The following is a 72,089-nucleotide window of genomic DNA, read 5'->3' as shown; positions in this document are numbered from 1 at the left end:
AAGTTGGAAATGCAACTTAAAGCAGTAAAACGTGATGAGAGCATCAGGTACTCTTATATTATAGTGAAACATGAATGTCTGGTATTCTATAATGCACTAAATGCAGGAAATCATAGAATCTAAGTGTTTGACAACAAAATGCACTTTTGGACTCTGTTGAGGCTGAAACGTCTTTTCGGAGCATAAAAGTTGGAAATGCAACTTAAAGCAGTAAAACGTGATAAGAGCATCAGGTACTTTTACACTATAGTACAACTTGAATGTTTGGTATTCTATGAAGAACTAAATGCAGGAAATCATAGAATCTAAGTGTTTGACAACAAAATGCACTTTTGGACTCTGTTGAGGCTGAAACGTCTTTTCGGAGCATAAAAGTTGGAAATGCAACTTAAAGCAGTAAAACGTGATGAGAGCATCAGGTACTCTTACATTATAGTACAACTTGAATGTCTGGTATTCTAATGATGCACTAAATGCAGGAAATCATAGAATCTAAGTGTTTGACAACAAAATGCACTTTTGGACTCTGTTGAGGCTGAAACGTCTTTTCGGAGCATAAAAGTTGGAAATGCAACTTAAAGCAGTAAAACATGATGAGAGCATCAGGTACTCTTACATTATTATGACACATGAATGTCTGGTATTCTATGTTGCATTAAATGCAGGAAATCATAGAATCTAAGTGTTCATCAACAAAATGCACTTTTGGACTCTGTTGAGGCTGAAACGTCTTTTCGGAGCATAACAGTTGGAAATGCAACTTAAAGCAGTAAAACGTGATGAGAGCATCAGGTACTCTTATATTATAATGAAACATGAATGTCTGGTATTCTATAATGCACTAAATGCAGGAAATCATAGAATCTAAGTGTTTGACAACAAAATGCACTTTTGGACTCTGTTGAGGCTGAAACGTCTTTTCGGAGCATAAAAGTTGGAAATGCAACTTAAAGCAGTAAAACGTGATGAGAGCATCAGCTACTCTTAAACTATAGCACAACTTGAATGTCTGGTTTTCTATGATGCACTAAATGCAGGAAATCATAGAATCTAAGTGTTTGACAACAAAATGCACCTTTGGACTCTGTTGAGGCTGAAACGTCTTTTCGGAGCATACAAGTTGGAAATGCAAATTAAAGCAGTAAAACGTGATGAGAGCATCAGGTATTTTTACACTATAGTACAACTTGAATGTTTGGTATTCTATGATGAACTAAATGCAGGAAATCATAGAATCTAAGTGTTTGACAACTAAATGCACTTTTGGACTCTGTTGAGGCTGAAACGTCTTTTCGGAGCATACAAGTTGGAAATGCAAATTAAAGCAGTAAAACGTGATGAGAGCATCAGGTACTCTTATATTATAATGAAACATGAATGTCTGGTATTCTATAATGCACTAAATGCAGGAAATCATAGAATCTAAGTGTTTGACAACAAAATGCACTTTTGGACTCTGTTGAGGCTGAAACGTCTTTTCGGAGCATAAAAGTTGGAAATGCAACTTAAAGCAGTAAAACGTGATGAGAGCATCAGGAACTCTTATATTATAATGAACCATGAATGTCTGGTATTCTATGATGCACTAAATGCAGGAAATTATGGAATCTAAGTGTTTGACAACAAAATGCACTTTTGGACTCTGTTGAGGCTGAAACGTCTTTTCGGAGCATAAAAGTTGGAAATGCAACTTAAAGCAGTAAAACGTGATGAGAGCATCAGGTACTCTTACACTATAGTACAACTTGAATGTTTGGTATTCTATGATGAACTAAATGCAGGAAATCATAGAATCTAAGTGTTTGACAACAAAATGCACTTTTGGACTCTGTTGAGGCTGAAACGTCTTTTCGGAGCATACAAGTTGGAAATGCAAATTAAAGCAGTAAAACGTGATGAGAGCATCAGGTACTCTTATATTATAGTGAAACATGAATGTCTGGTATTCTATAATGCACTAAATGCAGGAAATCATAGAATCTAAGTGTTTGACAACAAAATGCACTTTTGGACTCTGTTGAGGCTGAAACGTCTTTTCGGAGCATAAAAGTTGGAAATGCAACTTAAAGCAGTAAAACGTGATGAGAGCATCAGGAACTCTTATATTATAATGAACCATGAATGTCTGGTATTCTATGATGCACTAAATGCAGGAAATTATGGAATCTAAGTGTTTGACAACAAAATGCACTTTTGGACTCTGTTGAGGCTGAAACGTCTTTTCGGAGCATAAAAGTTGGAAATGCAACTTAAAGCAGTAAAACGTGATGAGAGCATCAGGTACTCTTACACTATAGTACAACTTGAATGTTTGGTATTCTATGATGAACTAAATGCAGGAAATCATAGAATTTAAGTGTTTGACAACAAAATGCACTTTTGGACTCTGTTGAGGCTGAAACGTCTTTTCGGAGCATAAAAGTTGGAAATGCAACTTAAAGCAGTAAAACGTGATGAGAGCATCAGGTACTGTTATATTATAATGAAACATGAATGTCTGGTATTCTATGATGAACTAAATGCAGGAAATCATAGAATCTAAGTGTTTGACAACAAAATGCACTTTTGGACTCTGTTGAGGCTGAAACGTCTTTTCGGAGCATAAAAGTTGGAAATGCAACTTAAAGCAGTAAAACGTGATGAGAGCATCAGGTACTCTTACACTATAGTACAACTTGAATGTTTGGTATTCTATGATGAACTAAATGCAGGAAATCATAGAATCTAAGTGTTTGACAACAAAATGCACTTTTGGACTCTGTTGAGGCTGAAACGTCTATTCGGAGCATAAAAGTTGGAAATGCAACTTAAAGCAGTAAAACGTGATGAGAGCATCAGGTACTCTTAAACTATAGCACAACTTGAATGTCTGGTATTCTATGATGCACTAAATGCAGGAAATCATAGAATTTAAGTGTTCGACAGCAAAATGCACTTTTGGATTCTGTTGAGGCTGAAACGTCTTTTCGGACCATAAAAGTTGGAAATGCAAATTAAAGCAGTAAAACGTGATGAGAGCATCAGGTACTTTTACACTATAGTACAACTTGAATGTTTGGTATTCTATGATGAACTAAATGCAGGAAATCATAGAATCTAAGTGTTTGACAACAAAATGCACTTTTGGACTCTGTTGAGGCTGAAACGTCTATTCGGAGCATAAAAGTTGGAAATGCAACTTAAAGCAGTAAAACGTGATGAGAGCATCAGGTACTCTTACACTATAGTACAACTTGAATGTTTGGTATTCTATGATGAACTAAATGCAGGAAATCATAGAATCTAAGTGTTTGACAACAAAATCAGGTACTCATCAGGTACTCTTATATTATAATGAAACATGAATGTCTGGTATTCTATGATGCACTAAATGCAGGAAATCATAGAATCTAAGTGTTTGACAACAAAATGCACTTTTGGACTCTGTTGAGGCTGAAACGTCTTTTCGGAGCATAAAAGTTGGAAATGCAACTTAAAGCAGTAAAACGTGATGAGAGCATCAGGTACTCTTACATTATAGTACAACTTGAATGTTTGGTATTCTATGATGAACTAAATGCAGGAAATCATAGAATCTAAGTGTTTGACAACAAAATGCACTTTTGGACTCTGTTGAGGCTGAAACGTCTTTTCGGAGCATACAAGTTGGAAATGCAACTTAAAGCAGTAAAACGTGATGAGAGCATCAGGTACTCTTACACTATAGTACAACTTGAATGTTTGGTATTCTATGATGAACTAAATGCAGGAAATCATAGAATCTAAGTGTTTGACAACAAAATGCACTTTTGGACTCTGTTGAGGCTGAAACGTCTTTTCGGAGCATAAAAGTTGGAAATGCAACTTAAAGCAGTAAAACGTGATGAGAGCATCAGGTACTCTTACATTATAGTACAACTTGAATGTTTGGTATTCTATGATGAACTAAATGCAGGAAATCATAGAATCTAAGTGTTTGACAACAAAATCAGGTACTCATCAGGTACTCTTATATTATAATGAAACATGAATGTCTGGTATTCTATGATGCACTAAATGCAGGAAATCATAGAATCTAAGTGTTTGACAACAAAATGCACTTTTGGACTCTGTTGAGGCTGAAACGTCTTTTCGGAGCATAAAAGTTGGAAATGCAACTTAAAGCAGTAAAACGTGATGAGAGCATCAGGTACTCTTACACTATAGTCCAACTTGAATGTTTGGTATTCTATGATGAACTAAATGCAGGAAATCATAGAATCTAAGTGTTTGACAACAAAATGCACTTTTGGACTCTGTTGAGGCTGAAACGTCTTTTCGGAGCATAAAAGTTGGAAATGCAACTTAAAGCAGTAAAACGTGATGAGAGCATCAGGTACTCTTACACTATAGTACAACTTGAATGTTTGGTATTCTATGATGAACTAAATGCAGGAAATCATAGAATCTAAGTGTTTGACAACAAAATCAGGTACTCATCAGGTACTCTTATATTATAATGAAACATGAATGTCTGGTATTCTATGATGCACTAAATGCAGGAAATCATAGAATCTAAGTGTTTGACAACAAAATGCACTTTTGGACTCTGTTGAGGCTGAAACGTCTTTTCGGAGCATAAAAGTTGGAAATGCAACTTAAAGCAGTAAAACGTGATGAGAGCATCAGGTACTCTTACACTATAGTACAACTTGAATGTTTGGTATTCTATGATGAACTAAATGCAGGAAATCATAGAATCTAAGTGTTTGACAACAAAATGCACTTTTGGACTCTGTTGAGGCTGAAACGTCTTTTCGGAGCATAAAAGTTGGAAATGCAACTTAAAGCAGTAAAACGTGATGAGAGCATCAGGTACTCTTACACTATAGTACAACTTGAATGTTTGGTATTCTATGATGAACTAAATGCAGGAAATCATAGAATCTAAGTGTTTGACAACAAAATGCACTTTTGGACTCTGTTGAGGCTAAAACGTCTTTTCGGAGCATACAAGTTGGAAATGCAACTTAAAGCAGTAAAACGTGATGAGAGCATCAGGTACTCTTACACTATAGTACAACTTGAATGTTTGGTATTCTATGATGAACTAAATGCAGGAAATCATAGAATCTAAGTGTTTGACAACAAAATGCACTTTTGGACTCTGTTGAGGCTAAAACGTCTTTTCGGAGCATACAAGTTGGAAATGCAAATTAAAGCAGTAAAACGTGATGAGAGCATCAGGTACTCTTACACTATAGTACAACTTGAATGTTTGGTATTCTATGATGAACTAAATGCAGGAAATCATAGAATCTAAGTGTTTGACAACAAAATGCACTTTTGGACTCTGTTGAGGCTGAAACGTCTTTTCGGAGCATAAAAGTTGGAAATGCAACTTAAAGCAGTAAAACGTGATGAGAGCATCAGGTACTCTTACACTATAGTACAACTTGAATGTTTGGTATTCTATGATGAACTAAATGCAGGAAATCATAGAATCTAAGTGTTTGACAACAAAATGCACTTTTGGACTCTGTTGAGGCTGAAACGTCTTTTCGGAGCATAAAAGTTGGAAATGCAACTTAAAGCAGTAAAACGTGATGAGAGCATCAGGTACTCTTACACTATAGTACAACTTGAATGTTTGGTATTCTATGATGAACTAAATGCAGGAAATCATAGAATCTAAGTGTTTGACAACAAAATGCACTTTTGGACTCTGTTGAGGCTAAAACGTCTTTTCGGAGCATACAAGTTGGAAATGCAAATTAAAGCAGTAAAACGTGATGAGAGCATCAGGTACTGTTATATTATAATGAAACATGAATGTCTGGTATTCTATGATGAACTAAATGCAGGAAATCATAGAATCTAAGTGTTTGACAACAAAAATGCACTTTTGGACTCTGTTGAGGCTGAAACGTCTTTTCGGAGCATACAAGTTGGAAATGCAAATTAAAGCAGTAAAACGTGATGAGAGCATCAGGTACTCTTACACTATAGTACAACTTGAATGTTTGGTATTCTATGATGAACTAAATGGAGGAAATCATAGAATCTAAGTGTTTGACAACAAAATGCACTTTTGGACTCTGTTGAGGCTGAAACGTCTTTTCGGAGCATAAAAGTTGGAAATGCAACTTAAAGCAGTAAAACGTGATGAGAGCATCAGGTACTTTTACACTATAGTACAACTTGAATGTCTGGTATTTTATGATGCACTAAATGCAGGAAATCATAGGATCTAAGTGTTTGACAACAAAATGCACTTTTGGACTCTGTTGAGGCTGAAACGTCTTTTCGGAGCATAAAAGTTGGAAATGCAACTTAAAGCAGTAAAACGTGATGAGAGCATCAGGTACTCTTACACTATAGTACAACTTGAATGTTTGGTATTCTATGATGAACTAAATGCAGGAAATCATAGAATCTAAGTGTTTGACAACAAAATCAGGTACTCATCAGGTACTCTTATATTATAATGAAACATGAATGTCTGGTATTCTATGATGCACTAAATGCAGGAAATCATAGAATCTAAGTGTTTGACAACAAAATGCACTTTTGGACTCTGTTGAGGCTGAAACGTCTTTTCGGAGCATAAAAGTTGGAAATGCAACTTAAAGCAGTAAAACGTGATGAGAGCATCAGGTACTCTTACATTATAGTACAACTTGAATGTTTGGTATTCTATGATGAACTAAATGCAGGAAATCATAGAATCTAAGTGTTTGACAACAAAATGCACTTTTGGACTCTGTTGAGGCTGAAACGTCTTTTCGGAGCATAAAAGTTGGAAATGCAACTTAAAGCAGTAAAACGTGATGAGAGCATCAGGTACTCTTACACTATAGTACAACTTGAATGTTTGGTATTCTATGATGAACTAAATGCAGGAAATCATAGAATCTAAGTGTTTGACAACAAAATCAGGTACTCATCAGGTATTTTTACATTATAATGAAACATGAATGTCTGGTATTCTATGATGCACTAAATGCAGGAAATCATAGAATCTAAGTGTTTGACAACAAAATGCACTTTTGGACTCTGTTGAGGCTGAAACGTCTTTTCGGAGCATAAAAGTTGGAAATGCAACTTAAAGCAGTAAAACGTGATGAGAGCATCAGGTACTCTTACACTATAGTACAACTTGAATGTTTGGTATTCTATGATGAACTAAATGCAGGAAATCATAGAATCTAAGTGTTTGACAACAAAATGCACTTTTGGACTCTGTTGAGGCTGAAACGTCTTTTCGGAGCATAAAAGTTGGAAATGCAACTTATAGCAGTAAAACGTGATGAGAGCATCAGGTACTCTTACATTATAGTACAACTTGAATGTCTGGTATTCTATGATGCACTAAATGCAGGAAATCATAGAATCTAAGTGTTTGACAGCAAAATGCACTTTTGGACTCTGTTAAGGCTGAAACGTCTTTTCGGAGCATAAAAGTTGGAAATGCAACTTAAAACACTAAAACGTGATGAGAGCATCAGGTACTCTTATATTATAATGAAACATGAATGTCTGGTATTCTATGATGCACTAAATGCAGAAAATCATAGGATCTAAGTGTTTGACAACAAAATGCACTTTTGGACTCTGTTGAGGCTGAAACGTCTTTTCGGAGCATAAAAGTTGGAAATGCAACTTAAAGCAGTAAAACGTGATGAGAGCATCAGGTACTCTTACATTATAGTACAACTTGAATGTTTGGTATTCTATGATGAACTAAATGCAGGAAATCATAGAATCTAAGTGTTTGACAACAAAATGCACTTTTGGACTCTGTTGAGGCTGAAACGTCTTTTCGGAGCATAAAAGTTGGAAATGCAACTTAAAGCAGTAAAACGTGATGAGAGCATCAGGTACTTTTACACTATAGTACAACTTGAATGTCTGGTATTTTATGATGCAGTAAATGCAGGAAATCATAGGATCTAAGTGTTTGACAACAAAATGCACTTTTGGACTCTGTTGAGGCTGAAACGTCTATTCGGAGCATAAAAGTTGGAAATGCAACTTAAAGCAGTAAAACGTGATGAGAGCATCAGGTACTCTTACACTATAGTACAACTTGAATGTTTGGTATTCTATGATGAACTAAATGCAGGAAATCATAGAATCTAAGTGTTTGACAACAAAATCAGGTACTCATCAGGTACTCTTATATTATAATGAAACATGAATGTCTGGTATTCTATGATGCACTAAATGCAGGAAATCATAGAATCTAAGTGTTTGACAACAAAATGCACTTTTGGACTCTGTTGAGGCTGAAACGTCTTTTCGGAGCATAAAAGTTGGAAATGCAACTTAAAGCAGTAAAACGTGATGAGAGCATCAGGTACTCTTACATTATAGTACAACTTGAATGTTTGGTATTCTATGATGAACTAAATGCAGGAAATCATAGAATCTAAGTGTTTGACAACAAAATGCACTTTTGGACTCTGTTGAGGCTGAAACGTCTTTTCGGAGCATAAAAGTTGGAAATGCAACTTAAAGCAGTAAAACGTGATGAGAGCATCAGGTACTCTTACACTATAGTACAACTTGAATGTTTGGTATTCTATGATGAACTAAATGCAGGAAATCATAGAATCTAAGTGTTTGACAACAAAATCAGGTACTCATCAGGTATTTTTATATTATAATGAAACATGAATGTCTGGTATTCTATGATGCACTAAATGCAGGAAATCATAGAATCTAAGTGTTTGACAACAAAATGCACTTTTGGACTCTGTTGAGGCTGAAACGTCTTTTCGGAGCATAAAAGTTGGAAATGCAACTTAAAGCAGTAAAACGTGATGAGAGCATCAGGTACTCTTACACTATAGTAAAACTTGAATGTTTGGTATTCTATGATGAACTAAATGCAGGAAATCATAGAATCTAAGTGTTTGACAACAAAATGCACTTTTGGACTCTGTTGAGGCTGAAACGTCTTTTCGGAGCATAAAAGTTGGAAATGCAACTTATAGCAGTAAAACGTGATGAGAGCATCAGGTACTCTTACATTATAGTACAACTTGAATGTCTGGTATTCTATGATGCACTAAATGCAGGAAATCATAGAATCTAAGTGTTCGACAGCAAAATGCACTTTTGGACTCTGTTAAGGCTGAAACGTCTTTTCGGAGCATAAAAGTTGGAAATGCAACTTAAAACACTAAAACGTGATGAGAGCATCAGGTACTCTTATATTATAATGAAACATGAATGTCTGCTATTCTATGATGCACTAAATGCAGAAAATCATAGGATCTAAGTGTTTGACAACAAAATGCACTTTTGGACTCTGTTGAGGCTGAAACGTCTTTTCGGAGCATAAAAGTTGGAAATGCAACTTAAAGCAGTAAAACGTGATGAGAGCATCAGGTACTCTTACACTATAGTACAACTTGAATGTTTGGTATTCTATGATGAACTAAATGCAGGAAATCATAGAATCTAAGTGTTTGACAACAAAATGCACTTTTGGACTCTGTTGAGGCTGAAACGTCTTTTCGGAGCATAAAAGTTGGAAATGCAACTTAAAGCAGTAAAACGTGATGAGAGCATCAGGTACTTTTACACTATAGTACAACTTGAATGTCTGGTATTTTATGATGCACTAAATGCAGGAAATCATAGGATCTAAGTGTTTGACAACAAAATGCACTTTTGGACTCTGTTGAGGCTGAAACGTCTATTCGGAGCATAAAAGTTGGAAATGCAACTTAAAGCAGTAAAACGTGATGAGAGCATCAGGTACTCTTACATTATAGTACAACTTGAATGTCTGGTATTCTATGATGCACTAAATGCAGGAAATCATAGGATCTAAGTGTTTGACAACAAAATGCACTTTTGGACTCTGTTGAGGCTGAAACGTCTTTTCGGAGCATAAAAGTTGGAAATGCAACTTAAAGCAGTAAAACGTGATGAGAGCATCAGGTACTCTTACACTATAGTACAACTTGAATGTTTGGTATTCTATGATGAACTAAATGCAGGAAATCATAGAATCTAAGTGTTTGACAACAAAATGCACTTTTGGACTCTGTTGAGGCTGAAACGTCTTTTCGGAGCATAAAAGTTGGAAATGCAACTTAAAGCAGTAAAACGTGATGAGAGCATCAGGTACTTTTACACTATAGTACAACTTGAATGTCTGGTATTTTATGATGCAGTAAATGCAGGAAATCATAGGATCTAAGTGTTTGACAACAAAATGCACTTTTGGACTCTGTTGAGGCTGAAACGTCTATTCGGAGCATAAAAGTTGGAAATGCAACTTAAAGCAGTAAAACGTGATGAGAGCATCAGGTACTCTTACACTATAGTACAACTTGAATGTTTGGTATTCTATGATGAACTAAATGCAGGAAATCATAGAATCTAAGTGTTTGACAACAAAATCAGGTACTCATCAGGTACTCTTATATTATAATGAAACATGAATGTCTGGTATTCTATGATGCACTAAATGCAGGAAATCATAGAATCTAAGTGTTTGACAACAAAATGCACTTTTGGACTCTGTTGAGGCTGAAACGTCTTTTCGGAGCATAAAAGTTGGAAATGCAACTTAAAGCAGTAAAACGTGATGAGAGCATCAGGTACTCTTACATTATAGTACAACTTGAATGTTTGGTATTCTATGATGAACTAAATGCAGGAAATCATAGAATCTAAGTGTTTGACAACAAAATGCACTTTTGGACTCTGTTGAGGCTGAAACGTCTTTTCGGAGCATAAAAGTTGGAAATGCAAATTAAAGCAGTAAAACGTGATGAGAGCATCAGGTACTCTTACACTATAGTACAACTTGAATGTTTGGTATTCTATGATGAACTAAATGCAGGAAATCATAGAATCTAAGTGTTTGACAACAAAATCAGGTACTCATCAGGTATTTTTATATTATAATGAAACATGAATGTCTGGTATTCTATGATGCACTAAATGCAGGAAATCATAGAATCTAAGTGTTTGACAACAAAATGCACTTTTGGACTCTGTTGAGGCTGAAACGTCTTTTCGGAGCATAAAAGTTGGAAATGCAACTTAAAGCAGTAAAACGTGATGAGAGCATCAGGTACTCTTACACTATAGTACAACTTGAATGTTTGGTATTCTATGATGAACTAAATGCAGGAAATCATAGAATCTAAGTGTTTGACAACAAAATGCACTTTTGGACTCTGTTGAGGCTGAAACGTCTTTTCGGAGCATAAAAGTTGGAAATGCAACTTATAGCAGTAAAACGTGATGAGAGCATCAGGTACTCTTACATTATAGTACAACTTGAATGTCTGGTATTCTATGATGCACTAAATGCAGGAAATCATAGAATTTAAGTGTTTGACAGCAAAATGCACTTTTGGACTCTGTTAAGGCTGAAACGTCTTTTCGGAGCATAAAAGTTGGAAATGCAACTTAAAACACTAAAACGTGATGAGAGCATCAGGTACTCTTATATTATAATGAAACATGAATGTCTGCTATTCTATGATGCACTAAATGCAGAAAATCATAGGATCTAAGTGTTTGACAACAAAATGCACTTTTGGACTCTGTTGAGGCTGAAACGTCTTTTCGGAGCATCAAAGTTGGAAATGCAACTTAAAGCAGTAAAACGTGATGAGAGCATCAGGTACTCTTACACTATAGTACAACTTGAATGTTTGGTATTCTATGATGAACTAAATGCAGGAAATCATAGAATCTAAGTGTTTGACAACAAAATGCACTTTTGGACTCTGTTGAGGCTGAAACGTCTTTTCGGAGCATAAAAGTTGGAAATGCAACTTAAAGCAGTAAAACGTGATGAGAGCATCAGGTACTTTTACACTATAGTACAACTTGAATGTCTGGTATTTTATGATGCACTAAATGCAGGAAATCATAGGATCTAAGTGTTTGACAACAAAATGCACTTTTGGACTCTGTTGAGGCTGAAACGTCTATTCGGAGCATAAAAGTTGGAAATGCAACTTAAAGCAGTAAAACGTGATGAGAGCATCAGGTACTCTTACACTATAGTACAACTTGAATGTTTGGTATTCTATGATGAACTAAATGCAGGAAATCATAGAATCTAAGTGTTTGACAACAAAATCAGGTACTCATCAGGTACTCTTATATTATAATGAAACATGAATGTCTGGTATTCTATGATGCACTAAATGCAGGAAATCATAGAATCTAAGTGTTTGACAACAAAATGCACTTTTGGACTCTGTTGAGGCTGAAACGTCTTTTCGGAGCATAAAAGTTGGAAATGCAACTTAAAGCAGTAAAACGTGATGAGAGCATCAGGTACTCTTACATTATAGTACAACTTGAATGTTTGGTATTCTATGATGAACTAAATGCAGGAAATCATAGAATCTAAGTGTTTGACAACAAAATGCACTTTTGGACTCTGTTGAGGCTGAAACGTCTTTTCGGAGCATAAAAGTTGGAAATGCAACTTAAAGCAGTAAAACGTGATGAGAGCATCAGGTACTCTTACACTATAGTACAACTTGAATGTTTGGTATTCTATGATGAACTAAATGCAGGAAATCATAGAATCTAAGTGTTTGACAACAAAATCAGGTACTCATCAGGTACTCTTATATTATAATGAAACATGAATGTCTGGTATTCTATGATGCACTAAATGCAGGAAATCATAGAATCTAAGTGTTTGACAACAAAATGCACTTTTGGACTCTGTTGAGGCTGAAACGTCTTTTCGGAGCATACAAGTTGGAAATGCAAATTAAAGCAGTAAAACGTGATGAGAGCATCAGGTACTCTTACACTATAGTACAACTTGAATGTTTGGTATTCTATGATGAACTAAATGCAGGAAATCATAGAATCTAAGTGTTTGACAACAAAATGCACTTTTGGACTCTGTTGAGGCTGAAACGTCTTTTCAGAGCATAAAAGTTGGAAATGCAAATTAAAGCAGTAAAACGTGATGAGAACATCAGGTACTTTTACACTATAGTACAACTTGAATGTCTGGTATTTTATGATGCACTAAATGCAGGAAATCATAGAATCTAAGTGTTTGACAACAAAATGCACTTTTGGACTCTGTTGAGGTTGAAACGTCTTTTCGGAGCATAAAAGTTGGAAATGCAACTTAAAGCAGTAAAACGTGATGAGAGAATCAGGTACTCTTACACTATAGTACAACTTGAATGTTTGGTATTCTATGATGAACTAAATGCAGGAAATCATAGAATCTAAGTGTTTGACAACAAAATCAGGTACTCATCAGGTACTCTTATATTATAATGAAACATGAATGTCTGGTATTCTATGATGCACTAAATGCAGGAAATCATAGAATCTAAGTGTTTGACAACAAAATGCACTTTTGGACTCTGTTGAGGCTGAAACGTCTTTTCGGAGCATACAAGTTGGAAATGCAAATTAAAGCAGTAAAACGTGATGAGAGCATCAGGTACTCTTACACTATAGTACAACTTGAATGTTTGGTATTCTATGATGAACTAAATGCAGGAAATCATAGAATCTAAGTGTTTGACAACAACATCAGGTACTCATCAGGTACTCTTATATTATAATGAAACATGAATGTCTGGTATTCTATGATGCACTAAATGCAGGAAATCATAGAATCTAAGTGTTTGACAACAAAATGCACTTTTGGACTCTGTTGAGGCTGAAACGTCTTTTCGGAGCATAAAAGTTGGAAATGCAACTTAAAGCAGTAAAACGTGATGAGAGCATCAGGTACTCTTACATTATAGTACAACTTGAATGTTTGGTATTCTATGATGAACTAAATGCAGGAAATTGTAGGATCTAAGTGTTTGACAACAAAATGCACTTTTGGACTCTGTTGAGGCTGAAACGTCTTTTCGGAGCATGAAAGTTGGAAATGCAACTTAAAGCAGTAAAACGTGAAGAGAGCATCAGGTACTCTTACACTATAGTACAACTTGAATGTCTGGTATTCTATGATGCACTAAATGCTGAAAATCATAAAATCTAAGTGTTCGTCAACAAAATACACTTTTGGACTCTGTTGAGGCTGAAACGTCTTTTCGGAGCATAAAAGTTGGAAATGCAACTTAAAGCAGTAAAACGTGATGAGAGCATCAGGTACTCTTACACTATAGTACAACTTGAATGTTTGGTATTCTATGATGAACTAAATGCAGGAAATCATAGAATCTAAGTGTTTGACAACAAAATCAGGTACTCATCAGGTACTCTTATATTATAATGAAACATGAATGTCTGGTATTCTATGATGAACTAAATGCAGGAAATCATAGAATCTAAGTGTTTGACAACAAAATGCACTTTTGGACTCTGTTGAGGCTGAAACGTCTTTTCGGAGCATAAAAGTTGGAAATGCAACTTAAAGCAGTAAAACGTGATGAGAGCATCAGGTACTCTTACACTATAGTACAACTTGAATGTTTGGTATTCTATGATGAACTAAATGCAGGAAATCATAGAATCTAAGTGTTTGACAACAAAATCAGGTACTCATCAGGTACTCTTATATTATAATGAAACATGAATGTCTGGTATTCTATGATGCACTAAATGCAGGAAATCATAGAATCTAAGTGTTTGACAACAAAATGCACTTTTGGACTCTGTTGAGGCTGAAACGTCTTTTCGGAGCATAAAAGTTGGAAATGCAACTTAAAGCAGTAAAACGTGATGAGAGCATCAGGTACTCTTACACTATAGTACAACTTGAATGTTTGGTATTCTATGATGAACTAAATGCAGGAAATCATAGAATCTAAGTGTTTGACAACAAAATCAGGTACTCATCAGGTACTCTTATATTATAATGAAACATGAATGTCTGGTATTCTATGATGCACTAAATGCAGGAAATCATAGAATCTAAGTGTTTGACAACAAAATGCACTTTTGGACTCTGTTGAGGCTGAAACGTCTTTTCGGAGCATAAAAGTTGGAAATGCAAATTAAAGCAGTAAAACGTGATGAGAGCATCAGGTACTCTTACACTATAGTACAACTTGAATGTTTGGTATTCTATGATGAACTAAATGCAGGAAATCATAGAATCTAAGTGTTTGACAACAAAATCAGGTACTCATCAGGTACTCTTATATTATAATGAAACATGAATGTCTGGTATTCTATGATGCACTAAATGCAGGAAATCATAGAATCTAAGTGTTTGACAACAAAATGCACTTTTGGACTCTGTTGAGGCTGAAACGTCTTTTCGGAGCATACAAGTTGGAAATGCAAATTAAAGCAGTAAAACGTGATGAGAGCATCAGGTACTATTACACTATAGTACAACTTGAATGTTTGGTATTCTATGATGAACTAAATGCAGGAAATCATAGAATCTAAGTGTTTGACAACAAAATGCACTTTTGGACTCTGTTGAGGCTGAAACGTCTTTTCAGAGCATAAAAGTTGGAAATGCAAATTAAAGCAGTAAAACGTGATGAGAACATCAGGTACTTTTACACTATAGTACAACTTGACTGTCTGGTATTTTATGATGCACTAAATGCAGGAAATCATAGAATCTAAGTGTTTGACAACAAAATGCACTTTTGGACTCTGTTGAGGTTGAAACGTCTTTTCGGAGCATAAAAGTTGGAAATGCAACTTAAAGCAGTAAAACGTGATGAGAGAATCAGGTACTCTTACACTATAGTACAACTTGAATGTTTGGTATTCTATGATGAACTAAATGCAGGAAATCATAGAATCTAAGTGTTTGACAACAAAATCAGGTACTCATCAGGTACTCTTATATTATAATGAAACATGAATGTCTGGTATTCTATGATGCACTAAATGCAGGAAATCATAGAATCTAAGTGTTTGACAACAAAATGCACTTTTGGACTCTGTTGAGGCTGAAACGTCTTTTCGGAGCATACAAGTTGGAAATGCAAATTAAAGCAGTAAAACGTGATGAGAGCATCAGGTACTCTTACACTATAGTACAACTTGAATGTTTGGTATTCTATGATGAACTAAATGCAGGAAATCATAGAATCTAAGTGTTTGACAACAAAATCAGGTACTCATCAGGTACTCTTATATTATAATGAAACATGAATGTCTGGTATTCTATGATGCACTAAATGCAGGAAATCATAGAGTCTAAGTGTTTGACAACAAAATGCACTTTTGGACTCTGTTGAGGCTGAAACGTCTTTTCGGAGCATAAAAGTTGGAAATGCAACTTAAAGCAGTAAAACGTGATGAGAGCATCAGGTACTCTTACATTATAGTACAACTTGAATGTTTGGTATTCTATGATGAACTAAATGCAGGAAATTGTAGAATCTAAGTGTTTGACAACAAAATGCACTTTTGGACTCTGTTGAGGCTGAAACGTCTTTTCGGAGCATAAAAGTTGGAAATGCAACTTAAAGCAGTAAAACGTGATGAGAGCATCAGGTACTCTTACACTATAGTACAACTTGAATGTTTGGTATTCTATGATGAACTAAATGCAGGAAATCATAGAATCTAAGTGTTTGACAACAAAATCAGGTACTCATCAGGTACTCTTATATTATAATGAAACATGAATGTCTGGTATTCTATGATGCACTAAATGCAGGAAATCATAGAATCTAAGTGTTTGACAACAAAATGCACTTTTGGACTCTGTTGAGGCTGAAACGTCTTTTCGGAGCATAAAAGTTGGAAATGCAACTTAAAGCAGTAAAACGTGATGAGAGCATCAGGTACTCTTACACTATAGTACAACTTGAATGTTTGGTATTCTATGATGAACTAAATGCAGGAAATCATAGAATCTAAGTGTTTGACAACAAAATCAGGTACTCATCAGGTACTCTTATATTATAATGAAACATGAATGTCTGGTATTCTATGATGCACTAAATGCAGGAAATCATAGAATCTAAGTGTTTGACAACAAAATGCACTTTTGGACTCTGTTGAGGCTGAAACGTCTTTTCGGAGCATAAAAGTTGGAAATGCAAATTAAAGCAGTAAAACGTGATGAGAGCATCAGGTACTCTTACACTATAGTACAACTTGAATGTTTGGTATTCTATGATGAACTAAATGCAGGAAATCATAGAATCTAAGTGTTTGACAACAAAATGCACTTTTGGACTCTGTTGAGGCTGAAACGTCTTTTCGGAGCATAAAAGTTGGAAATGCAACTTAAAGCAGTAAAACGTGATGAGAACATCAGGTACTTTTACACTATAGTACAACTTGAATGTCTGGTATTTTATGATGCACTAAATGCAGGAAATCATAGGATCTAAGTGTTTGACAACAAAATGCACTTTTGGACTCTGTTGAGGCTGAAACGTCTTTTCGGAGCATAAAAGTTGGAAATGCAACTTATAGCAGTAAAACGTGATGAGAGCATCAGGTACTCTTACATTATAGTACAACTTGAATGTCTGGTATTCTATGATGAACTAAATGCAGGAAATCATAGAATCTAAGTGTTCGACAGCAAAATGCACTTTTGGACTCTGTTAAGGCTGAAACGTCTTTTCGGAGCATAAAAGTTGGAAATGCAACTTAAAACACTAAAACGTGATGAGAGCATCAGGTACTCTTATATTATAATGAAACATGAATGTCTGGTATTCTATGATGCACTAAATGCAGAAAATCATAGGATCTAAGTGTTTGACAACAAAATGCACTTTTGGACTCTGTTGAGGCTGAAACGTCTTTTCGGAGCATACAAGTTGGAAATGCAAATTAAAGCAGTAAAACGTGATGAGAGCATCAGGTACTCTTACACTATAGTACAACTTGAATGTTTGGTATTCTATGATGAACTAAATGCAGGAAATCATAGAATCTAAGTGTTTGACAACAAAATCAGGTACTCATCAGGTACTCTTATATTATAATGAAACATGAATGTCTGGTATTCTATGATGCACTAAATGCAGGAAATCATAGAATCTAAGTGTTTGACAACAAAATGCACTTTTGGACTCTGTTGAGGCTGAAACGTCTTTTCGGAGCATACAAGTTGGAAATGCAACTTAAAGCAGTAAAACGTGATGAGAGCATCAGGTACTCTTACATTATAGTACAACTTGAATGTTTGGTATTCTATGATGAACTAAATGCAGGAAATTGTAGAATCTAAGTGTTTGACAACAAAATGCACTTTTGGACTCTGTTGAGGCTGAAACGTCTTTTCGGAGCATAAAAGTTGGAAATGCAACTTAAAGCAGTAAAACGTGATGAGAGCATCAGGTACTCTTACACTATAGCACAACTTGAATGTTTGGTATTCTATGATGAACTAAATGCAGGAAATCATAGAATCTAAGTGTTTGACAACAAAATCAGGTACTCATCAGGTACTCTTATATTATAATGAAACATGAATGTCTGGTATTCTATGATGCACTAAATGCAGGAAATCATAGAATCTAAGTGTTTGACAACAAAATGCACTTTTGGACTCTGTTGAGGCTGAAACGTCTTTTCGGAGCATAAAAGTTGGAAATGCAACTTAAAGCAGTAAAACGTGATGAGAGCATCAGGTACTCTTACACTATAGTACAACTTGAATGTTTGGTATTCTATGATGAACTAAATGCAGGAAATCATAGAATCTAAGTGTTTGACAACAAAATCAGGTACTCATCAGGTACTCTTATATTATAATGAAACATGAATGTCTGGTATTCTATGATGCACTAAATGCAGGAAATCATAGAATCTAAGTGTTTGACAACAAAATGCACTTTTGGACTCTGTTGAGGCTGAAACGTCTTTTCGGAGCATAAAAGTTGGAAATGCAAATTAAAGCAGTAAAACGTGATGAGAGCATCAGGTACTCTTACACTATAGTACAACTTGAATGTTTGGTATTCTATGATGAACTAAATGCAGGAAATCATAGAATCTAAGTGTTTGACAACAAAATGCACTTTTGGACTCTGTTGAGGCTGAAACGTCTTTTCGGAGCATAAAAGTTGGAAATGCAACTTAAAGCAGTAAAACGTGATGAGAACATCAGGTACTTTTACACTATAGTACAACTTGAATGTCTGGTATTTTATGATGCACTAAATGCAGGAAATCATAGGATCTAAGTGTTTGACAACAAAATGCACTTTTGGACTCTGTTGAGGCTGAAACGTCTTTTCGGAGCATAAAAGTTGGAAATGCAAATTAAAGCAGTAAAACGTGATGAGAGCATCAGGTACTTTTACACTATAGTACAACTTGAATGTTTGGTATTCTATGATGAACTAAATGCAGGAAATCATAGAATCTAAGTGTTTGACAACAAAATGCACTTTTGGACTCTGTTGAGGCTGAAACGTCTTTTCGGAGCATAAAAGTTGGAAATGCAACTTAAAGCAGTAAAACGTGATGAGAGCATCAGGTACTCTTACATTATAGTACAACTTGAATGTTTGGTATTCTATGATGAACTAAATGCAGGAAATTGTAGAATCTAAGTGTTTGACAACAAAATGCACTTTTGGACTCTGTTGAGGCTGAAACGTCTTTTCGGAGCATAAAAGTTGGAAATGCAACTTAAAGCAGTAAAACGTGATGAGAGCATCAGGTACTCTTACACTATAGTACAACTTGAATGTTTGGTATTCTATGATGAACTAAATGCAGGAAATCATAGAATCTAAGTGTTTGACAACAAAATCAGGTACTCATCAGGTACTCTTATATTATAATGAAACATGAATGTCTGGTATTCTATGATGAACTAAATGCAGGAAATCATAGAATCTAAGTGTTTGACAACAAAATGCACTTTTGGACTCTGTTGAGGCTGAAACGTCTTTTCGGAGCATAAAAGTTGGAAATGCAACTTAAAGCAGTAAAACGTGATGAGAGCATCAGGTACTCTTACACTATAGTACAACTTGAATGTTTGGTATTCTATGATGAACTAAATGCAGGAAATCATAGAATCTAAGTGTTTGACAACAAAATCAGGTACTCATCAGGTACTCTTATATTATAATGAAACATGAATGTCTGGTATTCTATGATGCACTAAATGCAGGAAATCATAGAATCTAAGTGTTTGACAACAAAATGCACTTTTGGACTCTGTTGAGGCTGAAACGTCTTTTCGGAGCATAAAAGTTGGAAATGCAAATTAAAGCAGTAAAACGTGATGAGAGCATCAGGTACTCTTACACTATAGTACAACTTGAATGTTTGGTATTCTATGATGAACTAAATGCAGGAAATCATAGAATCTAAGTGTTTGACAACAAAATGCACTTTTGGACTCTGTTGAGGCTGAAACGTCTTTTCGGAGCATAAAAGTTGGAAATGCAACTTAAAGCAGTAAAACGTGATGAGAACATCAGGTACTTTTACACTATAGTACAACTTGAATGTCTGGTATTTTATGATGCACTAAATGCAGGAAATCATAGGATCTAAGTGTTTGACAACAAAATGCACTTTTGGACTCTGTTGAGGCTGAAACGTCTTTTCGGAGCATAAAAGTTGGAAATGCAACTTATAGCAGTAAAATGTGATGAGAGCATCAGGTACTCTTACATTATAGTACAACTTGAATGTCTGGTATTCTATGATGCACTAAATGCAGGAAATCATAGAATCTAAGTGTTCGACAGCAAAATGCACTTTTGGACTCTGTTAAGGCTGAAACGTCTTTTCGGAGCATAAAAGTTGGAAATGCAACTTAAAACACTAAAACGTGATGAGAGCATCAGGTACTCTTATATTATAATGAAACATGAATGTCTGCTATTCTATGATGCACTAAATGCAGAAAATCATAGGATCTAAGTGTTTGACAACAAAATGCACTTTTGGACTCTGTTGAGGCTGAAACGTCTATTCGGAGCATAAAAGTTGGAAATGCAACTTAAAGCAGTAAAACGTGATGAGAGCATCAGGTACTCTTACACGATAGTACAACTTGAATGTTTGGTATTCTATGATGAACTAAATGCAGGAAATCATAGAATCTAAGTGTTTGACAACAAAATCAGGTACTCATCAGGTACTCTTATATTATAATGAAACATGAATGTCTGGTATTCTATGATGCACTAAATGCAGGAAATCATAGAATCTAAGTGTTTGACAACAAAATGCACTTTTGGACTCTGTTGAGGCTGAAACGTCTTTTCGGAGCATAAAAGTTGGAAATGCAACTTAAAGCAGTAAAACGTGATGAGAGCATCAGGTACTCTTACACTATAGTACAACTTGAATGTTTGGTATTCTATGATGAACTAAATGCAGGAAATCATAGAATCTAAGTGTTTGACAACAAAATCAGGTACTCATCAGGTACTCTTATATTATAATGAAACATGAATGTCTGGTATTCTATGATGCACTAAATGCAGGAAATCATAGAATCTAAGTGTTTGACAACAAAATGCACTTTTGGACTCTGTTGAGGCTGAAACGTCTTTTCGGAGCATAAAAGTTGGAAATGCAACTTAAAGCAGTAAAACGTGATGAGAGCATCAGGTACTCTTACATTATAGTACAACTTGAATGTTTGGTATTCTATGATGAACTAAATGCAGGAAATCATAGAATCTAAGTGTTTGACAACAAAATGCACTTTTGGACTCTGTTGAGGCTGAAACGTCTTTTCGGAGCATAAAAGTTGGAAATGCAACTTAAAGCAGTAAAACGTGATGAGAGCATCAGGTACTCTTACACTATAGTACAACTTGAATGTTTGGTATTCTATGATGAACTAAATGCAGGAAATCATAGAATCTAAGTGTTTGACAACAAAATCAGGTACTCATCAGGTACTCTTATATTATAATGAAACATGAATGTCTGGTATTCTATGATGCACTAAATGCAGGAAATCATAGAATCTAAGTGTTTGACAACAAAATGCACTTTTGGACTCTGTTGAGGCTGAAACGTCTTTTCGGAGCATACAAGTTGGAAATGCAAATTAAAGCAGTAAAACGTGATGAGAGCATCAGGTACTATTACACTATAGTACAACTTGAATGTTTGGTATTCTATGATGAACTAAATGCAGGAAATCATAGAATCTAAGTGTTTGACAACAAAATGCACTTTTGGACTCTGTTGAGGCTGAAACGTCTTTTCAGAGCATAAAAGTTGGAAATGCAAATTAAAGCAGTAAAACGTGATGAGAACATCAGGTACTTTTACACTATAGTACAACTTGAATGTCTGGTATTTTATGATGCACTAAATGCAGGAAATCATAGAATCTAAGTGTTTGACAACAAAATGCACTTTTGGACTCTGTTGAGGTTGAAACGTCTTTTCGGAGCATAAAAGTTGGAAATGCAACTTAAAGCAGTAAAACGTGATGAGAGAATCAGGTACTCTTACACTATAGTACAACTTGAATGTTTGGTATTCTATGATGAACTAAATGCAGGAAATCATAGAATCTAAGTGTTTGACAACAAAATCAGGTACTCATCAGGTACTCTTATATTATAATGAAACATGAATGTCTGGTATTCTATGATGCACTAAATGCAGGAAATCATAGAATCTAAGTGTTTGACAACAAAATACACTTTTGGACTCTGTTGAGGCTGAAACGTCTTTTCGGAGCATACAAGTTGGAAATGCAAATTAAAGCAGTAAAACGTGATGAGAGCATCAGGTACTCTTACACTATAGTACAACTTGAATGTTTGGTATTCTATGATGAACTAAATGCAGGAAATCATAGAATCTAAGTGTTTGACAACAAAATCAGGTACTCATCAGGTACTCTTATATTATAATGACACATGAATGTCTGGTATTCTATGATGAACTAAATGCAGGAAATCATAGAATCTAAGTGTTTGACAACAAAATGCACTTTTGGACTCTGTTGAGGCTGAAACGTCTTTTCGGAGCATAAAAGTTGGAAATGCAACTTAAAGCAGTAAAACGTGATGAGAGCATCAGGTACTCTTACATTATAGTACAACTTGAATGTTTGGTATTCTATGATGAACTAAATGCAGGAAATTGTAGAATCTAAGTGTTTGACAACAAAATGCACTTTTGGACTCTGTTGAGGCTGAAACGTCTTTTCGGAGCATAAAAGTTGGAAATGCAACTTAAAGCAGTAAAACGTGATGAGAGCATCAGGTACTCTTACACTATAGTACAACTTGAATGTTTGGTATTCTATGATGAACTAAATGCAGGAAATCATAGAATCTAAGTGTTTGACAACAAAATCAGGTACTCATCAGGTACTCTTATATTATAATGAAACATGAATGTCTGGTATTCTATGATGCACTAAATGCAGGAAATCATAGAATCTAAGTGTTTGACAACAAAATGCACTTTTGGACTCTGTTGAGGCTGAAACGTCTTTTCGGAGCATAAAAGTTGGAAATGCAACTTAAAGCAGTAAAACGTGATGAGAGCATCAGGTACTCTTACACTATAGTACAACTTGAATGTTTGGTATTCTATGATGAACTAAATGCAGGAAATCATAGAATCTAAGTGTTTGACAACAAAATCAGGTACTCATCAGGTACTCTTATATTATAATGAAACATGAATGTCTGGTATTCTATGATGCACTAAATGCAGGAAATCATAGAATCTAAGTGTTTGACAACAAAATGCACTTTTGGACTCTGTTGAGGCTGAAACGTCTTTTCGGAGCATAAAAGTTGGAAATGCAAATTAAAGCAGTAAAACGTGATGAGAGCATCAGGTACTCTTACACTATAGTACAACTTGAATGTTTGGTATTCTATGATGAACTAAATGCAGGAAATCATAGAATCTAAGTGTTTGACAACAAAATGCACTTTTGGACTCTGTTGAGGCTGAAACGTCTTTTCGGAGCATAAAAGTTGGAAATGCAACTTAAAGCAGTAAAACGTGATGAGAACATCAGGTACTTTTACACTATAGTACAACTTGAATGTCTGGTATTTTATGATGCACTAAATGCAGGAAATCATAGGATCTAAGTGTTTGACAACAAAATGCACTTTTGGACTCTGTTGAGGCTGAAACGTCTTTTCGGAGCATAAAAGTTGGAAATGCAACTTATAGCAGTAAAACGTGATGAGAGCATCAGGTACTCTTACATTATAGTACAACTTGAATGTCTGGTATTCTATGATGCACTAAATGCAGGAAATCATAGAATTTAAGTGTTTGACAGCAAAATGCACTTTTGGACTCTGTTAAGGCTGAAACGTCTTTTCGGAGCATAAAAGTTGGAAATGCAACTTAAAACACTAAAACGTGATGAGAGCATCAGGTACTCTTATATTATAATGAAACATGAATGTCTGCTATTCTATGATGCACTAAATGCAGAAAATCATAGGATCTAAGTGTTTGACAACAAAATGCACTTTTGGACTCTGTTGAGGCTGAAACGTCTTTTCGGAGCATAAAAGTTGGAAATGCAACTTAAAGCAGTAAAACGTGATGAGAACATCAGGTACTTTTACACTATAGTACAACTTGAATGTCTGGTATTTTATGATGCACTAAATGCAGGAAATCATAGGATCTAAGTGTTTGACAACAAAATGCACTTTTGGACTCTGTTGAGGCTGAAACGTCTTTTCGGAGCATAAAAGTTGGAAATGCAACTTATAGCAGTAAAACGTGATGAGAGCATCAGGTACTCTTACATTATAGTACAACTTGAATGTCTGGTATTCTATGATGCACTAAATGCAGGAAATCATAGAATTTAAGTGTTTGACAGCAAAATGCACTTTTGGACTCTGTTAAGGCTGAAACGTCTTTTCGGAGCATAAAAGTTGGAAATGCAACTTAAAACACTAAAACGTGATGAGAGCATCAGGTACTCTTATATTATAATGAAACATGAATGTCTGCTATTCTATGATGCACTAAATGCAGAAAATCATAGGATCTAAGTGTTTGACAACAAAATGCACTTTTGGACTCTGTTGAGGCTGAAACGTCTTTTCGGAGCATACAAGTTGGAAATGCAAATTAAAGCAGTAAAACGTGATGAGAGCATCAGGTACTCTTACACTATAGTACAACTTGAATGTTTGGTATTCTATGATGAACTAAATGCAGGAAATCATAGAATCTAAGTGTTTGACAACAAAATCAGGTACTCATCAGGTACTCTTATATTATAATGAAACATGAATGTCTGGTATTCTATGATGCACTAAATGCAGGAAATCATAGAATCTAAGTGTTTGACAACAAAATGCACTTTTGGACTCTGTTGAGGCTAAAACGTCTTTTCGGAGCATACAAGTTGGAAATGCAACTTAAAGCAGTAAAACGTGATGAGAGCATCAGGTACTCTTACATTATAGTACAACTTGAATGTTTGGTATTCTATGATGAACTAAATGCAGGAAATTGTAGAATCTAAGTGTTTGACAACAAAATGCACTTTTGGACTCTGTTGAGGCTGAAACGTCTTTTCGGAGCATAAAAGTTGGAAATGCAACTTAAAGCAGTAAAACGTGATGAGAGCATCAGGTACTCTTACACTATAGTACAACTTGAATGTTTGGTATTCTATGATGAACTAAATGCAGGAAATCATAGAATCTAAGTGTTTGACAACAAAATCAGGTACTCATCAGGTACTCTTATATTATAATGAAACATGAATGTCTGGTATTCTATGATGCACTAAATGCAGGAAATCATAGAATCTAAGTGTTTGACAACAAAATGCACTTTTGGACTCTGTTGAGGCTGAAACGTCTTTTCGGAGCATAAAAGTTGGAAATGCAACTTAAAGCAGTAAAACGTGATGAGAGCATCAGGTACTCTTACACTATAGTACAACTTGAATGTTTGGTATTCTATGATGAACTAAATGCAGGAAATCATAGAATCTAAGTGTTTGACAACAAAATCAGGTACTCATCAGGTACTCTTATATTATAATGAAACATGAATGTCTGGTATTCTATGATGCACTAAATGCAGGAAATCATAGAATCTAAGTGTTTGACAACAAAATGCACTTTTGGACTCTGTTGAGGCTGAAACGTCTTTTCGGAGCATAAAAGTTGGAAATGCAAATTAAAGCAGTAAAACGTGATGAGAGCATCAGGTACTCTTACACTATAGTACAACTTGAATGTTTGGTATTCTATGATGAACTAAATGCAGGAAATCATAGAATCTAAGTGTTTGACAACAAAATGCACTTTTGGACTCTGTTGAGGCTGAAACGTCTTTTCGGAGCATAAAAGTTGGAAATGCAACTTAAAGCAGTAAAACGTGATGAGAACATCAGGTACTTTTACACTATAGTACAACTTGAATGTCTGGTATTTTATGATGCACTAAATGCAGGAAATCATAGGATCTAAGTGTTTGACAACAAAATGCACTTTTGGACTCTGTTGAGGCTGAAACGTCTTTTCGGAGCATAAAAGTTGGAAATGCAAATTAAAGCAGTAAAACGTGATGAGAGCATCAGGTACTTTTACACTATAGTACAACTTGAATGTTTGGTATTCTATGATGAACTAAATGCAGGAAATCATAGAATCTAAGTGTTTGACAACAAAATGCACTTTTGGACTCTGTTGAGGCTGAAACGTCTTTTCGGAGCATAAAAGTTGGAAATGCAACTTAAAGCAGTAAAACGTGATGAGAGCATCAGGTACTCTTACATTATAGTACAACTTGAATGTTTGGTATTCTATGATGAACTAAATGCAGGAAATTGTAGAATCTAAGTGTTTGACAACAAAATGCACTTTTGGACTCTGTTGAGGCTGAAACGTCTTTTCGGAGCATAAAAGTTGGAAATGCAACTTAAAGCAGTAAAACGTGATGAGAGCATCAGGTACTCTTACACTATAGTACAACTTGAATGTTTGGTATTCTATGATGAACTAAATGCAGGAAATCATAGAATCTAAGTGTTTGACAACAAAATCAGGTACTCATCAGGTACTCTTATATTATAATGAAACATGAATGTCTGGTATTCTATGATGCACTAAATGCAGGAAATCATAGAATCTAAGTGTTTGACAACAAAATGCACTTTTGGACTCTGTTGAGGCTGAAACGTCTTTTCGGAGCATAAAAGTTGGAAATGCAACTTAAAGCAGTAAAACGTGATGAGAGCATCAGGTACTCTTACACTATAGTACAACTTGAATGTTTGGTATTCTATGATGAACTAAATGCAGGAAATCATAGAATCTAAGTGTTTGACAACAAAATCAGGTACTCATCAGGTACTCTTATATTATAATGAAACATGAATGTCTGGTATTCTATGATGCACTAAATGCAGGAAATCATAGAATCTAAGTGTTTGACAACAAAATGCACTTTTGGACTCTGTTGAGGCTGAAACGTCTTTTCGGAGCATAAAAGTTGGAAATGCAAATTAAAGCAGTAAAACGTGATGAGAGCATCAGGTACTCTTACACTATAGTACAACTTGAATGTTTGGTATTCTATGATGAACTAAATGCAGGAAATCATAGAATCTAAGTGTTTGACAACAAAATGCACTTTTGGACTCTGTTGAGGCTGAAACGTCTTTTCGGAGCATAAAAGTTGGAAATGCAACTTAAAGCAGTAAAACGTGATGAGAACATCAGGTACTTTTACACTATAGTACAACTTGAATGTCTGGTATTTTATGATGCACTAAATGCAGGAAATCATAGGATCTAAGTGTTTGACAACAAAATGCACTTTTGGACTCTGTTGAGGCTGAAACGTCTTTTCGGAGCATAAAAGTTGGAAATGCAACTTATAGCAGTAAAATGTGATGAGAGCATCAGGTACTCTTACATTATAGTACAACTTGAATGTCTGGTATTCTATGATGCACTAAATGCAGGAAATCATAGAATCTAAGTGTTCGACAGCAAAATGCACTTTTGGACTCTGTTAAGGCTGAAACGTCTTTTCGGAGCATAAAAGTTGGAAATGCAACTTAAAACACTAAAACGTGATGAGAGCATCAGGTACTCTTATATTATAATGAAACATGAATGTCTGCTATTCTATGATGCACTAAATGCAGAAAATCATAGGATCTAAGTGTTTGACAACAAAATGCACTTTTGGACTCTGTTGAGGCTGAAACGTCTATTCGGAGCATAAAAGTTGGAAATGCAACTTAAAGCAGTAAAACGTGATGAGAGCATCAGGTACTCTTACACGATAGTACAACTTGAATGTTTGGTATTCTATGATGAACTAAATGCAGGAAATCATAGAATCTAAGTGTTTGACAACAAAATCAGGTACTCATCAGGTACTCTTATATTATAATGAAACATGAATGTCTGGTATTCTATGATGCACTAAATGCAGGAAATCATAGAATCTAAGTGTTTGACAACAAAATGCACTTTTGGACTCTGTTGAGGCTGAAACGTCTTTTCGGAGCATAAAAGTTGGAAATGCAACTTAAAGCAGTAAAACGTGATGAGAGCATCAGGTACTCTTACACTATAGTACAACTTGAATGTTTGGTATTCTATGATGAACTAAATGCAGGAAATCATAGAATCTAAGTGTTTGACAACAAAATCAGGTACTCATCAGGTACTCTTATATTATAATGAAACATGAATGTCTGGTATTCTATGATGCACTAAATGCAGGAAATCATAGAATCTAAGTGTTTGACAACAAAATGCACTTTTGGACTCTGTTGAGGCTGAAACGTCTTTTCGGAGCATAAAAGTTGGAAATGCAACTTAAAGCAGTAAAACGTGATGAGAGCATCAGGTACTCTTACATTATAGTACAACTTGAATGTTTGGTATTCTATGATGAACTAAATGCAGGAAATCATAGAATCTAAGTGTTTGACAACAAAATGCACTTTTGGACTCTGTTGAGGCTGAAACGTCTTTTCGGAGCATAAAAGTTGGAAATGCAACTTAAAGCAGTAAAACGTGATGAGAGCATCAGGTACTCTTACACTATAGTACAACTTGAATGTTTGGTATTCTATGATGAACTAAATGCAGGAAATCATAGAATCTAAGTGTTTGACAACAAAATCAGGTACTCATCAGGTACTCTTATATTATAATGAAACATGAATGTCTGGTATTCTATGATGCACTAAATGCAGGAAATCATAGAATCTAAGTGTTTGACAACAAAATGCACTTTTGGACTCTGTTGAGGCTGAAACGTCTTTTCGGAGCATACAAGTTGGAAATGCAAATTAAAGCAGTAAAACGTGATGAGAGCATCAGGTACTCTTACACTATAGTACAACTTGAATGTTTGGTATTCTATGATGAACTAAATGCAGGAAATCATAGAATCTAAGTGTTTGACAACAAAATGCACTTTTGGACTCTGTTGAGGCTGAAACGTCTTTTCAGAGCATAAAAGTTGGAAATGCAAATTAAAGCAGTAAAACGTGATGAGAACATCAGGTACTTTTACACTATAGTACAACTTGAATGTCTGGTATTTTATGATGCACTAAATGCAGGAAATCATAGAATCTAAGTGTTTGACAACAAAATGCACTTTTGGACTCTGTTGAGGTTGAAACGTCTTTTCGGAGCATAAAAGTTGGAAATGCAACTTAAAGCAGTAAAACGTGATGAGAGAATCAGGTACTCTTACACTATAGTACAACTTGAATGTTTGGTATTCTATGATGAACTAAATGCAGGAAATCATAGAATCTAAGTGTTTGACAACAAAATCAGGTACTCATCAGGTACTCTTATATTATAATGAAACATGAATGTCTGGTATTCTATGATGCACTAAATGCAGGAAATCATAGAATCTAAGTGTTTGACAACAAAATACACTTTTGGACTCTGTTGAGGCTGAAACGTCTTTTCGGAGCATACAAGTTGGAAATGCAAATTAAAGCAGTAAAACGTGATGAGAGCATCAGGTACTCTTACACTATAGTACAACTTGAATGTTTGGTATTCTATGATGAACTAAATGCAGGAAATCATAGAATCTAAGTGTTTGACAACAAAATCAGGTACTCATCAGGTACTCTTATATTATAATGAAACATGAATGTCTGGTATTCTATGATGCACTAAATGCAGGAAATCATAGAATCTAAGTGTTTGACAACAAAATGCACTTTTGGACTCTGTTGAGGCTGAAACGTCTTTTCGGAGCATAAAAGTTGGAAATGCAACTTAAAGCAGTAAAACGTGATGAGAGCATCAGGTACTCTTACATTATAGTACAACTTGAATGTTTGGTATTCTATGATGAACTAAATGCAGGAAATTGTAGAATCTAAGTGTTTGACAACAAAATGCACTTTTGGACTCTGTTGAGGCTGAAACGTCTTTTCGGAGCATAAAAGTTGGAAATGCAACTTAAAGCAGTAAAACGTGATGAGAGCATCAGGTACTCTTACACTATAGTACAACTTGAATGTTTGGTATTCTATGATGAACTAAATGCAGGAAATCATAGAATCTAAGTGTTTGACAACAAAATCAGGTACTCATCAGGTACTCTTATATTATAATGAAACATGAATGTCTGGTATTCTATGATGCACTAAATGCAGGAAATCATAGAATCTAAGTGTTTGACAACAAAATGCACTTTTGGACTCTGTTGAGGCTGAAACGTCTTTTCGGAGCATAAAAGTTGGAAATGCAACTTAAAGCAGTAAAACGTGATGAGAGCATCAGGTACTCTTACACTATAGTACAACTTGAATGTTTGGTATTCTATGATGAACTAAATGCAGGAAATCATAGAATCTAAGTGTTTGACAACAAAATCAGGTACTCATCAGGTACTCTTATATTATAATGAAACATGAATGTCTGGTATTCTATGATGCACTAAATGCAGGAAATCATAGAATCTAAGTGTTTGACAACAAAATGCACTTTTGGACTCTGTTGAGGCTGAAACGTCTTTTCGGAGCATAAAAGTTGGAAATGCAAATTAAAGCAGTAAAACGTGATGAGAGCATCAGGTACTCTTACACTATAGTACAACTTGAATGTTTGGTATTCTATGATGAACTAAATGCAGGAAATCATAGAATCTAAGTGTTTGACAACAAAATGCACTTTTGGACTCTGTTGAGGCTGAAACGTCTTTTCGGAGCATAAAAGTTGGAAATGCAACTTAAAGCAGTAAAACGTGATGAGAACATCAGGTACTTTTACACTATAGTACAACTTGAATGTCTGGTATTTTATGATGCACTAAATGCAGGAAATCATAGGATCTAAGTGTTTGACAACAAAATGCACTTTTGGACTCTGTTGAGGCTGAAACGTCTTTTCGGAGCATAAAAGTTGGAAATGCAACTTATAGCAGTAAAACGTGATGAGAGCATCAGGTACTCTTACATTATAGTACAACTTGAATGTCTGGTATTCTATGATGAACTAAATGCAGGAAATCATAGAATCTAAGTGTTCGACAGCAAAATGCACTTTTGGACTCTGTTAAGGCTGAAACGTCTTTTCGGAGCATAAAAGTTGGAAATGCAACTTAAAACACTAAAACGTGATGAGAGCATCAGGTACTCTTATATTATAATGAAACATGAATGTCTGCTATTCTATGATGCACTAAATGCAGAAAATCATAGGATCTAAGTGTTTGACAACAAAATGCACTTTTGGACTCTGTTGAGGCTGAAACGTCTATTCGGAGCATAAAAGTTGGAAATGCAACTTAAAGCAGTAAAACGTGATGAGAGCATCAGGTACTCTTACACGATAGTACAACTTGAATGTTTGGTATTCTATGATGAACTAAATGCAGGAAATCATAGAATCTAAGTGTTTGACAACAAAATCAGGTACTCATCAGGGACTCTTATATTATAATGAAACATGAATGTCTGGTATTCTATGATGCACTAAATGCAGGAAATCATAGAATCTAAGTGTTTGACAACAAAATGCACTTTTGGACTCTGTTGAGGCTGAAACGTCTTTTCGGAGCATAAAAGTTGGAAATGCAACTTAAAGCAGTAAAACGTGATGAGAGCATCAGGTACTCTTACACTATAGTACAACTTGAATGTTTGGTATTCTATGATGAACTAAATGCAGGAAATCATAGAATCTAAGTGTTTGACAACAAAATCAGGTACTCATCAGGTACTCTTATATTATAATGAAACATGAATGTCTGGTATTCTATGATGCACTAAATGCAGGAAATCATAGAATCTAAGTGTTTGACAACAAAATGCACTTTTGGACTCTGTTGAGGCTGAAACGTCTTTTCGGAGCATAAAAGTTGGAAATGCAACTTAAAGCAGTAAAACGTGATGAGAGCATCACGTACTCTTACATTATAGTACAACTTGAATGTTTGGTATTCTATGATGAACTAAATGCAGGAAATCATAGAATCTAAGTGTTTGACAACAAAATGCACTTTTGGACTCTGTTGAGGCTGAAACGTCTTTTCGGAGCATAAAAGTTGGAAATGCAACTTAAAGCAGTAAAACGTGATGAGAGCATCAGGTACTCTTACACTATAGTACAACTTGAATGTTTGGTATTCTATGATGAACTAAATGCAGGAAATCATAGAATCTAAGTGTTTGACAACAAAATCAGGTACTCATCAGGTACTCTTATATTATAATGAAACATGAATGTCTGGTATTCTATGATGCACTAAATGCAGGAAATCATAGAATCTAAGTGTTTGACAACAAAATGCACTTTTGGACTCTGTTGAGGCTGAAACGTCTTTTCGGAGCATACAAGTTGGAAATGCAAATTAAAGCAGTAAAACGTGATGAGAGCATCAGGTACTATTACACTATAGTACAACTTGAATGTTTGGTATTCTATGATGAACTAAATGCAGGAAATCATAGAATCTAAGTGTTTGACAACAAAATGCACTTTTGGACTCTGTTGAGGCTGAAACGTCTTTTCAGAGCATAAAAGTTGGAAATGCAAATTAAAGCAGTAAAACGTGATGAGAACATCAGGTACTTTTACACTATAGTACAACTTGAATGTCTGGTATTTTATGATGCACTAAATGCAGGAAATCATAGAATCTAAGTGTTTGACAACAAAATGCACTTTTGGACTCTGTTGAGGTTGAAACGTCTTTTCGGAGCATAAAAGTTGGAAATGCAACTTAAAGCAGTAAAACGTGATGAGAGAATCAGGTACTCTTACACTATAGTACAACTTGAATGTTTGGTATTCTATGATGAACTAAATGCAGGAAATCATAGAATCTAAGTGTTTGACAACAAAATCAGGTACTCATCAGGTACTCTTATATTATAATGAAACATGAATGTCTGGTATTCTATGATGCACTAAATGCAGGAAATCATAGAATCTAAGTGTTTGACAACAAAATGCACTTTTGGACTCTGTTGAGGCTGAAACGTCTTTTCGGAGCATACAAGTTGGAAATGCAAATTAAAGCAGTAAAACGTGATGAGAGCATCAGGTACTCTTACACTATAGTACAACTTGAATGTTTGGTATTCTATGATGAACTAAATGCAGGAAATCATAGAATCTAAGTGTTTGACAACAAAATCAGGTACTCATCAGGTACTCTTATATTATAATGAAACATGAATGTCTGGTATTCTATGATGCACTAAATGCAGGAAATCATAGAGTCTAAGTGTTTGACAACAAAATGCACTTTTGGACTCTGTTGAGGCTGAAACGTCTTTTCGGAGCATAAAAGTTGGAAATGCAACTTAAAGCAGTAAAACGTGATGAGAGCATCAGGTACTCTTACATTATAGTACAACTTGAATGTTTGGTATTCTATGATGAACTAAATGCAGGAAATTGTAGAATCTAAGTGTTTGACAACAAAATGCACTTTTGGACTCTGTTGAGGCTGAAACGTCTTTTCGGAGCATAAAAGTTGGAAATGCAACTTAAAGCAGTAAAACGTGATGAGAGCATCAGGTACTCTTACACTATAGTACAACTTGAATGTTTGGTATTCTATGATGAACTAAATGCAGGAAATCATAGAATCTAAGTGTTTGACAACAAAATCAGGTACTCATCAGGTACTCTTATATTATAATGAAACATGAATGTCTGGTATTCTATGATGCACTAAATGCAGGAAATCATAGAATCTAAGTGTTTGACAACAAAATGCACTTTTGGACTCTGTTGAGGCTGAAACGTCTTTTCGGAGCATAAAAGTTGGAAATGCAACTTAAAGCAGTAAAACGTGATGAGAGCATCAGGTACTCTTACACTATAGTACAACTTGAATGTTTGGTATTCTATGATGAACTAAATGCAGGAAATCATAGAATCTAAGTGTTTGACAACAAAATCAGGTACTCATCAGGTACTCTTATATTATAATGAAACATGAATGTCTGGTATTCTATGATGCACTAAATGCAGGAAATCATAGAATCTAAGTGTTTGACAACAAAATGCACTTTTGGACTCTGTTGAGGCTGAAACGTCTTTTCGGAGCATAAAAGTTGGAAATGCAAATTAAAGCAGTAAAACGTGATGAGAGCATCAGGTACTCTTACACTATAGTACAACTTGAATGTTTGGTATTCTATGATGAACTAAATGCAGGAAATCATAGGATCTAAGTGTTTGACAACAAAATGCACTTTTGGACTCTGTTGAGGCTGAAACGTCTTTTCGGAGCATAAAAGTTGGAAATGCAACTTAAAGCAGAAAAACGTGATGAGAGCATCAGGTACTCTTATATTATAATGAAACATGAATGTCTGCTATTCTATGATGCACTAAATGCAGAAAATCATAGGATCTAAGTGTTTGACAACAAAATGCACTTTTGGACTCTGTTGAGGCTGAAACGTCTTTTCGGAGCATACAAGTTGGAAATGCAAATTAAAGCAGTAAAACGTGATGAGAGCATCAGGTACTCTTACACTATAGTACAACTTGAATGTTTGGTATTCTATGATGAACTAAATGCAGGAAATCATAGAATCTAAGTGTTTGACAACAAAATCAGGTACTCATCAGGTACTCTTATATTATAATGAAACATGAATGTCTGGTATTCTATGATGCACTAAATGCAGGAAATCATAGAATCTAAGTGTTTGACAACAAAATGCACTTTTGGACTCTGTTGAGGCTGAAACGTCTTTTCGGAGCATAAAAGTTGGAAATGCAACTTAAAGCAGTAAAACGTGATGAGAGCATCAGGTACTCTTACACTATAGTACAACTTGAATGTTTGGTATTCTATGATGAACTAAATGCAGGAAATCATAGAATCTAAGTGTTTGACAACAAAATCAGGTACTCATCAGGTACTCTTATATTATAATGAAACATGAATGTCTGGTATTCTATGATGCACTAAATGCAGGAAATCATAGAATCTAAGTGTTTGACAACAAAATGCACTTTTGGACTCTGTTGAGGCTGAAACGTCTTTTCGGAGCATAAAAGTTGGAAATGCAAATTAAAGCAGTAAAACGTGATGAGAGCATCAGGTACTCTTACACTATAGTACAACTTGAATGTTTGGTATTCTATGATGAACTAAATGCAGGAAATCATAGGATCTAAGTGTTTGACAACAAAATGCACTTTTGGACTCTGTTGAGGCTGAAACGTCTTTTCGGAGCATAAAAGTTGGAAATGCAACTTAAAGCAGTAAAACGTGATGAGAGCATCAGGTACTCTTATATTATAATGAAACATGAATGTCTGCTATTCTATGATGCACTAAATGCAGGAAATCATAGAATCTAAGTGTTTGACAACAAAATGCACTTTTGGACTCTGTTGAGGCTGAAACGTCTTTTCGGAGCATAAAAGTTGGAAATGCAACTTAAAGCAGTAAAACGTGATGAGAGCATCAGGTACTCTTACACTATAGTACAACTTGAATGTTTGGTATTCTATGATGAACTAAATGCAGGAAATCATAGAATCTAAGTGTTTGACAACAAAATCAGGTACTCATCAGGTACTCTTATATTATAATGAAACATGAATGTCTGGTATTCTATGATGCACTAAATGCAGGAAATCATAGAATCTAAGTGTTTGACAACAAAATGCACTTTTGGACTCTGTTGAGGCTGAAACGTCTTTTCGGAGCATACAAGTTGGAAATGCAACTTAAAGCAGTAAAACGTGATGAGAGCATCAGGTACTCTTACATTATAGTACAACTTGAATGTTTGGTATTCTATGATGAACTAAATGCAGGAAATTGTAGAATCTAAGTGTTTGACAACAAAATGCACTTTTGGACTCTGTTGAGGCTGAAACGTCTTTTCGGAGCATAAAAGTTGGAAATGCAACTTAAAGCAGTAAAACGTGATGAGAGCATCAGGTACTCTTACACTATAGTACAACTTGAATGTTTGGTATTCTATGATGAACTAAATGCAGGAAATCATAGAATCTAAGTGTTTGACAACAAAATCAGGTACTCATCAGGTACTCTTATATTATAATGAAACATGAATGTCTGGTATTCTATGATGCACTAAATGCAGGAAATCATAGAATCTAAGTGTTTGACAACAAAATGCACTTTTGGACTCTGTTGAGGCTGAAACGTCTTTTCGGAGCATAAAAGTTGGAAATGCAACTTAAAGCAGTAAAACGTGATGAGAGCATCAGGTACTCTTACACTATAGTACAACTTGAATGTTTGGTATTCTATGATGAACTAAATGCAGGAAATCATAGAATCTAAGTGTTTGACAACAAAATCAGGTACTCATCAGGTACTCTTATATTATAATGAAACATGAATGTCTGGTATTCTATGATGCACTAAATGCAGGAAATCATAGAATCTAAGTGTTTGACAACAAAATGCACTTTTGGACTCTGTTGAGGCTGAAACGTCTTTTCGGAGCATAAAAGTTGGAAATGCAAATTAAAGCAGTAAAACGTGATGAGAGCATCAGGTACTCTTACACTATAGTACAACTTGAATGTTTGGTATTCTATGATGAACTAAATGCAGGAAATCATAGAATCTAAGTGTTTGACAACAAAATGCACTTTTGGACTCTGTTGAGGCTGAAACGTCTTTTCGGAGCATAAAAGTTGGAAATGCAACTTAAAGCAGTAAAACGTGATGAGAACATCAGGTACTTTTACACTATAGTACAACTTGAATGTCTGGTATTCTATGATGCACTAAATGCAGGAAATCATAGGATCTAAGTGTTTGACAACAAAATGCACTTTTGGACTCTGTTGAGGCTGAAACGTCTTTTCGGAGCATAAAAGTTGGAAATGCAAATTAAAGCAGTAAAACGTGATGAGAGCATCAGGTACTTTTACACTATAGTACAACTTGAATGTTTGGTATTCTATGATGAACTAAATGCAGGAAATCATAGAATCTAAGTGTTTGACAACAAAATGCACTTTTGGACTCTGTTGAGGCTGAAACGTCTTTTCGGAGCATAAAAGTTGGAAATGCAACTTAAAGCAGTAAAACGTGATGAGAGCATCAGGTACTCTTACACTATAGTACAACTTGAATGTTTGGTATTCTATGATGAACTAAATGCAGGAAATCATAGAATCTAAGTGTTTGACAACAAAATGCACTTTTGGACTCTGTTGAGGCTAAAACGTCTTTTCGGAGCATACAAGTTGGAAATGCAAATTAAAGCAGTAAAACGTGATGAGAGCATCAGGTACTGTTATATTATAATGAAACATGAATGTCTGGTATTCTATGATGAACTAAATGCAGGAAATCATAGAATCTAAGTGTTTGACAACAAAATGCACTTTTGGACTCTGTTGAGGCTGAAACGTCTTTTCGGAGCATAAAAGTTGGAAATGCAACTTAAAGCAGTAAAACGTGATGAGAGCATCAGGTACTCTTACACTATAGTACAACTTGAATGTTTGGTATTCTATGATGAACTAAATGCAGGAAATCATAGAATCTAAGTGTTTGACAACAAAATCAGGTACTCATCAGGTACTCTTATATTATAATGAAACATGAATGTCTGGTATTCTATGATGCACTAAATGCAGGAAATCATAGAATCTAAGTGTTTGACAACAAAATGCACTTTTGGACTCTGTTGAGGCTGAAACGTCTTTTCGGAGCATACAAGTTGGAAATGCAACTTAAAGCAGTAAAACGTGATGAGAGCATCAGGTACTCTTACATTATAGTACAACTTGAATGTTTGGTATTCTATGATGAACTAAATGCAGGAAATTGTAGAATCTAAGTGTTTGACAACAAAATGCACTTTTGGACTCTGTTGAGGCTGAAACGTCTTTTTGGAGCATAAAAGTTGGAAATGCAACTTAAAGCAGTAAAACGTGATGAGAGCATCAGGTACTCTTACACTATAGTACAACTTGAATGTTTGGTATTCTATGATGAACTAAATGCAGGAAATCATAGAATCTAAGTGTTTGACAACAAAATCAGGTACTCATCAGGTACTCTTATATTATAATGAAACATGAATGTCTGGTATTCTATGATGCACTAAATGCAGGAAATCATAGAATCTAAGTGTTTGACAACAAAATGCACTTTTGGACTCTGTTGAGGCTGAAACGTCTTTTCGGAGCATAAAAGTTGGAAATGCAACTTAAAGCAGTAAAACGTGATGAGAGCATCAGGTACTCTTACACTATAGTACAACTTGAATGTTTGGTATTCTATGATGAACTAAATGCAGGAAATCATAGAATCTAAGTGTTTGACAACAAAATCAGGTACTCATCAGGTACTCTTATATTATAATGAAACATGAATGTCTGGTATTCTATGATGCACTAAATGCAGGAAATCATAGAATCTAAGTGTTTGACAACAAAATGCACTTTTGGACTCTGTTGAGGCTGAAACGTCTTTTCGGAGCATAAAAGTTGGAAATGCAAATTAAAGCAGTAAAACGTGATGAGAGCATCAGGTACTCTTACACTATAGTACAACTTGAATGTTTGGTATTCTATGATGAACTAAATGCAGGAAATCATAGAATCTAAGTGTTTGACAACAAAATGCACTTTTGGACTCTGTTGAGGCTGAAACGTCTTTTCGGAGCATAAAAGTTGGAAATGCAACTTAAAGCAGTAAAACGTGATGAGAACATCAGGTACTTTTACACTATAGTACAACTTGAATGTCTGGTATTTTATGATGCACTAAATGCAGGAAATCATAGGATCTAAGTGTTTGACAACAAAATGCACTTTTGGACTCTGTTGAGGCTGAAACGTCTTTTCGGAGCATAAAAGTTGGAAATGCAAATTAAAGCAGTAAAACGTGATGAGAGCATCAGGTACTTTTACACTATAGTACAACTTGAATGTTTGGTATTCTATGATGAACTAAATGCAGGAAATCATAGAATCTAAGTGTTTGACAACAAAATGCACTTTTGGACTCTGTTGAGGCTGAAACGTCTTTTCGGAGCATAAAAGTTGGAAATGCAACTTAAAGCAGTAAAACGTGATGAGAGCATCAGGTACTCTTACACTATAGTACAACTTGAATGTTTGGTATTCTATGATGAACTAAATGCAGGAAATCATAGAATCTAAGTGTTTGACAACAAAATGCACTTTTGGACTCTGTTGAGGCTGAAACGTCTTTTCGGAGCATACAAGTTGGAAATGCAAATTAAAGCAGTAAAACGTGATGAGAGCATCAGGTACTGTTATATTATAATGAAACATGAATGTCTGGTATTCTATGATGAACTAAATGCAGGAAATCATAGAATCTAAGTGTTTGACAACAAAATGCACTTTTGGACTCTGTTGAGGCTGAAACGTCTTTTCGGAGCATACAAGTTGGAAATGCAAATTAAAGCAGTAAAACGTGATGAGAGCATCAGGTACTTTTACACTATAGTACAACTTGAATGTTTGGTATTCTATGATGAACTAAATGCAGGAAATCATAGAATCTAAGTGTTTGACAACAAAATGCACTTTTGGACTCTGTTGAGGCTGAAACGTCTTTTCGGAGCATAAAAGTTGGAAATGCAACTTAAAGCAGTAAAACGTGATGAGAGCATCAGGTACTCTTACACTATAGTACAACTTGAATGTTTGGTATTCTATGATGAACTAATTGCAGAAAATCATAGAATCTAAGTGTTTGACAACAAAATGCACTTTTGGACTCTGTTGAGGCTGAAACGTCTTTTCGGAGCATAAAACTTGGAAATGCAAATTAAAGCAGTAAAACGTGATGAGAGCATCAGGTACTCTTACACTATAGTACAACTTGAATGTTTGGTATTCTATGATGAACTAAATGCAGGAAATCATAGAATCTAAGTGTTTGACAACAAAATGCACTTTTGGACTCTGTTGAGGCTGAAACGTCTTTTCGGAGCATAAAAGTTGGAAATGCAACTTAAAGCAGTAAAACGTGATGAGAGCATCAGGTACTCTTACACTATAGTACAACTTGAATGTTTGGTATTCTATGATGAACTAAATGCAGGAAATCATAGAATCTAAGTGTTTGACAACAAAATCAGGTACTCATCAGGTACTCTTATATTATAATGAAACATGAATGTCTGGTATTCTATGATGCACTAAATGCAGGAAATCATAGAATCTAAGTGTTTGACAACAAAATGCACTTTTGGACTCTGTTGAGGCTGAAACGTCTTTTCAGAGCATAAAAGTTGGAAATGCAACTTAAAGCAGTAAAACGTGATGAGAGCATCAGGTACTCTTACACTATAGTACAACTTGAATGTTTGGTATTCTATGATGAACTAAATGCAGGAAATCATAGAATCTAAGTGTTTGACAACAAAATCAGGTACTCATCAGGTACTCTTATATTATAATGAAACATGAATGTCTGGTATTCTATGATGCACTAAATGCAGGAAATCATAGAATCTAAGTGTTTGACAACAAAATGCACTTTTGGACTCTGTTGAGGCTGAAACGTCTTTTCGGAGCATAAAAGTTGGAAATGCAAATTAAAGCAGTAAAACGTGATGAGAGCATCAGGTACTCTTACACTATAGTACAACTTGAATGTTTGGTATTCTATGATGAACTAAATGCAGGAAATCATAGAATCTAAGTGTTTGACAACAAAATGCACTTTTGGACTCTGTTGAGGCTGAAACGTCTTTTCGGAGCATAAAAGTTGGAAATGCAACTTAAAGCAGTAAAACGTGATGAGAACATCAGGTACTTTTACACTATAGTACAACTTGAATGTCTGGTATTTTATGATGCACTAAATGCAGGAAATCATAGGATCTAAGTGTTTGACAACAAAATGCACTTTTGGACTCTGTTGAGGCTGAAACGTCTTTTCGGAGCATAAAAGTTGGAAATGCAAATTAAAGCAGTAAAACGTGATGAGAGCATCAGGTACTTTTACACTATAGTACAACTTGAATGTTTGGTATTCTATGATGAACTAAATGCAGGAAATCATAGAATCTAAGTGTTTGACAACAAAATGCACTTTTGGACTCTGTTGAGGCTGAAACGTCTTTTCGGAGCATAAAAGTTGGAAATGCAACTTAAAGCAGTAAAACGTGATGAGAGCATCAGGTACTCTTACACTATAGTACAACTTGAATGTTTGGTATTCTATGATGAACTAAATGCAGGAAATCATAGAATCTAAGTGTTTGACAACAAAATGCACTTTTGGACTCTGTTGAGGCTAAAACGTCTTTTCGGAGCATACAAGTTGGAAATGCAAATTAAAGCAGTAAAACGTGATGAGAGCATCAGGTACTGTTATATTATAATGAAACATGAATGTCTGGTGTTCTATGATGAACTAAATGCAGGAAATCATAGAATCTAAGTGTTTGACAACAAAATGCACTTTTGGACTCTGTTGAGGCTGAAACGTCTTTTCGGAGCATACAAGTTGGAAATGCAAATTAAAGCAGTAAAACGTGATGAGAGCATCAGGTACTTTTACACTATAGTACAACTTGAATGTTTGGTATTCTATGATGAACTAAATGCAGGAAATCATAGAATCTAAGTGTTTGACAACAAAATGCACTTTTGGACTCTGTTGAGGCTGAAACGTCTTTTCGGAGCATAAAAGTTGGAAATGCAACTTAAAGCAGTAAAACGTGATGAGAGCATCAGGTACTCTTACACTATAGTACAACTTGAATGTTTGGTATTCTATGATGAACTAATTGCAGAAAATCATAGAATCTAAGTGTTTGACAACAAAATGCACTTTTGGACTCTGTTGAGGCTGAAACGTCTTTTCGGAGCATAAAACTTGAAAATGCAAATTAAAGCAGTAAAACGTGATGAGAGCATCAGGTACTCTTACACTATAGTACAACTTGAATGTTTGGTATTCTATGATGAACTAAATGCAGGAAATCATAGAATCTAAGTGTTTGACAACAAAATGCACTTTTGGACTCTGTTGAGGCTGAAACGTCTTTTCGGAGCATAAAAGTTGGAAATGCAACTTAAAGCAGTAAAACGTGATGAGAGCATCAGGTACTTTTACACTATAGTACAACTTGAATGTTTGGTATTCTATGATGAACTAAATGCAGGAAATCATAGAATCTAAGTGTTTGACAACAAAATGCACTTTTGGACTCTGTTGAGGCTGAAACGTCTATTCGGAGCATAAAAGTTGGAAATGCAACTTAAAGCAGTAAAACGTGATGAGAGCATCAGGTACTCTTACACTATAGTACAACTTGAATGTTTGGTATTCTATGATGAACTAAATGCAGGAAATCATAGAATCTAAGTGTTTGACAACAAAATGCACTTTTGGACTCTGTTGAGGCTGAAACGTCTTTTCGGAGCATACAAGTTGGAAATGCAAATTAAAGCAGTAAAACGTGATGAGAGCATCAGGTACTGTTATATTATAATGAAACATGAATGTCTGGTATTCTATGATGAACTAAATGCAGGAAATCAAAAAATCTAAGTGTTTGACAACAAAATGCACTTTTGGACTCTGTTGAGGCTAAAACGTCTTTTCGGAGCATACAAGTTGGAAATGCAAATTAAAGCAGTAAAACGTGATGAGAGCATCAGGTACTCTTACACTATAGTACAACTTGAATGTTTGGTATTCTATGATGAACTAAATGCAGGAAATCATAGAATCTAAGTGTTTGACAACAAAATGCACTTTTGGACTCTGTTGAGGCTGAAACGTCTTTTCGGAGCATAAAAGTTGGAAATGCAACTTATAGCAGTAAAACGTGATGAGAGCATCAGGTACTCTTACATTATAGTACAACTTGAATGTCTGGTATTCTATGATGCACTAAATGCAGGAAATCATAGAATCTAAGTGTTTGACAGCAAAATGCACTTTTGGACTCTGTTAAGGCTGAAACGTCTTTTCGGAGCATAAAAGTTGGAAATGCAACTTAAAACACTAAAACGTGATGAGAGCATCAGGTACTCTTATATTATAATGAAACATGAATGTCTGCTATTCTATGATGCACTAAATGCAGAAAATCATAGGATCTAAGTGTTTGACAACAAAATGCACTTTTGGACTCTGTTGAGGCTGAAACGTCTTTTCGGAGCATAAAAGTTGGAAATGCAACTTAAAGCAGTAAAACGTGATGAGAGCATCAGGTACTGTTATATTATAATGAAACATGAATGTCTGGTATTCTATGATGAACTAAATGCAGGAAATCAAAGAATCTAAGTGTTTGACAACAAAATGCACTTTTGGACTCTGTTGAGGCTGAAACGTCTTTTCGGAGCATACAAGTTGGAAATGCAAATTAAAGCAGTAAAACGTGATGAGAGCATCAGGTACTCTTACACTATAGTACAACTTGAATGTTTGGTATTCTATGATGAACTAAATGCAGGAAATCATAGAATCTAAGTGTTTGACAACAAAATGCACTTTTGGACTCTGTTGAGGCTGAAACGTCTTTTCGGAGCATAAAAGTTGGAAATGCAACTTAAAGCAGTAAAACGTGATGAGAGCATCAGGTACTTTTACACTATAGTACAACTTGAATGTCTGGTATTTTATGATGCACTAAATGCAGGAAATCATAGGATCTAAGTGTTTGACAACAAAATGCACTTTTGGACTCTGTTGAGGCTGAAACGTCTATTCGGAGCATAAAAGTTGGAAATGCAACTTAAAGCAGTAAAACGTGATGAGAGCATCAGGTACTCTTACACTATAGTACAACTTGAATGTTTGGTATTCTATGATGAACTAAATGCAGGAAATCATAGAATCTAAGTGTTTGACAACAAAATCAGGTACTCATCAGGTACTCTTATATTATAATGAAACATGAATGTCTGGTATTCTATGATGCACTAAATGCAGGAAATCATAGAATCTAAGTGTTTGACAACAAAATGCACTTTTGGACTCTGTTGAGGCTGAAACGTCTTTTCGGAGCATAAAAGTTGGAAATGCAACTTAAAGCAGTAAAACGTGATGAGAGCATCAGGTACTCTTACATTATAGTACAACTTGAATGTTTGGTATTCTATGATGAACTAAATGCAGGAAATCATAGAATCTAAGTGTTTGACAACAAAATCAGGTACTCATCAGGTACTCTTATATTATAATGAAACATGAATGTCTGGTATTCTATGATGCACTAAATGCAGGAAATCATAGAATCTAAGTGTTTGACAACAAAATGCACTTTTGGACTCTGTTGAGGCTGAAACGTCTTTTCGGAGCATACAAGTTGGAAATGCAAATTAAAGCAGTAAAACGTGATGAGAGCATCAGGTACTCTTACACTATAGTACAACTTGAATGTTTGGTATTCTATGATGAACTAAATGCAGGAAATCATAGAATCTAAGTGTTTGACAACAAAATGCACTTTTGGACTCTGTTGAGGCTGAAACGTTTTTTCAGAGCATAAAAGTTGGAAATGCAAATTAAAGCAGTAAAACGTGATGAGAACATCAGGTACTTTTACACTATAGTACAACTTGAATGTTTGGTATTCTATGATGAACTAAATGCAGGAAATCATAGAATCTAAGTGTTTGACAACAAAATGCACTTTTGGACTCTGTTGAGGCTGAAACGTCTTTTCGGAGCATAAAAGTTGGAAATGCAACTTAAAGCAGTAAAACGTGATGAGAGCATCAGGTACTGTTATATTATAATGAAACATGAATGTCTGGTATTCTATGATGAACTAAATGCAGGAAATCAAAGAATCTAAGTGTTTGACAACAAAATGCACTTTTGGACTCTGTTGAGGCTGAAACGTCTTTTCGGAGCATACAAGTTGGAAATGCAAATTAAAGCAGTAAAACTGGATGAGAGCATCAGGTACTCTTACACTATAGTACAACTTGAATGTTTGGTATTCTATGATGAACTAAATGCAGGAAATCATAGAATCTAAGTGTTTGACAACAAAATGCACTTTTGGACTCTGTTGAGGCTGAAACGTCTTTTCGGAGCATAAAAGTTGGAAATGCAACTTAAAGCAGTAAAACGTGATGAGAGCATCAGGTACTTTTACACTATAGTACAACTTGAATGTCTGGTATTTTATGATGCACTAAATGCAGGAAATCATAGGATCTAAGTGTTTGACAACAAAATGCACTTTTGGACTCTGTTGAGGCTGAAACGTCTATTCGGAGCATAAAAGTTGGAAATGCAACTTAAAGCAGTAAAACGTGATGAGAGCATCAGGTACTCTTACACTATAGTACAACTTGAATGTTTGGTATTCTATGATGAACTAAATGCAGGAAATCATAGAATCTAAGTGTTTGACAACAAAATCAGGTACTCATCAGGTACTCTTATATTATAATGAAACATGAATGTCTGGTATTCTATGATGCACTAAATGCAGGAAATCATAGAATCTAAGTGTTTGACAACAAAATGCACTTTTGGACTCTGTTGAGGCTGAAACGTCTTTTCGGAGCATAAAAGTTGGAAATGCAACTTAAAGCAGTAAAACGTGATGAGAGCATCAGGTACTCTTACATTATAGTACAACTTGAATGTTTGGTATTCTATGATGAACTAAATGCAGGAAATCATAGAATCTAAGTGTTTGACAACAAAATCAGGTACTCATCAGGTACTCTTATATTATAATGAAACATGAATGTCTGGTATTCTATGATGCACTAAATGCAGGAAATCATAGAATCTAAGTGTTTGACAACAAAATGCACTTTTGGACTCTGTTGAGGCTGAAACGTCTTTTCGGAGCATACAAGTTGGAAATGCAAATTAAAGCAGTAAAACGTGATGAGAGCATCAGGTACTCTTACACTATAGTACAACTTGAATGTCTGGTATTCTATGATGAACTAAATGCAGGAAATCATAGAATCTAAGTGTTTGACAACAAAATGCACTTTTGGACTCTGTTGAGGCTGAAACGTTTTTTCAGAGCATAAAAGTTGGAAATGCAAATTAAAGCAGTAAAACGTGATGAGAACATCAGGTACTTTTACACTATAGTACAACTTGAATGTTTGGTATTCTATGATGAACTAAATGCAGGAAATCATAGAATCTAAGTGTTTGACAACAAAATGCACTTTTGGACTCTGTTGAGGCTGAAACGTCTTTTCGGAGCATAAAAGTTGGAAATGCAACTTATAGCAGTAAAACGTGATGAGAGCATCAGGTACTCTTACATTATAGTACAACTTGAATGTCTGGTATTCTATGATGCACTAAATGCAGGAAATCATAGAATCTAAGTGTTTGACAGCAAAATGCACTTTTGGACTCTGTTAAGGCTGAAACGTCTTTTCGGAGCATAAAAGTTGGAAATGCAACTTAAAACACTAAAACGTGATGAGAGCATCAGGTACTCTTATATTATAATGAAACATGAATGTCTGGTATTCTATGATGCACTAAATGCAGGAAATCATAGAATCTAAGTGTTTGACAACAAAATGCACTTTTGGACTCTGTTGAGGCTGAAACGTCTTTTCGGAGCATAAAAGTTGGAAATGCAACTTAAAGCAGTAAAACGTGATGAGAGCATCAGGTACTCTTACATTATAGTACAACTTGAATGTTTGGTATTCTATGATGAACTAAATGCAGGAAATCATAGAATCTAAGTGTTTGACAACAAAATCAGGTACTCATCAGGTACTCTTATATTATAATGAAACATGAATGTCTGGTATTCTATGATGCACTAAATGCAGGAAATCATAGAATCTAAGTGTTTGACAACAAAATGCACTTTTGGACTCTGTTGAGGCTGAAACGTCTTTTCGGAGCATAAAAGTTGGAAATGCAACTTATAGCAGTAAAACGTGATGAGAGCATCAGGTACTCTTACATTATAGTACAACTTGAATGTCTGGTATTCTATGATGCACTAAATGCAGGAAATCATAGAATCTAAGTGTTCGACAGCAAAATGCACTTTTGGACTCTGTTAAGGCTGAAACGTCTTTTCGGAGCATAAAAGTTGGAAATGCAACTTAAAACACTAAAACGTGATGAGAGCATCAGGTACTCTTATATTATAATGAAACATGAATGTCTGCTATTCTATGATGCACTAAATGCAGAAAATCATAGGATCTAAGTGTTTGACAACAAAATGCACTTTTGGACTCTGTTGAGGCTGAAACGTCTTTTCGGAGCATACAAGTTGGAAATGCAAATTAAAGCAGTAAAACGTGATGAGAGCATCAGGTACTCTTACACTATAGTACAACTTGAATGTTTGGTATTCTATGATGAACTAAATGCAGGAAATCATAGAATCTAAGTGTTTGACAACAAAATGCACTTTTGGACTCTGTTGAGGCTGAAACGTCTATTCGGAGCATAAAAGTTGGAAATGCAACTTAAAGCAGTAAAACGTGATGAGAGCATCAGGTACTCTTACACTATAGTACAACTTGAATGTTTGGTATTCTATGATGAACTAAATGCAGGAAATCATAGAATCTAAGTGTTTGACAACAAAATCAGGTACTCATCAGGTACTCTTATATTATAATGAAACATGAATGTCTGGTATTCTATGATGCACTAAATGCAGGAAATCATAGAATCTAAGTGTTTGACAACAAAATGCACTTTTGGACTCTGTTGAGGCTAAAACGTCTTTTCGGAGCATACAAGTTGGAAATGCAAATTAAAGCAGTAAAACGTGATGAGAGCATCAGGTACTGTTATATTATAATGAAACATGAATGTCTGGTATTCTATGATGAACTAAATGCAGGAAATCAAAGAATCTAAGTGTTTGACAACAAAATGCACTTTTGGACTCTGTTGAGGCTGAAACGTCTTTTCGGAGCATACAAGTTGGAAATGCAAATTAAAGCAGTAAAACGTGATGAGAGCATCAGGTACTCTTACACTATAGTACAACTTGAATGTTTGGTATTCTATGATGAACTAAATGCAGGAAATCATAGAATCTAAGTGTTTGACAACAAAATGCACTTTTGGACTCTGTTGAGGCTGAAACGTCTTTTCGGAGCATAAAAGTTGGAAATGCAACTTAAAGCAGTAAAACGTGATGAGAGCATCAGGTACTTTTACACTATAGTACAACTTGAATGTCTGGTATTTTATGATGCACTAAATGCAGGAAATCATAGGATCTAAGTGTTTGACAACAAAATGCACTTTTGGACAATGTTGAGGCTGAAACGTCTATTCGGAGCATAAAAGTTGGAAATGCAACTTAAAGCAGTAAAACGTGATGAGAGCATCAGGTACTCTTACACTATAGTACAACTTGAATGTTTGGTATTCTATGATGAACTAAATGCAGGAAATCATAGAATCTAAGTGTTTGACAACAAAATCAGGTACTCATCAGGTACTCTTATATTATAATGAAACATGAATGTCTGGTATTCTATGATGCACTAAATGCAGGAAATCATAGAATCTAAGTGTTTGACAACAAAATGCACTTTTGGACTCTGTTGAGGCTGAAACGTCTTTTCGGAGCATAAAAGTTGGAAATGCAACTTAAAGCAGTAAAACGTGATGAGAGCATCAGGTACTCTTACATTATAGTACAACTTGAATGTTTGGTATTCTATGATGAACTAAATGCAGGAAATCATAGAATCTAAGTGTTTGACAACAAAATGCACTTTTGGACTCTGTTGAGGCTGAAACGTCTTTTCGGAGCATAAAAGTTGGAAATGCAACTTAAAGCAGTAAAACGTGATGAGAGCATCAGGTACTCTTACACTATAGTACAACTTGAATGTTTGGTATTCTATGATGAACTAAATGCAGGAAATCATAGAATCTAAGTGTTTGACAACAAAATCAGGTACTCATCAGGTACTCTTATATTATAATGAAACATGAATGTCTGGTATTCTATGATGCACTAAATGCAGGAAATCATAGAATCTAAGTGTTTGACAACAAAATGCACTTTTGGACTCTGTTGAGGCTGAAACGTCTTTTCAGAGCATAAAAGTTGGAAATGCAAATTAAAGCAGTAAAACGTGATGAGAACATCAGGTACTTTTACACTATAGTACAACTTGAATGTCTGGTATTTTATGATGCACTAAATGCAGGAAATCATAGAATCTAAGTGTTTGACAACAAAATGCACTTTTGGACTCTGTTGAGGTTGAAACGTCTTTTCGGAGCATAAAAGTTGGAAATGCAACTTAAAGCAGTAAAACGTGATGAGAGCATCAGGTACTCTTACACTATAGTACAACTTGAATGTTTGGTATTCTATGATGAAGTAAATGCAGGAAATCATAGAATCTAAGTGTTTGACAACAAAATCAGGTACTCATCAGGTACTCTTATATTATAATGAAACATGAATGTCTGGTATTCTATGATGCACTAAATGCAGGAAATCATAGAGTCTAAGTGTTTGACAACAAAATGCACTTTTGGACTCTGTTGAGGCTGAAACGTCTTTTCGGAGCATAAAAGTTGGAAATGCAACTTATAGCAGTAAAACGTGATGAGAGCATCAGGTACTCTTACATTATAGTACAACTTGAATGTCTGGTATTCTATGATGCACTAAATGCAGGAAATCATAGAATTTAAGTGTTTGACAGCAAAATGCACTTTTGGACTCTGTTAAGGCTGAAACGTCTTTTCGGAGCATAAAAGTTGGAAATGCAACTTAAAACACTAAAACGTGATGAGAGCATCAGGTACTCTTATATTATAATGAAACATGAATGTCTGCTATTCTATGATGCACTAAATGCAGAAAATCATAGGATCTAAGTGTTTGACAACAAAATGCACTTTTGGACTCTGTTGAGGCTAAAACGTCTTTTCGGAGCATACAAGTTGGAAATGCAAATTAAAGCAGTAAAACGTGATGAGAGCATCAGGTACTGTTATATTATAATGAAACATGAATGTCTGGTATTCTATGATGAACTAAATGCAGGAAATCAAAGAATCTAAGTGTTTGACAACAAAATGCACTTTTGGACTCTGTTGAGGCTGAAACGTCTTTTCGGAGCATAAAAGTTGGAAATGCAAATTAAAGCAGTAAAACGTGATGAGAACATCAGGTACTTTTACACTATAGTACAACTTGAATGTCTGGTATTTTATGATGCACTAAATGCAGGAAATCATAGAATCTAAGTGTTTGACAACAAAATGCACTTTTGGACTCTGTTGAGGTTGAAACGTCTTTTCGGAGCATAAAAGTTGGAAATGCAACTTAAAGCAGTAAAACGTGATGAGAGCATCAGGTACTCTTACACTATAGTACAACTTGAATGTTTGGTATTCTATGATGAACTAAATGCAGGAAATTGTAGAATCTAAGTGTTTGACAACAAAATGCACTTTTGGACTCTGTTGAGGCTGAAACGTCTTTTCGGAGCATAAAAGTTGGAAATGCAACTTAAAGCAGTAAAACGTGATGAGAGCATCAGGTACTCTTACACTATAGTACAACTTGAATGTTTGGTATTCTATGATGAACTAAATGCAGGAAATCATAGAATCTAAGTGTTTGACAACAAAATCAGGTACTCATCAGGTACTCTTATATTATAATGAAACATGAATGTCTGGTATTCTATGATGCACTAAATGCAGGAAATCATAGAATCTAAGTGTTTGACAACAAAATGCACTTTTGGACTCTGTTGAGGCTGAAACGTCTTTTCGGAGCATAAAAGTTGGAAATGCAACTTAAAGCAGTAAAACGTGATGAGAGCATCAGGTACTCTTACACTATAGTACAACTTGAATGTTTGGTATTCTATGATGAACTAAATGCAGGAAATCATAGAATCTAAGTGTTTGACAACAAAATCAGGTACTCATCAGGTACTCTTATATTATAATGAAACATGAATGTCTGGTCTTCTATGATGCACTAAATGCAGGAAATCATAGAATCTAAGTGTTTGACAACAAAATGCACTTTTGGACTCTGTTGAGGCTGAAACGTCTTTTCGGAGCATAAAAGTTGGAAATGCAAATTAAAGCAGTAAAACGTGATGAGAGCATCAGGTACTCTTACACTATAGTACAACTTGAATGTTTGGTATTCTATGATGAACTAAATGCAGGAAATCAAAGAATCTAAGTGTTTGACAACAAAATGCACTTTTGGACTCTGTTGAGGCTGAAACGTCTTTTCGGAGCATAAAAGTTGGAAATGCAACTTAAAGCAGTAAAACGTGATGAGAGCATCAGGTACTCTTACACTATAGTACAACTTGAATGTTTGGTATTCTATGATGAACTAAATGCAGGAAATCATAGAATCTAAGTGTTTGACAACAAAATGCACTTTTGGACTCTGTTGAGGCTAAAACGTCTTTTCGGAGCATACAAGTTGGAAATGCAAATTAAAGCAGTAAAACGTGATGAGAGCATCAGGTACTGTTATATTATAATCAAACATGAATGTCTGGTATTCTATGATGAACTAAATGCAGGAAATCAAAGAATCTAAGTGTTTGACAACAAAATGCACTTTTGGACTCTGTTGAGGCTGAAACGTCTTTTCGGAGCATACAAGTTGGAAATGCAAATTAAAGCAGTAAAACGTGATGAGAGCATCAGGTACTCTTACACTATAGTACAACTTGAATGTTTGGTATTCTATGATGAACTAAATGCAGAAAATCATAGGATCTAAGTGTTTGACAACAAAATGCACTTTTGGACTCTGTTGAGGCTGAAACGTCTTTTCGGAGCATAAAAGTTGGAAATGCAACTTATAGCAGTAAAACGTGATGAGAGCATCAGGTACTCTTACATTATAGTACAACTTGAATGTCTGGTATTCTATGATGCACTAAATGCAGGAAATCATAGAATTTAAGTGTTTGACAGCAAAATGCACTTTTGGACTCTGTTAAGGCTGAAACGTCTTTTCGGAGCATAAAAGTTGGAAATGCAACTTAAAACACTAAAACGTGATGAGAGCATCAGGTACTCTTATATTATAATGAAACATGAATGTCTGCTATTCTATGATGCACTAAATGCAGAAAATCATAGGATCTAAGTGTTTGACAACAAAATGCACTTTTGGACTCTGTTGAGGCTAAAACGTCTTTTCGGAGCATACAAGTTGGAAATGCAAATTAAAGCAGTAAAACGTGATGAGAGCATCAGGTACTGTTATATTATAATGAAACATGAATGTCTGGTATTCTATGATGAACTAAATGCAGGAAATCAAAGAATCTAAGTGTTTGACAACAAAATGCACTTTTGGACTCTGTTGAGGCTGAAACGTCTTTTCGGAGCATACAAGTTGGAAATGCAAATTAAAGCAGTAAAACGTGATGAGAGCATCAGGTACTCTTACACTATAGTACAACTTGAATGTTTGGTATTCTATGATGAACTAAATGCAGGAAATCATAGAATCTAAGTGTTTGACAAGAAAATCAGGTACTCATCAGGTACTCTTATATTATAATGAAACATGAATGTCTGGTATTCTATGATGCACTAAATGCAGGAAATCATAGAATCTAAGTGTTTGACAACAAAATGCACCTTTGGACTCTGTTGAGGCTGAAACGTCTTTTCGGAGCATAAAAGTTGGAAATGCAACTTAAAGCAGTAAAACGTGATGAGAGCATCAGGTACTCTTACACTATAGTACAACTTGAATGTTTGGTATTCTATGATGAACTAAATGCAGGAAATCATAGAATCTAAGTGTTTGACAACAAAATCAGGTACTCATCAGGTACTCTTATATTATAATGAAACATGAATGTCTGGTCTTCTATGATGCACTAAATGCAGGAAATCATAGAATCTAAGTGTTTGACAACAAAATGCACTTTTGGACTCTGTTGAGGCTGAAACGTCTTTTCGGAGCATAAAAGTTGGAAATGCAAATTAAAGCAGTAAAACGTGATGAGAGCATCAGGTACTCTTACACTATAGTACAACTTGAATGTTTGGTATTCTATGATGAACTAAATGCAGGAAATCAAAGAATCTAAGTGTTTGACAACAAAATGCACTTTTGGACTCTGTTGAGGCTGAAACGTCTTTTCGGAGCATAAAAGTTGGAAATGCAAATTAAAGCAGTAAAACGTGATGAGAGCATCAGGTACTTTTACACTATAGTACAACTTGAATGTTTGGTATTCTATGATGAACTAAATGCAGGAAATCATAGAATCTAAGTGTTTGACAACAAAATGCACTTTTGGACTCTGTTGAGGCTGAAACGTCTTTTCGGAGCATAAAAGTTGGAAATGCAAATTAAAGCAGTAAAACGTGATGAGAGCATCAGGTACTCTTCCACTATAGTACAACTTGAATGTTTGGTATTCTATGATGAACTAAATGGAGGAAATCATAGAATCTAAGTGTTTGACAACAAAATGCACTTTTGGACTCTGTTGAGGCTGAAACGTCTTTTCGGAGCATAAAAGTTGGAAATGCAACTTAAAGCAGTAAAACGTGATGAGAGCATCAGGTACTCTTACACTATAGTACAACTTGAATGTTTGGTATTCTATGATGAACTAAATGCAGAAAATCATAGGATCTAAGTGTTTGACAACAAAATGCACTTTTGGACTCTGTTGAGGCTGAAACGTCTTTTCGGAGCATAAAAGTTGGAAATGCAACTTAAAGCAGTAAAACGTGATGAGAGCATCAGGTACTCTTACACTATAGTACAACTTGAATGTTTGGTATTGTATGATGAACTAAATGCAGGAAATCATAGAATCTAAGTGTTTGACAACAAAATGCACTTTTGGACTCTGTTGAGGCTAAAACGTCTTTTCGGAGCATACAAGTTGGAAATGCAAATTAAAGCAGTAAAACGTGATGAGAGCATCAGGTACTGTTATATTATAATGAAACATGAATGTCTGGTATTCTATGATGAACTAAATGCAGGAAATCAAAGAATCTAAGTGTTTGACAACAAAATGCACTTTTGGACTCTGTTGAGGCTGAAACGTCTTTTCGGAGCATACAAGTTGGAAATGCAAATTAAAGCAGTAAAACGTGATGAGAGCATCAGGTACTCTTACACTATAGTACAACTTGAATGTTTGGTATTCTATGATGAACTAAATGCAGGAAATCATAGAATCTAAGTGTTTGACAACAAAATGCACTTTTGGACTGTGTTGAGGCTGAAACGTCTTTTCGGAGCATAAAAGTTGGAAATGCAACTTAAAGCAGTAAAACGTGATGAGAGCATCAGGTACTCTTACACTATAGTACAACTTGAATGTTTGGTATTCTATGATGAACTAAATGCAGAAAATCATAGGATCTAAGTGTTTGACAACAAAATGCACTTTTGGACTCTGTTGAGGCTGAAACGTCTTTTCGGAGCATAAAAGTTGGAAATGCAAATTAAAGCAGTAAAACGTGATGAGAGCATCAGGTACTCTTACACTATAGTACAACTTGAATGTTTGGTATTCTATGATGAACTAAATGGAGGAAATCATAGAATCTAAGTGTTTGACAACAAAATGCACTTTTGGACTCTGTTGAGGCTGAAACGTCTTTTCGGAACATAAAAGTTGGAAATGCAACTTAAAGCAGTAAAACGTGATGAGAGCATCAGGTACTCTTACACTATAGTACAACTTGAATGTTTGGTATTCTATGATGAACTAAATGCAGAAAATCATAGGATCTAAGTGTTTGACAACAAAATGCACTTTTGGACTCTGTTGAGGCTGAAACGTCTTTTCGGAGCATAAAAGTTGGAAATGCAACTTAAAGCAGTAAAACGTGATGAGAGCATCAGGTACTCTTACACTATAGTACAACTTGAATGTTTGGTATTCTATGATGAACTAAATGCAGGAAATCATAGAATCTAAGTGTTTGACAACAAAATGCACTTTTGGACTCTGTTGAGGCTAAAACGTCTTTTCGGAGCATACAAGTTGGAAATGCAAATTAAAGCAGTAAAACGTGATGAGAGCATCAGGTACTGTTATATTATAATCAAACATGAATGTCTGGTATTCTATGATGAACTAAATGCAGGAAATCAAAGAATCTAAGTGTTTGACAACAAAATGCACTTTTGGACTCTGTTGAGGCTGAAACGTCTTTTCGGAGCATACAAGTTGGAAATGCAAATTAAAGCAGTAAAACGTGATGAGAGCATCAGGTACTCTTATATTATAATGAAACATGAATGTCTGGTATTCTATGATGCACTAAATGCAGGAAATCATAGAATCTAAGTGTTTGACAACAAAATGCACTTTTGGACTCTGTTGAGGCTGAAACGTCTTTTCGGAGCATAAAAGTTGGAAATGCAACTTAAAGCAGTAAAACGTGATGAGAGCATCAGGTACTTTTACACTATAGTACAACTTGAATGTTTGGTATTCTATGATGAACTAAATGCAGGAAATCATAGAATCTAAGTGTTTGACAACAAAATGCACTTTTGGACTCTGTTGAGGCTAAAACGTCTTTTCGGAGCATACAAGTTGGAAATGCAAATTAAAGCAGTAAAACGTGATGAGAGCATCAGGTACTCTTATATTATAATGAAACATGAATGTCTGGTATTCTATGATGCACTAAATGCAGGAAATCATAGAATCTAAGTGTTTGACAACAAAATGCACTTTTGGACTCTGTTGAGGCTGAAACGTCTTTTCGGAGCATAAAAGTTGGAAATGCAAATTAAAGCAGTAAAACGTGATGAGAGCATCAGGTACTCTTACATTATAGTACAACTTGAATGTTTGGTATTCTATGATGAACTAAATGCAGGAAATCATAGAATCTAAGTGTTTGACAACAAAATGCACTTTTGGACTCTGTTGAGGCTGAAACGTCTTTTCGGAGCATAAAAGTTGGAAATGCAACTTAAAGCAGTAAAACGTGATGAGAGCATCAGGTACTCTTACACTATAGTACAACTTGAATGTTTGGTATTCTATGATGAACTAAATGGAGGAAATCATAGAATCTAAGTGTTTGACAACAAAATGCACTTTTGGACTCTGTTGAGGCTGAAACGTCTTTTCGGAGCATAAAAGTTGGAAATGCAACTTAAAGCAGTAAAACGTGATGAGAGCATCAGGTACTCTTACACTATAGTACAACTTGAATGTTTGGTATTCTATGATGAACTAAATGCAGAAAATCATAGGATCTAAGTGTTTGACAACAAAATGCACTTTTGGACTCTGTTGAGGCTGAAACGTCTTTTCGGAGCATAAAAGTTGGAAATGCAACTTAAAGCAGTAAAACGTGATGAGAGCATCAGGTACTCTTACACTATAGTACAACTTGAATGTTTGGTATTCTATGATGAACTAAATGCAGGAAATCATAGAATCTAAGTGTTTGACAACAAAATGCACTTTTGGACTCTGTTGAGGCTAAAACGTCTTTTCGGAGCATACAAGTTGGAAATGCAAATTACAGCAGTAAAACGTGATGAGAGCATCAGGTACTGTTATATTATAATCAAACATGAATGTCTGGTATTCTATGATGAACTAAATGCAGGAAATCAAAGAATCTAAGTGTTTGACAACAAAATGCACTTTTGGACTCTGTTGAGGCTGAAACGTCTTTTCGGAGCATACAAGTTGGAAATGCAAATTAAAGCAGTAAAACGTGATGAGAGCATCAGGTACTCTTACACTATAGTACAACTTGAATGTTTGGTATTCTATGATGAACTAAATGCAGGAAATCATAGAATCTAAGTGTTTGACAACAAAATGCACTTTTGGACTGTGTTGAGGCTGAAACGTCTTTTCGGAGCATAAAAGTTGGAAATGCAACTTAAAGCAGTAAAACGTGATGAGAGCATCAGGTACTCTTACACTATAGTACAACTTGAATGTTTGGTATTCTATGATGAACTAAATGCAGAAAATCATAGGATCTAAGTGTTTGACAACAAAATGCACTTTTGGACTCTGTTGAGGCTGAAACGTCTTTTCGGAGCATAAAAGTTGGAAATGCAAATTAAAGCAGTAAAACGTGATGAGAGCATCAGGTACTCTTACACTATAGTACAACTTGAATGTTTGGTATTCTATGATGAACTAAATGGAGGAAATCATAGAATCTAAGTGTTTGACAACAAAATGCACTTTTGGACTCTGTTGAGGCTGAAACGTCTTTTCGGAACATAAAAGTTGGAAATGCAACTTAAAGCAGTAAAACGTGATGAGAGCATCAGGTACTCTTACACTATAGTACAACTTGAATGTTTGGTATTCTATGATGAACTAAATGCAGAAAATCATAGGATCTAAGTGTTTGACAACAAAATGCACTTTTGGACTCTGTTGAGGCTGAAACGTCTTTTCGGAGCATAAAAGTTGGAAATGCAACTTAAAGCAGTAAAACGTGATGAGAGCATCAGGTACTCTTACACTATAGTACAACTTGAATGTTTGGTATTCTATGATGAACTAAATGCAGGAAATCATAGAATCTAAGTGTTTGACAACAAAATGCACTTTTGGACTCTGTTGAGGCTAAAACGTCTTTTCGGAGCATACAAGTTGGAAATGCAAATTAAAGCAGTAAAACGTGATGAGAGCATCAGGTACTGTTATATTATAATCAAACATGAATGTCTGGTATTCTATGATGAACTAAATGCAGGAAATCAAAGAATCTAAGTGTTTGACAACAAAATGCACTTTTGGACTCTGTTGAGGCTGAAACGTCTTTTCGGAGCATACAAGTTGGAAATGCAAATTAAAGCAGTAAAACGTGATGAGAGCATCAGGTACTCTTATATTATAATGAAACATGAATGTCTGGTATTCTATGATGAACTAAATGCAGGAAATCATAGAATCTAAGTGTTTGACAACAAAATGCACTTTTGGACTCTGTTGAGGCTGAAACGTCTTTTCGGAGCATAAAAGTTGGAAATGCAACTTAAAGCAGTAAAACGTGATGAGAGCATCAGGTACTCTTACACTATAGTACAACTTGAATGTTTGGTATTCTATGATGAACTAAATGCAGGAAATCATAGAATCTAAGTGTTTGACAACAAAATGCACTTTTGGACTCTGTTGAGGCTAAAACGTCTTTTCGGAGCATACAAGTTGGAAATGCAAATTAAAGCAGTAAAACGTGATGAGAGCATCAGGTACTCTTATATTATAATGAAACATGAATGTATGGTATTCTATGATGCACTAAATGCAGGAAATCATAGAATCTAAGTGTTTGACAACAAAATGCACTTTTGGACTCTGTTGAGGCTGAAACGTCTTTTCGGAGCATAAAAGTTGGAAATGCAAATTAAAGCAGTAAAACGTGATGAGAGCATCAGGTACTCTTACATTATAGTACAACTTGAATGTTTGGTATTCTATGATGAACTAAATGCAGGAAATCATAGAATCTAAGTGTTTGACAACAAAATGCACTTTTGGACTCTGTTGAGGCTGAAACGTCTTTTCGGAGCATAAAAGTTGGAAATGCAACTTAAAGCAGTAAAACGTGATGAGAGCATCAGGTACTCTTACACTATAGTACAACTTGAATGTTTGGTATTCTATGATGAACTAAATGGAGGAAATCATAGAATCTAAGTGTTTGACAACAAAATGCACTTTTGGACTCTGTTGAGGCTGAAACGTCTTTTCGGAGCATAAAAGTTGGAAATGCAACTTAAAGCAGTAAAACGTGATGAGAGCATCAGGTACTCTTACACTATAGTACAACTTGAATGTTTGGTATTCTATGATGAACTAAATGCAGAAAATCATAGGATCTAAGTGTTTGACAACAAAATGCACTTTTGGACTCTGTTGAGGCTGAAACGTCTTTTCGGAGCATAAAAGTTGGAAATGCAACTTAAAGCAGTAAAACGTGATGAGAGCATCAGGTACTCTTACACTATAGTACAACTTGAATGTTTGGTATTCTATGATGAACTAAATGCAGGAAATCATAGAATCTAAGTGTTTGACAACAAAATGCACTTTTGGACTCTGTTGAGGCTAAAACGTCTTTTCGGAGCATACAAGTTGGAAATGCAAATTACAGCAGTAAAACGTGATGAGAGCATCAGGTACTGTTATATTATAATCAAACATGAATGTCTGGTATTCTATGATGAACTAAATGCAGGAAATCAAAGAATCTAAGTGTTTGACAACAAAATGCACTTTTGGACTCTGTTGAGGCTGAAACGTCTTTTCGGAGCATACAAGTTGGAAATGCAAATTAAAGCAGTAAAACGTGATGAGAGCATCAGGTACTTTTACACTATAGTACAACTTGAATGTTTGGTATTCTATGATGAACTAAATGCAGGAAATCATAGAATCTAAGTGTTTGACAACAAAATCAGGTACTCATCAGGTACTCTTATATTATAATGAAACATGAATGTCTGGTATTCTATGATGCACTAAATGCAGGAAATCATAGAATCTAAGTGTTTGACAACAAAATGCACTTTTGGACTCTGTTGAGGCTGAAACGTCTTTTCGGAGCATAAAAGTTGGAAATGCAAATTAAAGCAGTAAAACGTGATGAGAGCATCAGGTACTCTTACACTATAGTACAACTTGAATGTTTGGTATTCTATGATGAACTAAATGCAGGAAATCAAAGAATCTAAGTGTTTGACAACAAAATGCACTTTTGGACTCTGTTGAGGCTGAAACGTCTTTTCGGAGCATAAAAGTTGGAAATGCAAATTAAAGCAGTAAAACGTGATGAGAGCATCAGGTACTTTTACACTATAGTACAACTTGAATGTTTGGTATTCTATGATGAACTAAATGCAGGAAATCATAGAATCTAAGTGTTTGACAACAAAATGCACTTTTGGACTCTGTTGAGGCTGAAACGTCTTTTCGGAGCATAAAAGTTGGAAATGCAACTTAAAGCAGTAAAACGTGATGAGAGCATCAGGTACTCTTACACTATAGTACAACTTGAATGTTTGGTATTCTATGATGAACTAAATGCAGGAAATCATAGAATCTAAGTGTTTGACAACAAAATGCACTTTTGGACTCTGTTGAGGCTAAAACGTCTTTTCGGAGCATACAAGTTGGAAATGCAAATTAAAGCAGTAAAACGTGATGAGAGCATCAGGTACTGTTATATTATAATCAAACATGAATGTCTGGTATTCTATGATGAACTAAATGCAGGAAATCAAAGAATCTAAGTGTTTGACAACAAAATGCACTTTTGGACTCTGTTGAGGCTGAAACGTCTTTTCGGAGCATACAAGTTGGAAATGCAAATTAAAGCAGTAAAACGTGATGAGAGCATCAGGTACTCTTATATTATAATGAAACATGAATGTCTGGTATTCTATGATGCACTAAATGCAGGAAATCATAGAATCTAAGTGTTTGACAACAAAATGCACTTTTGGACTCTGTTGAGGCTGAAACGTCTTTTCGGAGCATAAAAGTTGGAAATGCAACTTAAAGCAGTAAAACGTGATGAGAGCATCAGGTACTCTTACACTATAGTACAACTTGAATGTTTGGTATTCTATGATGAACTAAATGCAGGAAATCATAGAATCTAAGTGTTTGACAACAAAATGCACTTTTGGACTCTGTTGAGGCTGAAACGTCTTTTCGGAGCATAAAAGTTGGAAATGCAACTTAAAGCAGTAAAACGTGATGAGAGCATCAGGTACTCTTACACTATAGTACAACTTGAATGTTTGGTATTCTATGATGAACTAAATGGAGGAAATCATAGAATCTAAGTGTTTGACAACAAAATGCACTTTTGGACTCTGTTAAGGCTGAAACGTCTTTTCGGAGCATAAAAGTTGGAAATGCAACTTAAAGCAGTAAAACGTGATGAGAGCATCAGGTACTCTTACACTATAGTACAACTTGAATGTTTGGTATTCTATGATGAACTAAATGCAGGAAATCATAGAATCTAAGTGTTTGACAACAAAATCAGGTACTCATCAGGTACTCTTATATTATAATGAAACATGAATGTCTGGTATTCTATGATGCACTAAATGCAGGAAATCATAGAATCTAAGTGTTTGACAACAAAATGCACTTTTGGACTCTGTTGAGGCTGAAACGTCTTTTCGGAGCATAAAAGTTGGAAATGCAAATTAAAGCAGTAAAACGTGATGAGAGCATCAGGTACTCTTATATTATAATGAAACATGAATGTCTGGTATTCTATGATGCACTAAATGCAGGAAATCATAGAATCTAAGTGTTTGACAACAAAATGCACTTTTGGACTCTGTTGAGGCTGAAACGTCTTTTCGGAGCATAAAAGTTGGAAATGCAAATTAAAGCAGTAAAACGTGATGAGAGCATCAGGTACTCTTACACTATAGTACAACTTGAATGTTTGGTATTCTATGATGAACTAAATGCAGGAAATCATAGAATCTAAGTGTTTGACAACAAAATGCACTTTTGGACTCTGTTGAGGCTAAAACGTCTTTTCGGAGCATACAAGTTGGAAATGCAAATTAAAGCAGTAAAACGTGATGAGAGCATCAGGTACTCTTATATTATAATGAAACATGAATGTCTGGTATTCTATGATGCACTAAATGCAGGAAATCATAGAATCTAAGTGTTTGACAACAAAATGCACTTTTGGACTCTGTTGAGGCTGAAACGTCTTTTCGGAGCATAAAAGTTGGAAATGCAAATTAAAGCAGTAAAACGTGATGAGAGCATCAGGTACTCTTACATTATAGTACAACTTGAATGTTTGGTATTCTATGATGAACTAAATGCAGGAAATCATAGAATCTAAGTGTTTGACAACAAAATGCACTTTTGGACTCTGTTGAGGCTGAAACGTCTTTTCGGAGCATAAAAGTTGGAAATGCAACTTAAAGCAGTAAAACGTGATGAGAGCATCAGGTACTCTTACACTATAGTACAACTTGAATGTTTGGTATTCTATGATGAACTAAATGGAGGAAATCATAGAATCTAAGTGTTTGACAACAAAATGCACTTTTGGACTCTGTTGAGGCTGAAACGTCTTTTCGGAGCATAAAAGTTGGAAATGCAACTTAAAGCAGTAAAACGTGATGAGAGCATCAGGTACTCTTACACTATAGTACAACTTGAATGTTTGGTATTCTATGATGAACTAAATGCAGAAAATCATAGGATCTAAGTGTTTGACAACAAAATGCACTTTTGGACTCTGTTGAGGCTGAAACGTCTTTTCGGAGCATAAAAGTTGGAAATGCAACTTAAAGCAGTAAAACGTGATGAGAGCATCAGGTACTCTTACACTATAGTACAACTTGAATGTTTGGTATTCTATGATGAACTAAATGCAGGAAATCATAGAATCTAAGTGTTTGACAACAAAATGCACTTTTGGACTCTGTTGAGGCTAAAACGTCTTTTCGGAGCATACAAGTTGGAAATGCAAATTACAGCAGTAAAACGTGATGAGAGCATCAGGTACTGTTATATTATAATCAAACATGAATGTCTGGTATTCTATGATGAACTAAATGCAGGAAATCAAAGAATCTAAGTGTTTGACAACAAAATGCACTTTTGGACTCTGTTGAGGCTGAAACGTCTTTTCGGAGCATACAAGTTGGAAATGCAAATTAAAGCAGTAAAACGTGATGAGAGCATCAGGTACTCTTACACTATAGTACAACTTGAATGTTTGGTATTCTATGATGAACTAAATGGAGGAAATCATAGAATCTAAGTGTTTGACAACAAAATGCACTTTTGGACTCTGTTGAGGCTGAAACGTCTTTTCGGAGCATAAAAGTTGGAAATGCAACTTAAAGCAGTAAAACGTGATGAGAGCATCAGGTACTCTTACACTATAGTACAACTTGAATGTTTGGTATTCTATGATGAACTAAATGCAGAAAATCATAGGATCTAAGTGTTTGACAACAAAATGCACTTTTGGACTCTGTTGAGGCTGAAACGTCTTTTCGGAGCATAAAAGTTGGAAATGCAACTTAAAGCAGTAAAACGTGATGAGAGCATCAGGTACTCTTACACTATAGTACAACTTGAATGTTTGGTATTCTATGATGAACTAAATGCAGGAAATCATAGAATCTAAGTGTTTGACAACAAAATGCACTTTTGGACTCTGTTGAGGCTAAAACGTCTTTTCGGAGCATACAAGTTGGAAATGCAAATTAAAGCAGTAAAACGTGATGAGAGCATCAGGTACTGTTATATTATAATCAAACATGAATGTCTGGTATTCTATGATGCACTAAATGCAGGAAATCATAGAATCTAAGTGTTTGACAACAAAATGCACTTTTGGACTCTGTTGAGGCTGAAACGTCTTTTCGGAGCATAAAAGTTGGAAATGCAACTTAAAGCAGTAAAACGTGATGAGAGCATCAGGTACTCTTACACTATAGTACAACTTGAATGTTTGGTATTCTATGATGAACTAAATGCAGGAAATCATAGAATCTAAGTGTTTGACAACAAAATCAGGTACTCTTAAACTATAGCACAACTTGAATGTCTGGTATTCTATGATGAACTAAATGCAGGAAATCATAGAATCTAAGTGTTTGACAACAAAATGCACTTTTGGACTCTGTTGAGGCTGAAACGTCTTTTCGGAGCATAAAAGTTGGAAATGCAACTTAAAGCAGTAAAACGTGATGAGAGCATCAGGTACTCTTACACTATAGTACAACTTGAATGTTTGGTATTCTATGATGAACTAAATGCAGGAAATCATAGAATCTAAGTGTTTGACAACAAAATCAGGTACTCATCAGGTACTCTTATATTATAATGAAACATGAATGTCTGGTATTCTATGATGCACTAAATGCAGGAAATCATAGAATCTAAGTGTTTGACAACAAAATGCACTTTTGGACTCTGTTGAGGCTGAAACGTCTTTTCGGAGCATAAAAGTTGGAAATGCAAATTAAAGCAGTAAAACGTGATGAGAGCATCAGGTACTCTTACACTATAGTACAACTTGAATGTTTGGTATTCTATGATGAACTAAATGCAGGAAATCATAGAATCTAAGTGTTTGACAACAAAATCAGGTACTCATCAGGTACTCTTATATTATAATGAAACATGAATGTCTGGTATTCTATGATGCACTAAATGCAGGAAATCATAGAATCTAAGTGTTTGACAACAAAATGCACTTTTGGACTCTGTAGAGGCTGAAACGTCTTTTCGGAGCATAAAAGTTGGAAATGCAAATTAAAGCAGTAAAACGTGATGAGAGCATCAGGTACTGTTATATTATAATCAAACATGAATGTCTGGTATTCTATGATGCACTAAATGCAGGAAATCATAGAATCTAAGTGTTTGACAACAAAATGCACTTTTGGACTCTGTTGAGGCTGAAACGTCTTTTCGGAGCATAAAAGTTGGAAATGCAACTTAAAGCAGTAAAACGTGATGAGAGCATCAGGTACTCTTACACTATAGTACAACTTGAATGTTTGGTATTCTATGATGAACTAAATGCAGGAAATCATAGAATCTAAGTGTTTGACAACAAAATCAGGTACTCATCAGGTACTCTTATATTATAATGAAACATGAATGTCTGGTATTCTATGATGAACTAAATGCAGGAAATCATAGAATCTAAGTGTTTGACAACAAAATGCACTTTTGGACTCTGTTGAGGCTGAAACGTCTTTTCGGAGCATAAAAGTTGGAAATGCAAATTAAAGCAGTAAAACGTGATGAGAGCATCAGGTACTGTTATATTATAATCAAACATGAATGTCTGGTATTCTATGATGCACTAAATGCAGGAAATCATAGAATCTAAGTGTTTGACAACAAAATGCACTTTTGGACTCTGTTGAGGCTGAAACGTCTTTTCGGAGCATAAAAGTTGGAAATGCAACTTAAAGCAGTAAAACGTGATGAGAGCATCAGGTACTCTTACACTATAGTACAACTTGAATGTTTGGTATTCTATGATGAACTAAATGCAGGAAATCATAGAATCTAAGTGTTTGACAACAAAATGCACTTTTGGACTCTGTTGAGGCTAAAACGTCTTTTCGGAGCATACAAGTTGGAAATGCAAATTAAAGCAGTAAAACGTGATGAGAGCATCAGGTACTGTTATATTATAATCAAACATGAATGTCTGGTATTCTATGATGCACTAAATGCAGGAAATCATAGAATCTAAGTGTTTGACAACAAAATGCACTTTTGGACTCTGGTGAGGCTGAAACGTCTTTTCGGAGCATAAAAGTTGGAAATGCAACTTAAAGCAGTAAAACGTGATGAGAGCATCAGGTACTCTTACACTATAGTACAACTTGAATGTTTGGTATTCTATGATGAACTAAATGCAGGAAATCATAGAATCTAAGTGTTTGACAACAAAATCAGGTACTCTTAAACTATAGCACAACTTGAATGTCTGGTATTCTATGATGAACTAAATGCAGGAAATCATAGAATCTAAGTGTTTGACAACAAAATGCACTTTTGGACTCTGTTGAGGCTGAAACGTCTTTTCGGAGCATAAAAGTTGGAAATGCAACTTAAAGCAGTAAAACGTGATGAGAGCATCAGGTACTCTTACACTATAGTACAACTTGAATGTTTGGTATTCTATGATGAACTAAATGCAGGAAATCATAGAATCTAAGTGTTTGACAACAAAATCAGGTACTCATCAGGTACTCTTATATTATAATGAAACATGAATGTCTGGTATTCTATGATGCACTAAATGCAGGAAATCATAGAATCTAAGTGTTTGACAACAAAATGCACTTTTGGACTCTGTTGAGGCTGAAACGTCTTTTCGGAGCATAAAAGTTGGAAATGCAAATTAAAGCAGTAAAACGTGATGAGAGCATCAGGTACTCTTACACTATAGTACAACTTGAATGTTTGGTATTCTATGATGAACTAAATGCAGGAAATCATAGAATCTAAGTGTTTGACAACAAAATCAGGTACTCATCAGGTACTCTTTTATTATAATGAAACATGAATGTCTGGTATTCTATGATGCACTAAATGCAGGAAATCATAGAATCTAAGTGTTTGACAACAAAATGCACTTTTGGACTCTGTTGAGGCTGAAACGTCTTTTCGGAGCATAAAAGTTGGAAATGCAAATTAAAGCAGTAAAACGTGATGAGAGCATCAGGTACTCTTACACTATAGTACAACTTGAATGTTTGGTATTCTATGATGAACTAAATGCAGGAAATCAAAGAATCTAAGTGTTTGACAACAAAATGCACTTTTGGACTCTGTTGAGGCTGAAACGTCTTTTCGGAGCATAAAAGTTGGAAATGCAAATTAAAGCAGTAAAACGTGATGAGAGCATCAGGTACTCTTACACTATAGTACAACTTGAATGTTTGGTATTCTATGATGAACTAAATGCAGGAAATCAAAGAATCTAAGTGTTTGACAACAAAATGCACTTTTGGACTCTGTTGAGGCTGAAACGTCTTTTCGGAGCATAAAAGTTGGAAATGCAAATTAAAGCAGTAAAACGTGATGAGAGCATCAGGTACTTTTACACTATAGTACAACTTGAATGTTTGGTATTCTATGATGAACTAAATGCAGGAAATCATAGAATCTAAGTGTTTGACAACAAAATGCACTTTTGGACTCTGTTGAGGCTAAAACGTCTTTTCGGAGCATACAAGTTGGAAATGCAAATTAAAGCAGTAAAACGTGATGAGAGCATCAGGTACTGTTATATTATAATGAAACATGAATGTCTGGTATTCTATGATGAACTAAATGCAGGAAATCAAAGAATCTAAGTGTTTGACAACAAAATGCACTTTTGGACTCTGTTGAGGCTGAAACGTCTTTTCGGAGCATACAAGTTGGAAATGCAAATTAAAGCAGTAAAACGTGATGAGAGCATCAGGTACTCTTACACTATAGTACAACTTGAATGTTTGGTATTCTATGATGAACTAAATGCAGGAAATCATAGAATCTAAGTGTTTGACAACAAAATGCACTTTTGGACTCTGTTGAGGCTGAAACGTCTTTTCGGAGCATAAAAGTTGGAAATGCAACTTAAAGCAGTAAAACGTGATGAGAGCATCAGGTACTCTTACACTATAGTACAACTTGAATGTTTGGTATTCTATGATGAACTAAATGCAGAAAATCATAGGATCTAAGTGTTTGACAACAAAATGCACTTTTGGACTCTGTTGAGGCTGAAACGTCTTTTCGGAGCATAAAAGTTGGAAATGCAAATTAAAGCAGTAAAACGTGATGAGAGCATCAGGTACTCTTACATTATAGTACAACTTGAATGTTTGGTATTCTATGATGAACTAAATGCAGGAAATCATAGAATCTAAGTGTTTGACAACAAAATGCACTTTTGGACTCTGTTGAGGCTGAAACGTCTTTTCGGAGCATAAAAGTTGGAAATGCAACTTAAAGCAGTAAAACGTGATGAGAGCATCAGGTACTCTTACACTATATTACAACTTGAATGTTTGGTATTCTATGATGAACTAAATGGAGGAAATCATAGAATCTAAGTGTTTGACAACAAAATGCACTTTTGGACTCTGTTGAGGCTGAAACGTCTTTTCGGAGCATAAAAGTTGGAAATGCAACTTAAAGCAGTAAAACGTGATGAGAGCATCAGGTACTCTTACACTATAGTACAACTTGAATGTTTGGTATTCTATGATGAACTAAATGCAGAAAATCATAGGATCTAAGTGTTTGACAACAAAATGCACTTTTGGACTCTGTTGAGGCTGAAACGTCTTTTCGGAGCATAAAAGTTGGAAATGCAACTTAAAGCAGTAAAACGTGATGAGAGCATCAGGTACTCTTACACTATAGTACAACTTGAATGTTTGGTATTCTATGATGAACTAAATGCAGGAAATCATAGAATCTAAGTGTTTGACAACAAAATGCACTTTTGGACTCTGTTGAGGCTAAAACGTCTTTTCGGAGCATACAAGTTGGAAATGCAAATTACAGCAGTAAAACGTGATGAGAGCATCAGGTACTGTTATATTATAATCAAACATGAATGTCTGGTATTCTATGATGAACTAAATGCAGGAAATCAAAGAATCTAAGTGTTTGACAACAAAATGCACTTTTGGACTCTGTTGAGGCTGAAACGTCTTTTCGGAGCATACAAGTTGGAAATGCAAATTAAAGCAGTAAAATGTGATGAGAGCATCAGGTACTCTTAAACTATAGCACAACTTGAATGTCTGGTATTCTATGATGAACTAAATGCAGGAAATCATAGAATCTAAGTGTTTGACAACAAAATGCACTTTTGGACTCTGTTGAGGCTGAAACGTCTTTTCGGAGCATAAAAGTTGGAAATGCAACTTAAAGCAGTAAAACGTGATGAGAGCATCAGGTACTCTTACACTATAGTACAACTTGAATGTTTGGTATTCTATGATGAACTAAATGCAGGAAATCATAGAATCTAAGTGTTTGACAACAAAATGCACTTTTGGACTCTGTTGAGGCTGAAACGTCTTTTCGGAGCATAAAAGTTGGAAATGCAAATTAAAGCAGTAAAACGTGATGAGAGCATCAGGTACTGTTATATTATAATGAAACATGAATGTCTGGTATTCTATGATGAACTAAATGCAGGAAATCAAAAAATCTAAGTGTTTGACAACAAAATGCACTTTTGGACTCTGTTGAGGCTGAAACGTCTTTTCGGAGCATAAAAGTTGGAAATGCAACTTAAAACAGTAAAACGTGATGAGAGCATCAGGTACTCTTACATTGTAGTACAACTTGAATGTTTGGTATTCTATGATGAACTAAATGCAGGAAATCATAGAATCTAAGTGTTTGACAACAAAATGCACTTTTGGACTCTGTTGAGGCTGAAACGTCTTTTCGGAGCATAAAAGTTGGAAATGCAAATTAAAGCAGTAAAACGTGATGAGAGCATCAGGTACTCTTACACTATAGTACAACTTGAATGTTTGGTATTCTATGATGAACTAAATGCAGGAAATCATAGAATCTAAGTGTTTGACAACAAAATGCACTTTTGGACTCTGTTGAGGCTGAAACGTCTTTTCGGAGCATAAAAGTTGGAAATGCAACTTAAAGCAGTAAAACGTGATGAGAGCATCAGGTACTCTTACACTATAGTACAACTTGAATGTTTGGTATTCTATGATGAACTAAATGCAGGAAATCATAGAATCTAAGTGTTTGACAACAAAATGCACTTTTGGACTCTGTTGAGGCTGAAACGTCTTTTCGGAGCATACAAGTTGGAAATGCAAATTAAAGCAGTAAAACGTGATGAGAGCATCAGGTACTCTTAAACTATAGCACAACTTGAATGTCTGGTATTCTATGATGAACTAAATGCAGGAAATCATAGAATCTAAGTGTTTGACAACAAAATGCACTTTTGGACTCTGTTGAGGCTGAAACGTCTTTTCGGAGCATACAAGTTGGAAATGCAAATTAAAGCAGTAAAACGTGATGAGAGCATCAGGTACTTTTACACTATAGTACAACTTGAATGTTTGGTATTCTATGATGAACTAAATGCAGGAAATCATAGAATCTAAGTGTTTGACAACAAAATGCACTTTTGGACTCTGTTGAGGCTGAAACGTCTTTTCGGAGCATAAAAGTTGGAAATGCAAATTAAAGCAGTAAAACGTGATGAGAGCATCAGGTACTTTTACACTATAGTACAACTTGAATGTTTGGTATTCTATGATGAACTAAATGCAGGAAATCATAGAATCTAAGTGTTTGACAACAAAATGCACTTTTGGACTCTGTTGAGGCTGAAACGTCTTTTCGGAGCATAAAAGTTGGAAATGCAACTTAAAGCAGTAAAACGTGATGAGAGCATCAGGTACTCTTACACTATAGTACAACTTGAATGTTTGGTATTCTATGATGAACTAAATGCAGGAAATCATAGAATCTAAGTGTTTGACAACAAAATGCACTTTTGGACTCTGTTGAGGCTGAAACGTCTTTTCGGAGCATACAAGTTGGAAATGCAAATTAAAGCAGTAAAACGTGATGAGAGCATCAGGTACTGTTATATTATAATGAAACATGAATGTCTGGTATTCTATGATGAACTAAATGCAGGAAATCAAAAAATCTAAGTGTTTGACAACAAAATGCACTTTTGGACTCTGTTGAGGCTAAAACGTCTTTTCGGAGCATACAAGTTGGAAATGCAAATTAAAGCAGTAAAACGTGATGAGAGCATCAGGTACTCTTATATTATAATGAAACATGAATGTCTGGTATTCTATGATGCACTAAATGCAGGAAATCATAGAATCTAAGTGTTTGACAACAAAATGCACTTTTGGACTCTGTTGAGGCTGAAACGTCTTTTCGGAGCATACAAGTTGGAAATGCAAATTAAAGCAGTAAAACGTGATGAGAGCATCAGGTACTCTTAAACTATAGTACAACTTGAATGTCTGGTATTCTATGATGAACTAAATGCAGGAAATCATAGAATCTAAGTGTTTGACAACAAAATGCACTTTTGGACTCTGTTGAGGCTGAAACGTCTTTTCGGAGCATAAAAGTTGGAAATGCAACTTAAAGCAGTAAAACGTGATGAGAGCATCAGGTACTCTTATATTATAATGAAACATGAATGTCTGGTATTCTATGATGCACTAAATGCAGGAAATCATAGAATCTAAGTGTTTGACAACAAAATGCACTTTTGGACTCTGTTGAGGCTGAAACGTCTTTTCGGAGTATAAAAGTTGGAAATGCAACTTAAAACAGTAAAACGTGATGAGAGCATCAGGTACTCTTACATTGTAGTACAACTTGAATGTTTGGTATTCTATGATGAACTAAATGCAGGAAATCATAGAATCTAAGTGTTTGACAACAAAATGCACTTTTGGACTCTGTTGAGGCTGAAACGTCTTTTCGGAGCATAAAAGTTGGAAATGCAACTTAAAGCAGTAAAACGTGATGAGAGCATCAGGTACTCTTACACTATAGTACAACTTGAATGTTTGGTATTCTATGATGAACTAAATGCAGGAAATCATAGAATCTAAGTGTTTGACAACAAAATGCACTTTTGGACTCTGTTGAGGCTGAAACGTCTTTTCGGAGCATAAAAGTTGGAAATGCAACTTAAAGCAGTAAAACGTGATGAGAGCATCAGGTACTCTTACACTATAGTACAACTTGAATGTTTGGTATTCTATGATGAACTAAATGCAGGAAATCATAGAATCTAAGTGTTTGACAACAAAATGCACTTTTGGACTCTGTTGAGGCTAAAACGTCTTTTCGGAGCATACAAGTTGGAAATGCAAATTAAAGCAGTAAAACGTGATGAGAGCATCAGGTACTGTTATATTATAATGAAACATGAATGTCTGGTATTCTATGATGAACTAAATGCAGGAAATCAAAAAATCTAAGTGTTTGACAACAAAATGCACTTTTGGACTCTGTTGAGGCTGAAACGTCTTTTCGGAGCATAAAAGTTGGAAATGCAACTTAAAACAGTAAAACGTGATGAGAGCATCAGGTACTCTTACATTGTAGTACAACTTGAATGTTTGGTATTCTATGATGAACTAAATGCAGGAAATCATAGAATCTAAGTGTTTGACAACAAAATGCACTTTTGGACTCTGTTGAGGCTGAAACGTCTTTTCGGAGCATAAAAGTTGGAAATGCAAATTAAAGCAGTAAAACGTGATGAGAGCATCAGGTACTCTTACACTATAGTAC

Source organism: Taurulus bubalis (assembly GCF_910589615.1).
Source record: "Taurulus bubalis genome assembly, chromosome: 10".
NCBI lineage: Eukaryota > Metazoa > Chordata > Actinopteri > Perciformes > Cottidae > Taurulus > Taurulus bubalis.
Note: the sequence above shows the minus strand (reverse complement) of the source record.